The sequence below is a fragment of the Daucus carota genome, chromosome 6, assembly GCF_001625215.2.
Source record: "Daucus carota subsp. sativus chromosome 6, DH1 v3.0, whole genome shotgun sequence".
In the NCBI taxonomy this organism is placed as follows: Eukaryota; Viridiplantae; Streptophyta; class Magnoliopsida; order Apiales; family Apiaceae; genus Daucus; species Daucus carota.
In genome coordinates this window covers 8,177,228-8,249,316 of record NC_030386.2, presented here as the reverse complement: position 1 = coordinate 8,249,316, position 72,089 = coordinate 8,177,228, and the positions used below count along the sequence as shown (strand labels likewise).

At 35.4% G+C, this 72,089-nt stretch overlaps 7 protein-coding genes and 1 non-coding gene across 9 annotated transcripts in view; 4 read left to right on the top strand and 4 right to left on the bottom strand.

The window, feature by feature from the left end:
- Nucleotides 1-2,667: 2,667 nt before the first annotated feature.
- On the bottom strand, nt 2,668-7,407 carry LOC108224509 (chloroplast protein FOR GROWTH AND FERTILITY 1). The gene is made up of 2 exons (XM_017399152.2): nt 6,956-7,407; nt 2,668-3,620 (listed from the first exon to the last, which is right to left on the bottom strand). The coding sequence occupies exons 1-2, from the start codon at nt 7,229-7,231 to the stop codon at nt 2,790-2,792; spliced, it is 1,107 nt and encodes a 368-aa protein (XP_017254641.1). The 5' UTR covers nt 7,232-7,407; the 3' UTR covers nt 2,668-2,789.
- Nucleotides 7,408-18,169: 10,762 nt separating this feature from the next.
- On the bottom strand, nt 18,170-20,822 carry LOC108224804 (chloroplast protein FOR GROWTH AND FERTILITY 2). Of its 2 annotated transcripts, XR_001807474.2 has the most exons (3): nt 20,498-20,822; nt 18,331-19,279; nt 18,170-18,221 (listed from the first exon to the last, which is right to left on the bottom strand). XR_001807474.2 is itself a non-coding variant. In XM_017399531.2 (2 exons), exons 1-2 carry the CDS (start codon nt 20,762-20,764, stop codon nt 18,449-18,451), a joined length of 1,098 nt encoding a protein of 365 aa, XP_017255020.1. In that variant the 5' UTR covers nt 20,765-20,822; the 3' UTR covers nt 18,170-18,448. The 2 variants fall into 2 exon arrangements, 1 of the variants encoding a protein (XP_017255020.1); XM_017399531.2 differs by having other exon boundaries at nt 18,170-19,279.
- Nucleotides 20,823-28,205: 7,383 nt separating this feature from the next.
- Nucleotides 28,206-28,664, top strand: LOC135147170 (uncharacterized). Its single transcript, XM_064080023.1, has one exon. It carries the CDS (start codon nt 28,206-28,208, stop codon nt 28,662-28,664), a length of 459 nt encoding a protein of 152 aa, XP_063936093.1.
- A 1,834-nt stretch (nt 28,665-30,498) lies between these two features.
- LOC108192992 (SKP1-like protein 1A) lies at nt 30,499-32,545 on the top strand. The gene is made up of 2 exons (XM_017359546.2): nt 30,499-30,909; nt 32,176-32,545. Exons 1-2 carry the CDS (start codon nt 30,607-30,609, stop codon nt 32,347-32,349), a joined length of 477 nt encoding a protein of 158 aa, XP_017215035.1. The 5' UTR covers nt 30,499-30,606; the 3' UTR covers nt 32,350-32,545.
- A 5,082-nt stretch (nt 32,546-37,627) lies between these two features.
- On the bottom strand, nt 37,628-42,179 carry LOC108227886 (probable 26S proteasome non-ATPase regulatory subunit 3). Its single transcript, XM_017403263.2, has 8 exons — nt 41,955-42,179; nt 41,617-41,807; nt 40,792-40,929; nt 40,533-40,669; nt 39,384-39,438; nt 39,183-39,293; nt 38,590-38,829; nt 37,628-38,411 (listed from the first exon to the last, which is right to left on the bottom strand). The coding sequence occupies exons 1-8, from the start codon at nt 42,037-42,039 to the stop codon at nt 37,899-37,901; spliced, it is 1,470 nt and encodes a 489-aa protein (XP_017258752.1). The 5' UTR covers nt 42,040-42,179; the 3' UTR covers nt 37,628-37,898.
- A 4,125-nt stretch (nt 42,180-46,304) lies between these two features.
- Nucleotides 46,305-46,411, bottom strand: LOC135147429 (small nucleolar RNA R71). Its single transcript, XR_010285006.1, has one exon. It is a non-coding gene; the product is annotated as a small nucleolar RNA R71 (small nucleolar RNA).
- Nucleotides 46,412-50,768: 4,357 nt separating this feature from the next.
- LOC108225825 (uncharacterized) lies at nt 50,769-51,236 on the top strand. The gene has a single exon (XM_017400780.1). The coding sequence runs from the start codon at nt 50,769-50,771 to the stop codon at nt 51,234-51,236; it is 468 nt and encodes a 155-aa protein (XP_017256269.1).
- Nucleotides 51,237-69,141: 17,905 nt separating this feature from the next.
- Nucleotides 69,142-72,089, top strand: part of LOC108227625 (V-type proton ATPase subunit B2) — a 5,807-nt gene continuing 2,859 nt past the window's right edge. Inside the window, exons 1-7 of the mRNA XM_064079347.1 lie at nt 69,142-69,328; nt 70,239-70,299; nt 70,443-70,498; nt 70,598-70,696; nt 71,468-71,527; nt 71,858-71,969; nt 72,061-72,089. The exon at nt 72,061-72,089 is cut by the window's right edge and continues 180 nt beyond it. Of these exons, the coding sequence (XP_063935417.1) occupies nt 70,245-70,299; nt 70,443-70,498; nt 70,598-70,696; nt 71,468-71,527; nt 71,858-71,969; nt 72,061-72,089 (411 nt within the window). The 5' untranslated portion in view covers nt 69,142-69,328; nt 70,239-70,244. The remainder of the gene's footprint in view (nt 69,329-70,238; nt 70,300-70,442; nt 70,499-70,597; nt 70,697-71,467; nt 71,528-71,857; nt 71,970-72,060) is intronic.

Sequence of the window (72,089 nt, the reverse complement as noted above, 5' to 3'; positions counted from 1 at the left end):
TTAGGTAACTGGGCAGAGCCTGTGGGACGTATCTGATGGTTTTTCAATAGCAACTCATTATTCTTTCCAGCCACAAGAAAGAGAGATATTAGCTCACCATATTTTCGAAAATTCCGCTCCATATATTGTTGAGCTAGGATCATAGTTTTGGGGTGGTTGAGAGGGTCTTTTCAATCATTTCAGCATCGGTAATATTTTCACCACGTATAATTAATTTTGAGCTTATCTTGAAAAGAGCTGAATTATATTCAGTTACATATTTGAAATCCTGTAACCTCAAATTAATCCAGTCATATCGTGCGGATGACAAGTGAACAAGTTTCTGAAGATCAAATCTATCCTTGATATTCCAAAGGGTGAGTGGATTTTTGATAATGAGGTCTTCCGATTTTAGGTCTTCATAGATGTGATGCCTATAAAAGATAATTGCTTTTGCATTTTGTTCAACGGTTGGGATTTTTGCTGGGGCAATACGACATAATAAATAAGATTCGCCATTCTGAATTTAAAGTACGACATAATAATATAACATGTTGGTAAATAAAATAATTAATCATGTGTCACATAATAAAATTTATAATATAAAACAATAAATATTATAATCATGCAACATGAATCTTTAATTTAAACAACAATATAAACAAATTTAAAAATTATAATAATAACAAGGGTGTTGATAATAACATCTATAAAATAAAATAAATAAGTTAGAACGTACCTACTTCGTTGAAATAAAACACGAATAAAATCTTGTACACCTTTATAAAACTCGGATAGAGACTCTGCTGATAACGTATAATAAATTTTTTACTAAATATACTAAATAATATATATATATATATATATATATATATATATATATATATATATATATATATATATATATATATATATATATATATATATATATATATATATATATATATAGGGTAGCACTCCATAGCATACCCTCTTATATGGAGTTACGTAGCACACCATTATAAATATATACATAATATATATTCTATTTTATTTTTTATGAAATATAATTGCAAATTTTGATTATTAAACCGAAAACAAAGTTATACAATTTTTTTATTCCAAAGATCATCTAAAATTATGCAATATCTCAACATGATTCTATAACAGAATAATAATCATCCAGAATTATTCTGTTGTGGAATCAGTTTCGAAAATATATTTTTTTTAATCAAATTTTAAGTATTAAATTACTTAAAAGTAGATTTATTTTATAGTATTCTATATTAAAATCACGTTTTATATGTATTCTATAACAGAATTTATAATAAAATTGATGATTTATAGTGGCGCATTATGTAACTCCATATAAGGAGTCTCTCTCTAGAATGTTGGCCTATATATATATATATATATATATATATATATATATATATATATATATATATATATATAGAGAGAGAGAGAGAGAGTTGGGTTCAATGGAGACCAAAAACTTTGGAGTCCTTAAAGACTACAAGATCTACCGTTAAAATAATCTGGCAATTAATAGACATGATTAAATATTCTTTGTCCTGCATTTCTTGTCCTACAATTCTAATAATGTAATATTAATAATTTACACTATTCTTGTCCAGCATTTCTAGTAATGTATTATTAATATTCTTGTCCAGCATTTCTTGTTTTAGTTTTAATTCAAAACTATCTTTATAATTTACACTGTTTTTTGTCCTGCATTTCTAGTAATGTAATATTAATAATTTGTCTCGCATATTTGTGATATATGTATGTGTTATTTTGTCTTGCAACAAATTCAATTTGTTGCAGGATAATGACGATGAGTTCAGTGCCAATTATAGCAATGTCCAACTACATCTTTGTTTTGTATGCAATTATCATTTTTATTTGTTAGGATATCTGTGATTGAACACCAATATTATGGAATTATTATTTTATGTTAGGTGGGATTTAGAAGTACTGCTTGTTGTTCACTGATTTAGAAGTGATTTAGAAGTGCAGGACAAGACAGGGAGAGAAAACGATTCTGCAGTCCTTGGATGTGTAAGAAATGGAAGGTTGTGATTAAGTCTCCAAAACCTCCACAAAATGCAGTCTCCATAAAATTATATTTATAAACCACACAAACCGCACCGCACCGCACCGCAATTTTAATTTTGGGGTGCGGTTTACATGATTTTTATATTACGCGGTGCGATTCCGGTTTACGAATTTTCTCAAACCACATACGCGAGTTGGTTCGCGATTTTAAGAAAAACCCGCACCGCCCGCATCGCGAACACCCCTGCAAACTCATACACCATCGTTCCTGCAATTAGCATGAAGTCTTGCTCCTTGTCCATGGCACAGATCTGCTTTCAAGATTTTTCTTTAATTTAAAGCTCTTTTGTACTGTATCTCTTTCCCTTTCGTTAGTTGACACTGCCTGCAAAAGTTTAGTATATCCAACTGGTGTACATATAAACATTCATATGGTTACCATTATTGGTCTGCTATTAAATACAACCATACTGATGCCATTATCATACAGTAGTACAATGAGAACCCAGATAGAAATACATTAAAAGATAATCACCAATTTGTAAAATAACTTCAAAAGATCCAATTGTCTGCTCCTCGTATCTTACAACTTTAGAAATTGCTACTAAAGGCAAGTGAATCAAAATGAAATTTTTAATGACAGAAAAATAGTAAAGACAATAAATATGAAGATTTTCATACCAGAGAGGATGATAAAGAAGTAATAGGATGACTTCTACCTTTAAAAATCTTTCACTAATTACTGAAACATAGAGAAGGGTAAATGAGATAAATCAGTAGATACTAAACCCGAAAAACTGACTTATAATTATGCCTAATCCTAAAGCAATAGCTATAAGGGAAGAAGCCCAGGTCAGCTTTTCCGTTATTCTGGGGATCCTATCCTTAAGTGCTTCACTGCATGTTCCAATAAAAACTGTGTAACTTCCCATTGCAATTACAGTTCCAACCAGAAACATACCCAAGAACGCAGCACCAGCCAGGCGCGAAGGCAAAGCAAGTGCAGGCAAAACCATCAGAAGTGCATCAGGTTGCAACCCATGAACAATCCCAGTTGCAAAAGTTGCAAAACCTATCTTCTTCTTTTTACCTGCGGTGGGATCCTCTAAGGCTTCATAGGCACTAACATCACATTCCCCATTTTCAAGGGCCACACACGGGGTAGGGACTTCTGAAGCTTCCCTTATTCCCATTGCACCAATGACGAGAAGAGTCAAACCAACCACTCTAGTTCCCCAAGTACGAATAACTTCAATGTGCAGGCGGTCCTTCAGCAGAAGAAAGAGTAAACCGAAAATGACCTGTCCGGCATCATGACCACAGCCCCAAAGAGCCCCAACCGCAGCACTTTCCATCCGAGTGCGTCCGATGGAGAGTGGTGCCAAAGCAGCAAGGTGATCAGGTCCAGATAGGGTGTGTAAGCAACCAGCAAAAAGACCTGTCCAAGCACTAGTCAAAATCTCATTTTGGAAGAACCTAGTCCCCGCTGTAGCAACAGCTGGACCAGCAGTAGGAAACGAGGCAAATGCTGGTGACAGGAATAAGGGTTGGATCAATAGCAGCAAGGTAGCTGAGAATAGTATTACAGTCCGAGCCACAACTGCCTGATACATATATATATATATATGACAAAGTTAAACAAATATGATGATTTAACTCATGGATGCTTACATATAAATTAACTTGCAAATTATCATCTATATGAGCGATTTAATAATAACAAAGTTCCAGAAGAAGGAACAATGGAAAATGAGTTTCTAAAATTGAGTTTCTGCCATTGAGATTGTTAAAAATTATTGAGCAATTAGATACTATATGAGCTCTCAATGTAGAGGAGATACATATATAACACTAATATAAGTAAAGGGATCAGACAAGTCAATGTGCAGTATTTTTGCTGAAATTAATAATTTAGAGACAAGGACACAGGCAAATGTAGTGCAAGATTAACAAGAGATAACACCTAACATGCTTTGGCATCAAATTCATAGATTAAGGTACCATGATGGAACACAATTTTGTGCTGGACACTTGTAAATGCATTAAGCAACAACAACTGACCTTAAGCAGACAAAAGGAGACAAAGGGAACAACAGAGAGGCGCAAAATGAACTCTCTGCTTGTGAAATAGTTCCACAATCAGGCATGTAATATATATAAATTTATTGCGAACTAAATCTCCCTAGAATCAGACGAATTGTAAGGAGCCATAAATACAACAGTCGACCAGCTAAGTAAATTAAAAGTTGTTCCTGGTGTTCCTCCTCCTGCCTCTGAAACTGAAGCTATTACGGCAAGTTCATTATGTGTTATATCTTGTTTTATATATATAATTTTATATTATAAAACAAACTAAAATTCACCACAGGAAGAGCATGTTCAATGGTTGTTATAATAGATGTAACTATTGCTATAATTTAGCACCAAAAATTCTATATCTTATTCCAAATTTCACCAACACTCCAAGCACCCCACCAGTATTCAATTATAAGTTAATTTTTCTTAACTAATTTCAAATTCTGATGAGGTGGGCTGAGGTTTCAAATTTAGCTCCATCTATCTTTTGTTTTACTTTAGAACAAGACACTGAACACCACTGGAGTGTTAAATTTTTAGTTTATTATACAATATAGATATTAAACAAGATATAGCACGTCATTGGACTTGACCTAAGAGCATGTCCAATGTCAAAATAGATGGAGTTATTGATATAATTTAGAATTTGGTATCAAAAAGTGATTTTTGGTGCTAAAATAGAATCATGTCTCTAATGTTTGGTGCTATGTCTTATTCCAAATTTTAGCAACTGTCCAGGTACCCCACTTTTTTGAATAAAAAAATAGTTTTTTTGCGTAACTTTTTCACTTTTGATGAGGTGGAATGACATTTCAATTATAAATCCATTTATCTTTTATTCTAAATTAGGAACAAGGTATAGCATTGCACTATTTTAACACAAGATATAGAACACCATTGTAGTGATAAGTTTTACTTATTGTTCTATAATCTAGATATTGAACAAGATACCCACACCATTGGACTTAACCTAGAGTCTGTTTGTCCCGGTTTATAGCCGGGGCTGAAAAATATCTGTTTGTGTAATAAGTCAGAAGTCAGCTAAAAGTCAAAAATAGGCCAGAAGCTGACTTAAAGCCAGAAGTTAGTTTGAGGTACTTTTTTCAGTGACTTAATTTTTTTAAAACTTTTTTTTTGATAAAAATTACCCTAAGTCATAAGTTACCCATAAATCACTTTTATTTTTATCTTTATGTTTTTAATAACATTTAAGTCATTAATAAGTCAAATTTACCCAAACAAACATTACTCCCAACTTATCACATAAGCTACGTTAACTCATAAGTCACATTAAGTCATAAGTCATAAGCTCAACCAAACGAGTTCCTAATAGTGTGCTATAATAGCACAATGCTATAATTTGTGCTATATAGAACAATATATAAATGACACTATAATTGTCACCTCATTAAAAACTTAGAAAGGGGAATTGATATATAAGGTACTTAATATTTAGTTAAAATTGTATTCAAAAGTGCAGTGTGATTGGAAGTTGGCGAAATTTGAAACAAGATTAAGATTTAAAACAATGCATCCCATATTGGATACATGGTGCTATTTTGCCACCAAAAAATCCTTAGTTGCAGCAACTACTACATCTATTTTAGCACAACCTTTGGACATTGGACATGTTATAAATTAAAATGTGGGAACAAAATCATATTTGCTATTATTGAATCTGTTTTAACTTTTACGAATGACGACATCAATAGCATATATTAAGTGTCAAGTGTCAACATAAATTGAATCAGCCATATCAATATAAAAACTTATGCCGTGTTTGGTTGGGAAGAATGGAATGAAATGAGTAAAACTAAAAGAAAACATTCGAGGGAGAAGAATATTTTTTAAAAAATAGTGAGTGCAAAATATTTACAATGAAATATGAAAAGGATCTAGGTATAGGAGTGTGGCCTCTAGTTTAGGGTGTGGGAAATGACTGAAAATTTTGAACAATTGGCTATAATATAGTTCAAATTTCCTTTTATTCCTTCCAAATTCATTCACCCAACCAAACACAACATTAAAGATCAAAATCAATAGCAAAATATTTGCTATTATCGAATCTGTTTTATGATCAATAGCATATATTAGGTGTCAACATAAATTTATCCACTATATCAATATACAAACTTAAAGATCAAAACCAATAGAAAAAGTTGTTCCTCATTCTGATTTCACGATAATCTCACCATTTAGAACTATAATTGCTTGTTAGAATTAAAATCTTTCACCTCATTAAAAAGTGAAGAAAGGGAAATTGGATAAGGTACTTGAAAGTTAGTTAAAATTGAATTCAAAAGTGCGGTGTATTTTGAAGTTGGCGAAATTTGAAACACAATTAAGATTTAGAAGAATGCATTGGAGATTGGAGACATGGTGCTATTTTGGCACCAAAAATCACTTTTTGGTGCCGACTTACAACAATAGCTCTATCTATTTTAGCACAACCTTTGGGCATTGGGCATGTTATAAATTACAATGTGGGAAACAAAATCATATTTGCTATTATCGAATCTGTTTTACGACATCAATAGCCTATATTAAGTGTCAACATAAATTTAATTCAATATAACAAAATATACAAACTTAAAGATCAAAACCAATAGCAAAACTTGTTCCTCATTCACAATAATCTCACAATTTGGAATTATAATTGCTTGTTAGATCTTGTTCCTCATTCACGATAATCTTACAATTTGATATTATAATTGCTTGCTAAATTAACCTCCCTTCCGCCCTCCCACACAGAAACTCACACGCGGGCACATACGATGAGCAAATTCTGGTTACGGCAAACGCAACAAATCTGAAAAGATAAAGCATTACTAAACACACACACGAATCGAATAGTTATGATTACCTTTTTCTGCTGAAAGAACGTATGAGCAAGTTGGTGTATAGAATGAGGTTTCGGAGGCGACCCATGTGGCAAAACAGAGAGTTGATTCTGAGACTCTTGAAATGTGGAAGCCAAGGGAGAAAAAGGGCGATTGCAAGACACGGAGATATGGGTCTTGGAGTTGGGTTTTGATGATAAAATTGTGGTGGGTTTGAAAGAATGTAATCGAGGGAGAAAGGGTCGGTGGAGCTGCTTGGTTGAACTGGGGATAGGGTTTGTATGTATAAGCCTCTCCATGGATCCTGTTTTAGATGGAAGAAAATATGATTTGTAAGATTCAATTGAATCAATCCGTGTATGCCTGGTGTGTGTGCTATCAAGTTCAGAAGAGGATCAAGAAACCCAAACTCGGAGTCATTTTTATGTTTGCGGATAAGAAGAGTAAAGTGTACAGTACTTTCCCAAAAATGAAACTAAAGAGACTACTGTTTTGTCATTTTTACTTTTTACATCTAGTCTACTTTTTAATATTCAACTCCGTTTTGAAATATGGGTCGTTTAACTTTTTTCACGTATTTTAAAGTGTTTTGACCGCATGCTTAAAACCATTGTTTTTTAAAAAAAATTTGAATTATTATCAATTATATATTTTTATTCAAAAATAATCATTTTTAACATGTGATCAAAGGACTTAAAAATGCGTGCAAAAAAGTCAAGCGACTTATATTTCAAAACGGAGGGAGTACATTTTTATCACTATGTATTTAAGATCATAATTTATTTTTAAATTTTTTTATTATAATTTATGTATTCAAAGGTAAATTATTTTAATAATTTATAAATTATATTTTTTATAAAATGTATCAAAATACATGTTTGTGATCTTCACCTTAAGGAGAAACTGATGGGACAGAAGGATTAACCTCTCATCTTCACCTTAAGGAGAAACTGAAGGGATAGAAGGATTAACCGCTCAACACTTTATATCGTGAATAGAAATTACGGCACCTAGTCTATATTCCAAAGAAATATAATTTTATAAATTAGATAAATATTTGTTTCTAAATAAAAGTTTAATATTTAAAATTTTATAAAAAAATATTTTGAAAATCTATACTATACTATAATAAGCCAAGATGGGTATAATTTGTAGTCCTAACTTTTGTTCATATTTTTTGGTTTAGTCATGCTTTTTTGGTTATCCCTAAATTACCCTTACTTAAATAAATAAAAGTAATTTAATATTAAACTCTCCTTTTGTAAATACAAGTCTATAACATATAGAGGTATTTTGCTCTTACATCACTACTTCATCATTATCCTTTAATTATACTAAAGACTTATAATATAAAAATATTTTAAAAGCTAAATCTTTAAGAGTGAATATAATTTAATAAAAAAATTATTAATTATTATTATGACGCTAATAAAATGATGTTAAAATTAAACTTATATATAATAAATTTAAAATTATATAGTCTTCCGTGCTTTGCACGGGTTTAAGGCTAGTAAATTATAAAACTATATTATATAAATATCTTAAAATATGCGTTGAAAATCTAAAAAAGAAAAAGTCACACCGACTATGTGTCTTAGACTCTTAGTGATTATTTATTCAAATAAAAGAAAAAGTCATATTGATGATAAATGAAAGATGGGAGATTCGAGAACACCATTTGGAAAAGAATAAGACTGATACCAAATTTGGGCAGCAACAACGGTGAAAATTAGCAGACGGGTGACTAGTAATGCGGAGGCTGTGGCCTCTTCCTGACCACATTATCAAACGAGCTTAGTCGCCATGACACAAAATAGTTGTTGCGTGTCTATTCTGTGGAGGTCTAATCGCTGCTTACTTTTGTTTCTGTTACTTATTTTTTTTCTCTTGTTTATTAATCTGCGGGGACGATAACATGTTTGATTTGGATTGGATTAAATAAAATTAGCGTTTGAAATTTATATATTTTGAAAGTAAATTTAGATTCATATTTATCAGATTTAGGATAAGATCTCATAGGAATTGTTAGGAAACTTTTGACTGTGCTACGCGTGCAATAATGTTGTACATCAAAAAAAATTTTATATTTTCTAATCATATATTTTTATATTATTTTACTGTTATTGTTATATTTATACTTGTTTATTTTATATACTATTTTATTTTAAAATTCAAATATATGATCCTAAAGTTTATCATGGATATTTGTTTTTTTTTGTTTTGTTTTAAATGATATATATAAGATCCTACTTCAACGCAAACTATTAAAATACACAAGGGTTGGTTCAGCTGGTTAAAGAGGGGACAAGTATCCTCTTGGTCACAGGTTCGACTTTCGAATGGAGCAGAATTTGTGATTATGCCTCCTGGATCAGAGCCTATCGCGCTTATGTGCGGTTCACCTTGATTCACGTAGTTTGCAGGCTATTGCGTGAGCTCGTGGGTTTACCCAGTGCGCACCCGAAGGGTTCGGCTGCGGGTTCCTACGTTAAAAAAAAATACAAATCAATATGATTAAGTAGAATGGTAAGGGTTTTGGGACTACGGATGGACCCCCAGATGGGCCTAGACGAGGTTTAAGTGGTGTCTAGTAAGGTCAGGATGGTGCCTAGTGGGATCATGGTTGGGCCAAGTTTTGGCTCTCCAGGCTGTCTGGAGCCTGTCCAGGACCTATGCGGAGCCTTGGTGAGGCCTTAGCGGGCCCGGTGGGGGGGGGGGGGGGGGAGGGTGTGCGTGATGACATATAGGAGGTGGGTGATGTCTTTTAGGTATAGTTTCTCTTGGTTTGTATTTTAATTTTTATTTTAGTGGTTTGTATTTGAACAATTGCCTATATATTTCTATTTGACACTGAAGCACGATTCTTGCAGAACAAGACGGTGATAACATTTTTTAAAGGCTTTTGATTGTAGCACCATCACATTGAGTCAGGATCATCACTAGAGATGTTTAGAGGTAATTTAGTTCCCCACTGAACCCAACTCTACATTAATTTGATTAGTGAAGAATAGTGGGTTGTGCCCTTAATTTGCATTGTTGCTACTTGAATAATGTGTAAGTTATGGAAGGTTTACGAACAACATTGTTGTATTTAAGTCGATTTTTTCATTCCTAGAATGGATGTCCTGTATACGCCGCATAACTTTTAGAGAATATTGTAACGCTTGAACCTTAATAGCATGTAGTTGTTTTAAGGGAAATTAATTATGCACAATGTTTCACAAATATTATGGTGATTTTTTTGTTAGATCAGTAATCATAGATAGCTAGGTTTGTTATTGGGTTGTGCTTTTGGTTATATGCATTTATAATCGTAGATAATTTTTAGGAAAAAATTTGAGTTGAGATTATCTGAAATAACTAAATAGTTTCCTTGTTGCTAAAATTGAGGAAACAATGGTTTGTGTGTCTAATGCATGCCCTCTAGTGCTGGATGACTTTCACAATAGAGTACTTGATGTGGTGCATATATTTGTCCTGCCCGAATTTATTTTTTGTGTTGTTGCTGACTTATGTATAAAATGTGATGTTTAGAATAAACTACAAACATTGAACATTGTACTGCACTAGTTACCGAATAGTCTTGCTTAAGTTACTTTGACCAAAATGATTTATTCAGATTACTGTAACAGGGAGTCGTCGTTTGATCCTTTGATACTTCTATTTATTCTACGCAATCTATGTTGTAACCACCAAAAAATCACCAGTTTATATCAATACTTGTTTCCGTTTTCCCTTGCAGTGTTAATCTTACATGCTTCTGACAGTTCATGGTGTAGAGTATGCATTTGGCGCGCATGACTATCCTACCAGTGGTGTCTTTGAGGTTCAGCCCCGGGAATGCCCATCAGGAAGTCAATCTTCATTGGGACAAGTGTTTCAACCCTGATCAGGTTAGGGAATTCATAGAGCATCACTCAACAAGCTATAATGGCGATACATATCATCTAATGGTCAAGAACTACAACCATTTTTGCGAAGATATCTGTTACAAGTTGACAGGGAAGCATATTCGTAAATGGGTCAATCGACTTGCAAAAATAGATAACCTCACAAATTTCTTGGCACAATAGTAGTAAATTTTTTAAAGCCTTCCATTCACCATAGAAAGACCTGCTCAACGTTCTTTAGTGATAGTCATAACTTTAATTTTTTTTCTCCAGGTTCAATCTTTAATTGTGTAATACCTAAAGCTCTCGAAATATCTCTAGTGCAGCACGACCCCGATTACCAAGTATATGACAGTGACAAGAAGAGTCTGAGAAGTAACACATTAGTTGCCTCACTTCTATCTCTACAAGGCAGAAACAGTTCTCATCGTCATCGTTGTTTATACAGTCTCCTTCAAAAAGCTATTTACCACCATCAGATTTAAGTAGGTCCGACAAGGTTTTGCTGAAATAAAGGTAAAATTCTGCTGAAAGAAAGGTAAGATGGACGGATGTTGATCAAGTCGTGTTTGACAAATGCTGCTCTACTAGAAATACTAGAATAGACATCAGGCCTTTGACATCGGTTAGAGTTGACGTTAATCGGTCCAAACAGGGTAATTTATTCATTAGCCTTTAAATAGGGAAATATATTTGTAACATTTCAATTCTGCATTACATTAAGAGGTTGAATGCTCAATTTTGTTTTCTCTATGTTACAAAGAAAAATATTAACTTACATTACTTATCTAACAAAAGAGGACCTTGAATGCAGGGATTACCGATTCAAAAACTAAGAGAATTCCAGTGATTGTTTCTGGCCTAACTTACTGTGAGTAATTTTCTACTTCTTTAAACAACATAATCATAAAAGGAATATACAGATCGCGTATCCGAATTAGCTTTGAGAAAATGAACCTACGAGAACACGAAACAGATGCTTTAGATTTACAAATTATGGTTCCTTTCATCATCTCCCCAAGGATTCAAGGAAGAAAAACAGCTTTGGGACTTTCATTGTCAATTATAAAAATTTATTTCATAAAAATATTACAATTCTATAGTCGCACAAAATGCTTATTACTGGTTGATAAAAGCTTAAACAATGTATCCAGAGTCAATCCTAACAAGAACTAGGTAACTGAAGCCATAAAATTATCGTCGTCTTTCTAATGCAATTCAGTAGGCAGACAAAGACCATTAAGGGCAACATAAACCAAACCAAACCAAACATACTCAGTATATCCCGCTTAGAGCAGGGTCTGAGGAGGGTAAGATGTACGCAACCTTACCCTTACCCTTAAAGTAGAGAGGCTGTTTCCGTGAAGACCCCCGGCTTAGTGCACAACAAATAAAATAGTGTGTGCTATAATAAGAATATAATACCTCAGCCCATGGCCTTCTTCACATGGGACTTACCAAACATTTTTGATTGGCGCGAATGCATCTGGTAATGACTGAGCTGAACCCTCCCTTAAAACATACACCATAACCCTCATAATCTCTGTGAGCCACGAGACCTAGTCTCAACTACTCTAATACGCCGTCTCCAATCATTCTTATCTAATGTCATATCACCCGTGAGATTTAAGGCTCCCATGTCCAAACTTAATTGATCAGCCCATGTCCGACGAGGCCGACCCCTCTTTCTCTTACCCCGAACCGATATGTGTTCTACTCTCCTAACCGGTGCTGAGTTACATTTACGCCGAACATGTCCATACCAACGTAAACGTCCCTCCCTTATCTTCTTAGAGATAGACTCAACACCTAAAAGACGTCGAAAAGTATCATTCGGTATATGATCTGTCATGGTGTTACCACAAATCCAACGCAACATACGCATTTCCGCTGTCTCTAGCCTACGTTCCTGAGCCTTTCTCAATGGCCAGCACTCGGAACCATATAATAATGATGGTCTGATTGCTACACGATAGAATTTACCCTTCAACTTCAAAGGTACACTCTTATCACACAACACCCCTGTAGCAGCCCGCCAACGAAGCCATCCTGTCGAAATACGATGTGTAACATCCGCAGAAATATCGCCAATACTCTGAATGATAGAACCCAAGTATTTAAAGGTATTAGTTTGTGATACACGAGCTTCCGCAATACAGACAGCAACACCCGCCTCATGAATCTCCTCACTAAAATTAGCCCAGATATACTCGGTTTTAGAACGGCTCAGACGCAATCCATAACCCTCCAACGATATACGCCACTGTTCCAATTTCACATTAACCTCACTTCGAGACTCGGCGATTAACACAATATCATCAGCAAAAAGCATACACCAAGGCACCGGAGCTTGAATGTCACGGGTAATCACATCCAAAACAATTATAAAAAGCAAAGGGCTTAATACCGAACCTTGATGAAGACCCACCTCAACTGGAAAATACTGAGTATCCCCAACGGGTGTCCTAACACACGTCCCCACTGCTGAATACATATCCTGTATGGTCCGAATATACACATCCGGAACTCCACGCGCTGCTAAAAAGCTCCAAAGAACGACCCGTGGTACACTATCATAAGCCTTTTCAATATCTATAAACACCATATGAAGATCCTTACGACGCTCTCGATATTTTTCCATAAGACATCGAATGAGATAAATCGCCTCAATGGTGGACCTCCCAGGCATAAAACCAAATTGATTCACTGAAATAGTGACAATTCTTCTAATTCGGCACTCAATAACTCGTTCCCAAAGTTTCATCGTATGACTAAGCAGCTTAATCCCATGATAATTACTACAATTTTGAGCATCACCTTTATTTTTATAGATGGGAACAACAACACTTAACCGCCACTCACTCGGCATCCTGGATGTCCGAAATATAACATTAAAAAGAGCTGTTAACCATCGTACCCCCTGTTCCCCCAAACACTGCCACAGCTCAATCGGAATCTCATCAAGCCCAACTGTTTTACCTTTACCCATCATGCCTAAAGCTACGCGGACCTCTGCTAGGCCAATGTCTACTAGGCCAATGTCTCAAATCTCTACTAGGCCAATGTCTACTATTTTCAAGTTATCCTGTATGAATATCAAAAGAAAGTAGGCATATTGCTTTGGATCGTCCTTTTCTTGTTGCAAAGAGCAGTATACTGGAAGTCTAATCACTTCTTGCAAAATATTCTGCATATGGTGCCATGAACACACAAAAATAGCGATAGAACACAGATATTTGCAATATGAATCACAAATACGCTACACACATAGAATTAACAACATAAACACAAATTTAAACACCTATGTAGATGAAACATAATCTATTGTCACGTATAGTCAAACATAAGATGGACAACTTTTAGAAGTATGACAACATAACAACGAAAAATGAAAAGCATCAATGACAAAGTGTGGCAAGAAAAATTACATTAACTCTTTAAGTCACAAAAAAAATTTAAAAAGAACAAGATAAAAAAAATGAAAAACCTGAGGATTCTTGAACATAAACCATGATTTAGCAGGACAAAAATTGCTCTGGCTAGAAGATGGATAAAGAAAATGATGACTACACTTGCAGAACAACGCACTATACCAAAACAATATTCAAAAATTATAGCCATAACTGCAGAGCGAAACTTAAGTTTTGCAAAGAAGCCTTCCCTAAAAAACCGTGACAACCATATACTATGATCGTATACATATGTATTTGGGTAATAAATAAATAATTTTTTTTGAAAGAAAGGAAACACTTATCACCGTTGGATTAAATAAGATGGATAGCTGTGATGTTGGTCTCCGATACTACAGTGTTTTTGTGGTCTACAAAGAACTCTGTTCTATTATGTGTGTGTGTGTGTGTGTTTATGTGTGTGTGTGTGTGTGTTTATATATATATAGGCTCATGATCAAATAGAAACCACTCTTAATATAAAAACTAGAAACCAATACAAGTTAGTGATATTCTCAGTACAATTTAGTGATATTCTCTTTAGGATTTAGTGATCAGTATTGCAGGAATTATTGAAAACTTGCAGAAACTGCACAGAATCTCCAGATATGTTCTAGAAGCTACTCAAAATCTCCAGATTTCTTCACGTTCTCGATTTAGATGGTGGTGACGGTGGTGGAGATGGTGGAGGTGAAGGTAGAGATGGAGGAAGGATGATTTTAGCAGAGGTCTAGGCGGCTTGAAGTAGGAGGTTGGAGCGTTGTCGGAATAGTGGCGGCTCCGCCGCGTTTTGAAGTTGAGCCGAGGTGGAGAAAGAAGTATGGACAGGGCTGAAGGAGGTTGAAGCAGCGACCAAGATGGGGCTGGTGAAGATGGAGGTGGAGATTGTGTTGTTAGAGAAATAATGGAGGTGGTGGTTATGGAGGGGGCGGGCGGCATAGAGGTGGGGGTGGTTATGGAGGAGGCGACGACGGAAGTGGTGGCAGTGGCAGATGTGGAGGTGGGGGTGGTGAAGATGGAGGCGGGGTTGGTGAAGATGGAGGTGGAGATGAGGTTGTTTAAGAATTTAGTGGTATTTGTTTTAGGATTTGGTGATATTCTAGCTTGGTTTTTAGTTTCTAGAATAAGGAGGTTTCTATTGGAGTAAGACTCTGTGTGTGTGTGTGTGTGTGTGTATTCATAGTTAATTTAAATACTGCTTTAAGGGTCATGTTCAAGAGAGAACCATTAGAGAGAGAACCATAGAACCCTTACCTTATTTCTAGTATTAGGTAGGGTTCTGCAGCAGAACTTAAGTATTAGTTAGGGTGCAGCAGCAGAACTTCACATGCAAAAAATGTTAATATCTATGTATTATATTTTAATATTATTTTTGAACACACACAAGGATGAAAAAACATGAAAAAAACATGTATTTAGATTTAGGTCCTAAAAATCTATTTAAAATTTAGAGTTCTGCAGTAGAACCTTAGTGGTTCCATGGTTCTATTTTAAGGACTGGTTCTCTCTTGAGCGCGAACCTTTAAAATAAAGATGTATGTATCAAAAATTTATCATGAATCTTTATATTATTTTATTGCTAATGCCTAATTTAATATATATAGCACGGATCTTTGATTTTTAATTTTTAAAATTTGTAGTAAAATTCTCGTATTAAATCGTATGATTAGCGAGTGTATACTATAATATTCTAATATATATAGCTGTTACATTAAAATTTTGGTATATATTTGGAACTGCAAACCTCCTTAACTAATAAATCTTTTTATATTCAAACATGTTTTACATGATGCTTAGGGGAGTGTATTGGATTGAGATTGTAAAGGATTTTTTTTCATTCTTGAAATCCTAGGGTATTCAATTGAGATTGTTTAAAATCCATTAAAATCTTTAGATAATGCTACGTGCCCCAAAATTTGTTACCAAAATATTTTACCAAATGATGTGGCAGACATATTACTATTTTTAATTGGGTGATTGATGTGCATATAGGAGGTCCCATTATTATTAGTGTGAGATGAACCAATCAGGCAATCATACATTGCCACTTGGATTTAGGAAAAAAATTGGGAACACTTTCTGGGGTACCTAGCATTTTTCTTTAAATTATGCTACGAAATCTGGTGGTATTCAACCAGGATTTCAAATTATGCTTAAAATTCCGATGGTATTCAATTGAGATTGTTTGAAATCCATTAAAATTTATTGATATTCAAATGTTGATGAATTTTTTTGGATTTCATAAAATGATAGAGTATGTGGCATTCCTTGGTGTATTTTAAATTTTTTGAAATCCCACAAAAATCCACGAGATTTTAAAACATTGTGCTTAAATCTTACGGGGGTGTATTCGATTAGGATTTTAATAGATTGTTTTTAGTCTATGGATTTTAATGGATTGTACGTGATTTTGATTTCGTGCGGATTCCTGATAAAATGTTGCAGAGTCGATAGGATTTAAGCACAATGCTTCAAAATCTCATTGATTTTGATGGGATTTCAAAAAACTTAAAATACACCGAAGAATGCCACAAAATACATCAGATTTTAATGGATTTTAAACAATCCCAATTGAATATCTTCGGATTTTAAAGCATAATTTAAAATCCAAATTGAATACCACCAGATTTTGTAGCATAATTTAAAATCCCAATTGAATACCTCAAGATTTTAATGGAATTCAAACAATCCCAATCGAATACCCTCGGATTTCATGAATGCAAAAAAATGCTTGAAAATCCCAATCCAATACACCCCTCTAAAAGAATCTATATCAACTCTGCAACATTTCATTAAGAATCCGCACAAAATCAAAATCACACACAATACATTAAAATCCATAGATTAAAAACAATTCATTAAAATCTCAATCGAATACACTCCTACAGTCACATAATAAAATATTAATCGATCATCCCAATCTTAGATTTCCTAGAGGCTGCAAAGATTATGAGGCCGTTTGGCTGAGCTTATGACTTAACATGACTTATATGATAAGCTAAGAGTTTAAAATGTCTGTTCGGGTAATTTTGACTTATTAATGACTTATGAGTTATTAAAATTGTAATAATAAAAATAAAAGTGATTTATGAGTAAGTTATGACTTAGGAGTAATTTTTGTCAAAAAAAAGTTCAAAAAAATTTAATAACTGAAAAAAGTAACTCAAACTAATGTTTGATTTTAAATCAGCTTCTTGCTTGTTTCTGACTTTAAGCTGACTTATGATTTATTACACAAACATTTTTCAGCTTAAAGTCAGAGATAGCTTAAAGTCCGGGCTTTAAGCCCAGACAAACAGGCTCTATGTAATTTATAAACATCATGCCTCGCGCCCATAAGTGATAAAAGAGTACAAATATGATTACATTCTCACCCAATAGCAAGTGATAATAAAGTACAAATACAGTCTCTTGAAATCGCAAGTGATTATAAAGAACAAACATTGATACCTACACGCACAATATAGTTGGTTAGATGCCAATTCACAAAATTGCAGTATAAATATAATTACATTCTTCCCTAATTGCATTTCGCCAGAGTTTAAACATGTAGCTCTCAACAGACTTGGGCATGCACTCACTGAATACTACCCATAATCTTATATAGCACTGTAACAATCAGCCACAATTCTGGCCTCTCGTCCATCCAGAGATCTGCTTTCAAGATTCTTCTTTATTTTAAAGCTCCATTGAACTGTATCTCATTTCGTTGTGCTAGTCGGTACTGCTAACAAGATTTGGTAGATCTCATTCCATACTAATTTTGTATGTTTGCCTAAATAATCACCATAGTGGTGTACAAATAAACATCCATATGGCTCCCACTTCTAGTCCGTGCGATAGAGTACAACCATACTGATACCATTATCATCCAGTACAGTGCACTCCGAAGAAGAAATACAACAGAAGAAATCACCAATCAGTAGAATAACTTCAAAAGATCTAATGGTCTGCTCCACATAATATTACAAATTTAGATTTTAGTAAAAAAGAAAAAAAAAATTACAAATTTAGAAATTGCCACTAAGAAGAGTCAATAAATATAAAAAAATTCCATACCAGCGAGGATCGAGAGAAACTTTTTGCCAGCTATAAAGAGGATAGGATGCCTTTTACATTCCAAAACCTTTCACTAAATAATAAAACACAGGGCAGGAGGGGTGATGGATGAGATGAATCAGTAGAGGCTAAACCCGAAATATTGACTTATAATTATGCCTAATCCTAAAGCAATAGCTATAAGGGAAGAAGCCCAGGTGAGCTTTTCCGTTATTCTGGGGATCCTATCTTTTAGTGCTTGGCTGCATGTTCCAATAAAAACTGTGTAGCTTCCCATTGAAATTACGGTTCCAACCAAAAACATACCCAAGAACGCAGCACCAGCCACACGTGAAGGCAAAGCAAGTGCAGGCAAGACCATCATCAGTGCATCAGGTTGCAACCCATGAACAATCCCTGTAGCAAAAGTTGCAAAACCTATCTTCTTCTTTTTCCCTGTTTTGGGATCCTCGAAGGCTTCGTAGGCACTAACATCACATTCCCCATTTTCAAGGGCCACACATGGGGTAGGGACTTCTGAAGCTTCCCTTATTCCCATTGCACCAATGACAAGAAGAGTTAAACCAACTACTCGAGTTCCCCAAGTACGAATAACTTCAATCTGCAGGCGATCTTTCAGGAGAAGAAAGACCAAGCCGAAAATCACCTGTCCGGCATCATGACCACAGCCCCAAAGAGCTCCAACCGCAGCACTTTCCATCCGAGTGCGTCCGATGGAGAGTGGTGCCAAAGCAGCTAGGTGATCAGGTCCTGATAGGGTGTGTAAGCAACCAGCAAAAAGACCTGTCCAAGCACTAGTCAAAACTTCATTTCGGAATAACCTAGTACCCACTGTAGCAGCAGCTGGACCAGCAGTAGGAAATGAGGCAAATGCTGGCGACATGAATAAAGGTTGGATCAGCAGCAGCAAGGTAGCTGAGAGCAGTATTACAGTCCGAGCCACAATTGCCTGATACAGATATATGACAAAGTTAACATCAGTGATGATTTAGCTTATGGGCACCTACATACAAATAACATCTATGAATAGTTTTAGACTTAATTGCATTTTGTGTGCCTAAAGTATTTCATAATTGCACGGTGATGTCTAAATTAATATTTTGGCCGTTTAAATGGCTAATTATTCTTTATTTAGCCAGACGGGTGGCTATGCAGGAACTCCGTTAAAAATTTAACGGGACATTAACAGACTTGGGGGCAAAAATGTAAATGACAACACTTATATACATTCATTTCTTTCTCTCTATGTGTCTCTGTGCTAATTAAGTCGTAGTTTTATGATATCAAAGTTGCAGGAGAAGGAACAGTGGAAAATAAGTTTCTAAAATCAGGTTTATGATTTTTATTTTATATAATCCATACTTCCCGGAATGATTCATTCAATGTCCTTCTGAGAGGATTCCTTGCCACAATCTAACTAAAGCCAAAAGTTGGTTAAGAAAAAAATTGGTCTTTTAAAGTGTCTGAGATCTACAACTGGAATTGTTAAAGATTAGTGAGCAATTAGATATTACATGCTCTCTCAATGTAGTGGGGACATATAGATATATATATATATTTATATATAAAAAAAACTAATATATGCGACAGGTGCAGATAAGGTCAGGTTTTATTACAGTGTGCAAAATTGCTGAAAATAATATTCTAGAGACAAGGAAACAGGCACATGTAATGCAAGATCAACAAGAGATAACACCTAAAGTGCCTTGGCCTCAAATTCATAGATTAAGGTAGCACTATGGGCACAAACTTGTTCTGGATACTTGTAAATGCATTAAGCAACGGTACTTGACCTTAAGCAGACAAAAGGGAACAACATAGAGGCAAAATGAAGTCTCTCCTTGTTGAAGTTCCAAAATCAGGCAAGCAGTACTAATAAAGTCATGGTTAAAAATTACAATGTAGGGCAAGAAAATCATATTTGCTATTACCGAATCTGTTTTACGACATCAATGCATATATCAAGTGTCAACATAAATTTAATCTACTAGAACCAATAACACCACTAATTCCTCATTTCAATTTCACAATAATGTCACCATTCAGAATTATAATTGTGTGCACATATAATGAGCATATTATAGTAAGAGCATTAAAGCAAACTCAGCAAATCTGAAAAGATAAAACATTTCTAAACACACACACACACACACACACAAATGGGTACCTTTTTCTGCTTAGAAAATGGTTGGGGTATGGAATGAGGTTTTGGAGGCGACCCATGTGGCAAAACAGAGAGTTGAGTTTGAGAATGTTGAAATGTGGAAGCTAAGGGAGAAAATGGGCGATTGCTGGACAAGGAGACAAGTGCAGCAAAGTTGGGGTTTGAAGACAAAATTGTGGTGGGTTTGTAAGAATCTAATCGAGGTCGAAAAGGTCGATGGAGCTGCTTAGTTGAACTTGGGATAGGGTTTGTATGTACTAGTCTCTCCATAGCTGCCGCAGCTGCTTATTATATTTGCCCAAACTATAGGATAGATTCTGAGTGGCGACTTATACCTACTTTGTCTCAGAATAAGTATCTCTTGACTTTTTGCAGGTAATTTAAAATATAAAAATACTCCCAACATATTTCTACATATATTTTTTAAATTACATACTGAAGTAAAAGTAACATACTTCTACATATATTTTTCTAAAATAAGTGTCGTTTAGACTAATTTATAACTTTTTTTATTATAACATACTACCTCCCTCCGTACCACCAAGAAGTATACAAATGGATTGGACATGAAAACTAAAAAAAAGTGTAGAAAATAGTGTAAAATAGAGTAGTGAGTAGGGAAGAAAATTAGATAAATTAATGGGTCCCATCAATATATTATATACTTATATATAATAAGCGGAAGGGAGATAATTCGGTTGCATAAAGATAATTGGGTTGCATGGTTGTATGGTCTTCTTACGAACAAAAATTTATCATCCGTTGAATTATATACAGAACAAATAAGAACCACTAGATTTGAACAAAATTATTTTCTATTCAATAAGGAAACTAATATCTACTTGCATATTTATGATTCCTTTTCTTAATACAAAACAAATTTTTTCACATGTTTATGATTTTTTTAATCCAAAATAAACATTACCAGTTTTAATTGTATAATTCTTTCACATGTTTATGTTTCCTTTTCTTAATTCAAAACAAATTGTGTTTATAAAGTTTAATTATAGACCCATATAACTTTTTAGAAAAATTAATAAATCACATTAGGTATCATAATTTTAATATATATATATATAGGGATAGGATCAAATAAAAAAACTTTTTTAAGTTACAAACTTACAAACTTTTTTTTATTCTCCCATCGTGTTAATCCTTAGTTATATAAAGTATCCATGTTGAAAATTATTCAAAAAACATCACAATTTTTAAAAATAACGCATAAATAAATCGCGTTTTCAACACATTTATAATTGGGGTTCAACATCGGGTGTTGAACACTAATTATCATTGTGTTGAATATATCTAAAAAGATGTTTAAACTATACCTCTGGGGTTTGGGTAGGGTCTAGAAACATAAATATTAGTTAAATAACATGTTTACCTTAGTTCTTACATTTAAAAATTGGTTTATGTACTTCTCCACCACTATTTTAATCGATGTTCAACAAAATATGTTAAAAAAATGTTGAACTCAAGTTATATATGTGTTGAACAAAAAAAGTTTGTAAGTTTGTAAGTTTGTACCAGAACCCTCCCATATATATGAGATCCAATCCTAACCACTCATTTTATATCTTATATCAATCTCTCCTCATACATTAATTTTTAATATTTAAATATTTTATCACTGTCTTTATTCTAATTGCACCACCTGCCACCTCCAACCACTACCGACCACCATTTCCGGCGACCACCAGAAAATCACCACCGTCAAATATAAAATCACCACCGTCAAACCAAAAATCACCACCGGAAAACTAAAAATCACTTCTGGAAAAATGAAAATTACGACCAGAATATGAAAACTACTACACCCAGCCATTATTCATGCCCACCAGATCCGGCCACCAACATCGTTTATAAACTCCGGTCATCAACATCATGAAAATAATCACCAGATTTTACTGGAAATCGTAACAATAATCAGTACGTACCACCACATCACCACTATCACCATCTACAAACCACCACCACTTTCTACAAACCCCCCAAATCTGAAAAATCACTGATTACAAAACAAAATCACTAAAAAAGAACTCCGGCCACCAACATAATAACAATAATCACCAAAAACGCCATCATTCATCACCGCCATAAGCATCTATACAGACCACCACCACCATCTACAAACCCTCCAAATCAGAAAAATCATCGATTACAAAATAAAATCACTAAAAGTGAATAAAAATGAATAACCTGCTACTTGATAATGCTTGAGGTGTCAGGAATTAATTAGGGAGATTGTAATCACCAAATGGAGGTCGGAGAGTCGCCGGAATGCTCCACCGATGGACTCTCGTTTGCGAGAACGGGGAAGAGTAGAGGGGAGGCAGAAAGTGACGGGGAGATAGGGAGGAGATGAAAGGAGGATGAGGTTTTGTATAGTCAAGGATGTGGAGTGGGGTTGCGATGTCGCCGGCGGTGACAACGCCACCGCGACATCGGTGGTAGCAGCAAAGAAAGAGGCAGGAGGAAGAAGAGATTGACGGGAAGGGGTTGGGGATTGCTTGCTGTTTGTGTATGGCCGAGCCCATCTCAGCAGCGGCGGAGAGAGGGGGTTGAGCCATTGACGGCGATGACGGCAACAGGAGGTGGGGTTGGGGTTTTGAAGAGGTGAGAGAAGACAGTGGGTGAGTAGTGAGGAAGATGGGTGGATAAAAGAATATTTTAAAATAGAAATTGTGTGGTTGCGATTTAATTTAGGGATAAACATGTGTGGCTGAGATTAGATCTCACATCTCACACTAGTTGGGGTTCTCATTTGAGCACTTGCCTATATATATATATATATATATATATATATATATATATATATATATATAGGCAATTGCTCAAATACAAACCACTAAAATTAAAATTAAAATACAAACGAAGAGAAACTATACTTAAATAACATCACCCATATAACTTTTTAGAAAAATTAATAAATCACATTAGGGATCATAATTTTAATAAAATATATATATAGGCAATTGCTCAAATACAAACCACTAAAATAAAAACTTAAGAGCCAAAATTTGGCCCCACCATGGTCCCACTAGGCCACGCCCCGACCCTACTAGGCCCCACTTAAACCCCGTCTAGACCCATCTCGGGGTCCATCCCCGGTCCCAAAACCCGTACCATTCTGATTATTCAATACAGGAATTGTGAGAGTTTCTAATTTCTATGGCGCGATATCGAAATCTGGATGAACAATTAGCTGATCTCGACATTGCTGAGGAGGAGAATGAGGACTTCACTTTCGAGGGAGATGTGGAGGATGAGGTGAATAAGTACGAATTATGTCTGGTAGGCAGATATCTCACGGAGAAGAACATCAACATGCGAGCCATGATGACCAAGATGGCCAATGTATGGAAACCTACGATGGGGATAAACATCAAGGAGATAGACCCAGGAATCTTCTTATTTCAGTTTTATCATCGTGAAGATATGTTATGGGTACTCAATGGAGGACCTTGGTCATTCGATAATGCGATGCTCATCGTCAACAGAATTCCTATCGGTGAAGAACCACTTAATGTACCATTGTGGTCTTTAGAGTTGTGGATTCAGATTCATGACCTATCGAAAGGCTTTATGTCAGAAGCGGTGGGGAAGCAACTGTGGGATTTCTTTGGGGAGTTTGTGATGTATGACGCGAAAAATAACTTAAGCATTTGGATGGAGTACATGTGTATTAAGATAAGACTGGATGTTTGTAAGCCTCTGAAGAGGAGGAAAAAGATCAAGAAGAAGAATGGTACTGAGTTTGTGGTGCAGTGTAAGTATGAACGTTTGGGGGAATTTTGCTTTGCATGTGGCCTTCTCTCACACACTGAAAGATTCTGTAGGAGGTTTCTGGATAAACGTGGTGAAGACGATTTCAAAGAATGGGGGGGGGTATGGTTGAGGGCACCGCTGTGCAGGGTGGCTGGGCAAGGCCGGAACAAGTGGTTGAGGAGAGAGAATGATGAGGAGTGGGAGGCAAGAATTGGGCGCGATAATTTCGGACCGAAATTCACGGGCGAAAATAGTGGAGATGAGGGCAGGGGGTGATCGTGACTCTAAATTCTAGGCGTGATAACGTTTCTGAACAACCCACAGCTGGATATGGAAAGGAATTGAGAGGGATAAATTCAAATGTCATAGCACATGTTGCGGATATTAGTTATGGGCTTGAGATCGAGGAGACTAATGGGCTTCTCATAGAGGACAGAAAGAGGAGAAGGAGTGGGCCTGCAACGGAAAGTATTATGGACACTGATGACAACATATTAAATCTGGACTCAATATCAAGGGGCAACATACTATTAGAAGCTGTTCTTTCTGGATCAGATTGTGCAACTTCTCCTCAAAATGTATTGACTAAGCTTGCAAAGCAAGCTAACCAGCAGCCATGAATCTGTTAAGTTGGAACTGTCAGGGTGTGGGGAACCGTGATACAGTTCGTGTTCTAGGAGATTTATTAAAGTCTATTAACCCAGCTTTTGTCTTTTTATCTGAAACATTGGTAACTAGTAACACTATTAATGAGCTTTGTTCAAAGTTCGGATTTGCAGATTGTTTTACAGTAGATAGAGTAGGCCGAAGAGGTGGCCTAGCTGTAATGTGGAAGAACTCAATAACATGTTGGGTTGTAGATTCATCTACAAACCACATTGATGTTCATTTAATTGGAAAAAACTCCCTTGCCTGGAGATTGTCATGCTTTTATGGATTCCCGGAAAGAACTAGACGACAAGAATCTTGGGACTTTCTCCGTTATCTAGCTGCTAAAGATAACCTTCCTTGGAGTGTGTTTGGTGATTTCAATGATCTTTTATATGCTACAGATAAGAAAGGATTTAACCCTCATCCCCAGGCGCTCTTTGATGGGTTTCGTGCAGCGGTGGATGACTGTAATTTGTCTGAGCTCGACCTTACTGGAGGTGAGTTTACATGGGGGAAAAGTAAAGGAAAACCTAACTGGGTCTAGGAAAGGCTAGATAGAGCTTTTGCGACGGAGGAGTGGTGGCACAAGTTTCCTTTGTGTAACCTCAAAGTCACTCATGCTGTTAGTTCGGATCATGACCCAATTATTCTAGAGCTTCTCAATACAGCTTTTTCCAGGAAACAATTCCGGTTCAGGTTTGAAAACACCTGGTTAAAAGAACCAAATTTTAAGGTCGAGGTAACTAACTTCTGGTTGAACCTCCCAGCACTTAACATTCTTCCAAAACTCTTGTCAACGTCTGCTTTTATGGTTAAGTGGGGAAGGACTTATTTTCACAAGTTCAGAGATAAAGTAAAAGCCCATAAGGAGATTCTGAACATTTTGGTAAACAAAGATGACGAGGCAGGTGTGAAAGCTTATTTCGAGGAACGGGAGAAACTAAATGAATTACTGTTACATGAGGAAGTCTATTGGAAACAAAGAGCGAAAACATTCTGGCTTTGTGAAGGTGACACTAATTCGAGATTTTTCCATGCCCAGGCTTCGGCAAGAAAGAAACTTAATCACTTGCCACATTGATCTCAAATGAGGGAGAATTTGTAGACAATCATGAGAAAATGTGTGAGATGACTAAGGAATATTTCAAAGACATTTTTACTGCATTTGATGAAATAAGTACATTGGTACCAAACACGGAACAAGGAATAGTCTCTACGGCCCAGAATAGGATGCTCACTGCTGAGCTCACGTTCGAGAAATTCTCTATTGCATAAAGCAAATGCACCCGGATAAGGCGTCCGGACCAGATGGGTTTAGTCCTGCTTTCTTTCAACATTTTTGGGACATTGTGGGAAGAGAAGTGTTCAACTGTTGTAAAGGGTGGCTTGAAGATTTCGCATTTCCAGCAGAGGTAAACAGCACTAACCTGATACTCATTCCGAAGAAAGATAATGTAAAAAAGTTGTCTGATGTTTGAGCTATAGCATTATGCAATGTTCTGTACAAGATTCTCGCGAAAGTTCTTGCTAATAGGCCGAAAATAATCCTTCCAGTCACAATATCGGAGAACCAGTCTGCGTTTGTACCGGGACGAAGCATAACTGATAATGTTCTTATTGCCTTTGAGATGGTGCATTATATGAGAAGGAGAAAGAGAAACCAAGATGGTGAGGTGGCTCTAAGGCTAGACATAAGTAAGGCATATGATCGCGTAAGTTGGAACTACTTATGGCATAGAATGAAGACAATGGGGTTTGATGATAAATGGGTCCGGTGGATGAAACTTTGTGTAACCACTGTTCATTATATGGCTTGCATGAATGGCACGTATGTTGGTCCTATATACCCAAGTAGAGGACTAAGGCAGGGAGACCTTCAATCTCCCTACCTTTTCCTTCTTTGCGTCGAGGGATTGTCACACTCTATTAACAAAGTGGTGATTGATGGGGCAATTCACGGATGTCAAATTAGTGCATCTGCACCTGCTATAACACATCTGTTGTTCACCAATGACAGCTTCCTTTTCTTTAAAGCCAATGTAGAGGAGACGCAGATGGTAAAAAATTTATTGAATACGTATGAACATCAGTCTAGTCAAGTAATTAATTTTCAGAAGGCTGGAATTTTCTTTAGCTCAAACGTTAGGAGGGATAATCAAACAGAAATTTCAGGAACTTTGGGAGTCCAGAATGACTTGAGGGAGAGCAAATACTTGGGTCTTCCATCACTGGTAGGGCGGTCGAAGAAAGCAGCGTTAAATTTTGTTAAAAAAAGGGTGTGAAGAGAGTTCAAGTATGGATAATAAGACCTTGTCGAAGGCAGAAAATTTGATCATGGTAAAAAATGTGGGCCAATCAATACCATCCTACTGCATGTCCTATTTTCTACTACCTAAAAGCCTCTGCTTGGAGATTGAAAGAATGTTAAATGGATATTGGTGGAAGTCCGGGAGTAGCAGCAGTAAAGGGATTCGATGGCAAGCATGGGATAAAATGTGTACGACAAAGGATAGAGGAGGGCTTTGATTTAGAAGCATGCACGGATTTAATTTAGCTTTACTGGGTAAACATGTCTGGAATTTCTTGACTAACAGGAACTCGCTTGTGACCAGAGTATTCAAGGTTAGGTATTATCCGGACTATCATATTCTCAACGCTCGAAAAGGGAATGGAGACAGCTTTATTTGGGCGGGGATTTGGGAGGCAAAAGAAACGGTAAGTATAGGTTTTAGGTGGGTATTAGGAGACGGCCAAGAAATAAACATTTTCTCCGATACCTGGCTTCGAGGCAAGAATGACTTTTAAGTGGAGAATCACCATGTGAATAGCAGCAGAAGTGATAAGGTATGTGAATACTTCCGTCCAAACATCAAAGAATGGGACGAAGATAAAGTACGTCAAATCTTTCACGAAACTGATGTTAACTGTATTCTACAAGTTCGTATTCCACAAAGTATTGTGCATGATCGTGTCGCTTGGATGGAAAGATCTGAAGGTAAATACACTGCCAAATCTGGATACCATTTCTGGTATAATGGGCAATACAATCTGAACAGCAATACTCCTTCAAAAGGCTAGAAGAGGTTGTGGAAGCTTCAAGTTCCCCACAGGACGAAAATTTTTCTCTGGCGCATGTGTAAAAACAATATTTCAGTTGGAAACCTGCTAAGAGGGAAATGGGTGCATACTACAATAGTGTGTCCGATGTGCAACACCGATGTGGAGCATCTTTTCCATGTGTTTTTGCGAGTTTGCAAAAAACTGATGGCAAAGAAGTGGCATAGTTTACAACATGGAGGAAGTAGAATCAGCCCCGGAGTGGCTTATACAGAGACTATGTACTGAAAACGAGGAGCAGTTGGTGGTTATTGCTAAAACTCTTTCGGGTATCTGGTTTGCGAGAAATAGAAGGATGTGGGAAGGAAAGCATCCCGATTCAGGAACAACAATGGCTTTGAGTTTGAAGCAGATTACAGAATGGCAGGTAGCTCAGAAGAAAATAATCACTCCTATTACTGAGCATGCAGCGTCAGTATCGCAATGTGTTAAGTGGGAACCACCAGATATGGGATGGTATAAAGTGAATGTGGATGCATCTGTGTTCGAAGGACAACCATCTTTTTCTATCGGAATGGTTCTGAGAAACGAGAAGAGAGAGTTTATTGCTGGGCTGAATAAATGCCTTGCTGGTAACTGCTCAGTTCTAGAACCAGAAGCTACGGGGGGTGCAAAAAGCTATGAATTGGGTTGAGAGGTTTGTTATAAGTCAGGGTGTTGTGGAAAGTGATTCGCTAAGTGTGGTTCATGCAATTCAGAAACACACCAGCTACCATTCTGAAGTTGGTAACATTATTCTGTCGTGCAGGCTCAAATTGCAGCAGAGGACTGGTTTGGTTATTAAACATGTTCGAAAACAGGCAAATAGGGTAGCCCATTTAACGGCTAGGATTCCTTGCTTGTTAAGAACTGTTAATCTGTTTATGTCTCGTCCTGATTGTTTGTTGGAGACCTTATTATATGATTCTTGTTCTTCTTAATGGAACTTTATTTCAAAAAAAAAAAAATGTTAGTATTGCACAAATAGTTCTGCCTTAAAATATAATATAATTTCATATTTTATTTTTTTTAATTTAAAATCATGATTTATTTTTGGCAAATAATTTTTTCATATTTTAAATATATCAAGAATAAAATTTTAAAATAATTAAAAAGTCTCGTGCATTGCACTGGTTATAAGTTAGTAATTAATAGATTTGAAAAAGGTGTTGAAAGTAGTGGACGGGTGATTTTTTTATATTACTCCATCCGTCCTTTTTTTTTTGTCACATTTGATTTTGTGCCGGTCAAATTGATCAAAGTCTGACTGAAATTTATTAATATTTTATCAATTGTCAATAAAAAGAAAACATGTCACCGGAAATAATTTTTAATCTATTTTACGATGTAATTTTCAGTTTTTTAAAAAAGTGACGGAGTGTGTTATAATCTTTGGTAAAAAATTAGTCAATTTGACTAATAAAAATAGAAATGTGACAACTAAAAAGGGATGGAGGGTATAAAAGTTTACTATTTTGGGAAAGTTTTGAAATGTATAGAATTGAGTAGAACATTCAAAAGAGGAAAGCGTAAGAACTAAATGGGATGGAGGGAGAAATTAATAAATCTATTTTAGAGTATTATATTAGTAATAAATATTTAAAATTTTACTCTGTGTCCATAATTTTTTAATTGAAAACCCAATACAAGCTAAAATAAATAGCTATAATATAAAATATAGGGATCCGAATCCAAAATTATTTGTCTATATCCGGATCTGAATCCAAAAATTTATATTCGGATCCGAAATTTTTTAAAAGATGATATTCGAAATTCGGATACGACGGATACTATGCGGATACGGATAGTATCCGGATCCGAATCCGATTTGTGATAAAATCTTTTATTTATATCAAAAATTAAAAAAAATATTATAAATTAAAAGTTGGTTTTTAAAATTTAAGTTATGAATTATAGTTATTAAAGACGGTTTATATCTATTCAAAATTTAATTTTTATTTATGTTACAATATAAATTTGTTATCTTTAAAATATTACTTGAATGATATTATGATATATATATCTATAATATATATATATATATATATATAATATATATATATATATATGTTTATATATATAATTTCAGATATGGATATTATCGTGATACGAAATTGTCTATATCCGTATCCGTATTTGAAATTGTCAAATATGGATGTGGATAGTATTTGCTTTGTCTCGGATGCAGATAATATCCGTTTTATTTTGGATATGAATGAGATTTTCTGACGAATATCAGATTTTTCGATCTATTTTGATAGTTCTATTTTTGAAAAATCCATAAAAAAAATGGTTCAAATAAAATGGGGCACGGGAGTACTGGTTTTAAAGAAAAATTCACATTGTATTACCGAAATATTCAACTTTGACCGCATACCGACTGAATATTTCGATGATAGAATATAAATATAGAAATATATTAAAAATTCTGAAAATTGTTAAATAATTTCTCCAAGAGTCCATGTTTATAAAGCCCCCTTAACAAGCTACCCTAAACAAAGCGCCTCGGTTATAAATACCTAGAAGATATCTCCTCATATACAAAACAATACACAGCCAAAGTTTATCTGTATCTATAATCACCATCATCATCCATCATGTCTTCCTCTCCCAAGATGATCTCTCTGATGAGCTCTGACAACGAGACCTTTGAGGTGCCTGAGGCCGTGGCTTTGGAGTCACAAACCATCAAACACATGGTGGAAGATGACTGTGCAAACACCACAATCCCTCTCCCTAATGTTACTGGCTCTATTCTTGCTAAGGTTATTGAGTACTGCAAGCATCATGTTGAAGCCCCCAAATCTGAGGATGGTGCTGTTAAGCCTGATGATGATCTCAAGGCTTTTGATGCTGATTTTGTCAAGGTTGATCAGGCTACCTTGTTCGATCTCATCTTGGTATGTTTCTTTCATCCTTCTTTGTGATTTTATGATTTGGGTTTTTGATTTTGTTATGTGGGTTTGTGTTTTTGTGATCTGGGTTTGTGATCTTTTGATTAGGGTTTGATTGTTGGTTGTGGGTGTGTGATTTGATGTGCGTTTGGGTTGTTTAGGGTTAGTTTTTGTGTTTGGCTTTGTGGTGTTTGTAGATCTGGTTTTTATCTGGATGCATATGTATGTCTGTGTGTTCTTGATTTGGTTTTGCTTGTGGGTTTGATCTAGGTTTGTGATTCTTTGGTACTGGGATGTGTTTTTTTGGATATTTATGGTTTGTCTTTGTGTTTTTTTTGTGGTTTCTGTAGATCTGATTTTGGGCGTTTGTTCGAATACCAACTAATCTTTGTTCTACTAAATTAATTCCAACTAATTTTACTTCCAAACTATGTTTTTCATGTTTTTGGTCTATTAATGTTGTACTTTTGATGTGTGTTTGATATGAAATTTGTATATCTGTGTCTTGAATGTTGGGGTTCATAGAAATTGTATCTGAAGATTGTTTGTAGTCCTATATATATGCAATATGGTTTGGGCAAAACATCATTCTACAAGAATCTTGGGGTCACAATTCACAGCTATTTACACTTTCAAGATACATTATATAAAGGTAGTGATATGGGTGGTTTGCAGATATTTGACTTCTGTTAGTGTAGGATTCATGTGTTTAATTTGACCCCCTAGTGTGAATCTATGTTTCTTATGTAATGTTTGAGATTCTTTTAGATGTTTCTCTTTATATGTAAAAGAAAAAATAGACAGTTCCTGTTCGACTATTGGCCAAGGTTATGATTATGTAGAATATATGATGGTAGCATGAAGGTGCTTTGTTTGTTGATAATAATCTACTGCTGGTGCCGAGAGATTATCCAAAAGGCTTTTTTAGGCTGGAAATTTAAATGTTATCCTAGCTTAGGTTGTATTTCCTCCTTCATTAGTCTTGAATCTATTTGTGTCACAGTTACTTATTTATGAACTTGTTTGATGAACATGATTATCATGGTATGTGCATTTTCAATTTAGCTGGACACCGTGTTCTATCTTTCATTGTCTTTTCTCCTCAACCTTGATTTCAGCAAACATTAGTGTATTGTTATCATGTTTACTTCCATTTGGTCCGTTTGTTGCTGTAGGACTTATGTCTCGACATTTGATCATGTGATCAGATGCTGGACATGGAACAATCTGTTAACACAGGGTTGTATTAACTTTTCTTCTTTATGATTCCAGGCGGCCAACTACCTTAATATCAAGAGTCTGTTGGATTTGACATGTCAAACTGTTGCTGACATGATCAAGGGAAAGACACCTGAGGAGATAAGGAAAACGTTCAACATCAAGAATGACTTCACTCCGGAGGAAGAGGAGGAGGTCAGGAGGGAGAATGCGTGGGCATTCGAGTAAACAACGTGCTGTCTGGATGGGGGAAATTAGTTGTAGCTATAACTATCTATCTATCTTTGAACAGAGATGTTAAATGTGGATTTGTGGTTGCCTTTTGTATGTAAGAACCTAAGCCTCAATTGCATGTTTCCAGGATGCTATTTCGCTAAGACTTGTTGAATGGAAGGTTAAGTTATGATGATGCTCAATTCTGTTACATCTCTGTTCTTTGTGTTAAGTTGTCTTTTGCTTTAACTATTTGGGCTTGTTTATGTCGGAGATTGATGTCTTACAGATCCCCATTTTTCATGGTGTTCTGTTTCAAAGCTCCAGAGGCTTTAGGCACAAATTGAAATTGGTTCAAGGAAAATTTACTTTGCATTCACTTGCTGCTGAATATTTGTTCTCCCAAGTAGCACGGGTCCCTAATGTTTCAAAGTTGAAGAACTTGATACATATTGGGGCCAAACACTGTTAAAAGTATAGAACAAAGTGTTGGTTATGTATTCCAGTCCAATTGAGACGTTTTAAAACAGTTTGGGTGTTGTGAACTACAAATGATACTGGTTGGTGGACACAGTTTGTAGTATATTGGTTAATACCTTGTCACTGCAAATGGCTTTCCAGTTTCCATGTGTGTATATCCAAATCCAGTTTCTAACTTTAAAAAGGCTGGATATTCTGTTGATATAGCCCTTTCTTCTTCCCGAGGTAGGATTTCGGGAAAAGTAAACTAAACTAAAGTTTTGGGAAAAAGGTTATTTTTTCCTCATCTCCCTAGATTATACTCCTTCCGTCCCATTTTAACTGCTTTTGACTTTTTTACACGTATTTTAAGATGTTAAAAAAATCATATCTAAACATAGTTATTCTTTATCAAATTTATATCAAATAAAAGTTTAGAATCTAAACTTTTATTTGATATAAGAATTGAACTTTTTTATTGAGTGTAGCTATTGTTTTTTTACGCCTCAATATACGTGTTAAAAAGTCAAACATCAGTTAAAATGGGACAGAGAGAGTACAGTATATGTTTCATTACATTGACTTTATAGTTAAAATGTTTCTCCTAGATTCTGGATCTTTTATCTGCCAAAGGTTAGATCAAAAACCAAAATCCGTATAAGAGCAAGTCCAATGGTGAGCTAAAAATAAGTGTAGCTATTGCTATTATATAGCATCAAAAAGTGGTTTTTGGTGCTAAAATAATATCACAACTCCAATGGTTGGTGCTATATCTTGTGCCAAATGAATATATGTGCATTCATGTACTTGAATAGGTTGAGATATAAATCTATTTATTATTCATTTCCCACCACTTTTTTACTTTTTGATGAGGTGGCAATTATAGCTATTGCTATAGTTTGTGCTAAATATAGCACCAACTATAGCAATATGCTATTTTAGCACCAAGTTTAGCACACCATTGGAGTTGAAATTTTTTGATTTTGAGCTATAATATAGATATAGAACAAGATATAGCTCACCATTGGACTTGCTCTAATAAGTATAAATTTATATTGATTGATATACGGAAGACGAGGGTGCGCAAATAGCTACTTGCCTACTTGGCCATGACATCCATAAACCTAAGCCATTGTACAGGTGAATACGATAACTTTGCAAAATGAAAGCTTTCGATGTACCTTAAGTACTAGGCTGCCCTTAAGCTGATTAAGGGTCTGTTTGGGATTGCTGTTGAAAATTGCTGTTGCTGTGAGTAAAAGTGCTGTTTTAAAAAGTGTTGTTTATAAAAACTGAGACTGTTTGGTAAATTTGATTTCAAATGTGTTGTTTGAATAAAAGCTGAAAACAAACTGTTTGGTAAAGTTTTTGTTAAACTACTGTTCAGAGTTATAATTATAATAAAATACTCACTCCGTCCCATTTTAGTTGTCACATTTTTATTTTTGTTGGTCAAAATGATTTTGACCGAAGATTATAAGTTACTCACTCATTATTTTAAAAAACTGAAAATTACATCTTAAAGTAAATTAAAAGTTATTTCCGGTGATATATTTTTTTTATTTTGTCAATTGATAAAATATTAAAAAAATTCAGTCAAACTTTAATCAATTTGACCGGCACAAAATCAAATGTGACAACTAAAATGGGACGGAGTGAGTAATATTTTATTCATTATTTCATAGACAAATATTGAACAACAAATATAATTGTGTAAAACAACTGAAACACTATAGGATAGGCTTGATCTTATCTTTAATGAAATTAGGTAAATTGTTGTTTATTATAATACGTTATAAAAATGTTTTGTAAGTTTTATTATTATGTAAACACCTACAATTATTTAATATTGTTTTCTTTAAAATTTAACTAAAAATTTTCTATAGGTGTCACATTTTTAAAAAAAAATATGTTATTGATATGCATATAATTTATAATATGATATGCATATAATTTATAATAATATATATATTTCATAATTTCAATTATACGTCATTGAAGTCAATCTCTTCATTAAACTAAAAAATATAAAGTAAGTAATGATTTAAAATATAAAATTATATAAGAATAACTATTAAATTATTATAACTTGTAATTATTGTATGTCATTTTTTTTCAATAAAGACTACTTCTATTTGATTTAGAACATCGAATTTTTATATTTATTTAAAAATTATATATAAATACATATCATTTACCAAAATACACTACTTAAATTTATTATATATAAAAAGATATAATTTTCTTCTTCATTTGATGTATTTACTCAACAAATTTCATTTTCCCCTCTATATTATAATTAATTTTTTTGTGGACAACAAATTTAATGAAACCAAAAATATAACCTTCAAATTTATTTAAACAACCACCAGTGTTTTAATAATTTATTTTAAATTTTTATAAAAAATCATCTAGCACCAAGCTTAACGGAGAATAATCGAGATTACAATAAAAAAATATTTTATACACGTGTACTGCTTTTTGTTGTTGTTTTGTTTTAAAAATAAAAACAACCGCATGTGCTAGGGTTTGATACCAGAACTTGTAAGAGCGGGCCGCAACAGTGGCTTTTGTGAAAAGCAGGGGTACACCTGCTTTCTGTAAAAGCTGCTGTTAGACAATAAGCGCAGTTTAAAAAATCTGTTTTAGATGTTACCAAACAGTCTCACACCTGCTTATTGATAAAAAGCTGTGGTTGTGGTTGAAAACCACAACCCCAAACAGGCACTAAATTGACTCAAATTGTTCTTTATTTCGACCCAACCCGCTGATACTTAAATTTTAATTGGGTTGAAAACTTTTTTTTTTAACTAAAAGCAAAGAATTTAATAAATAACTGAAATCTTGTTGAAACAAACCTTCGAACTGTCATACAACCTGATTAAGAAACAAAAAATGAGTTAAACATATAGCCGCTTTGTTTTCAGATTATTTAATACATAAAATATTTAAATTCTTAAATCTAAAAATTATTACAATCAAATCTCGATCAATCCAGCCTACATAAGTTCTGATCATTAGCATCACAATTGATCATCACATAAGCAGCAGCAGCATCTGTAGCCCAATGCTCAGGATTCTCAGTTACATCAACTAATATTGGATCAACAAATGATCGAAAAACATGAACAATTTTATGTCGTGAAAGGTGAACTCTTGCGGTATTTACCACCGCGCCATATTTCATCCAAACCTTACAGATCACCCTAAATACCATGTTAGTACTTATTAGAAACGTTAAACCCATAACAAAACGAAAAAAACATCAAAACAAACACAAACATCCCAAAAGGATAGGCACAACCTTGATGACAAGGTACTCAACAAGAACTCATCCGAAAAGAGTTAGATCTTGATTTTATTAATAAAAACTAACAAATATGAGAGAAGATAAAAGAGCGAAGATGCATAATCAGTAAAAAGGATGAAGGTTGAAGAGCGGAGAAGGAACGACTAAAATCGGAGGTCAGACTCTTAATACGGCCAGATCTATTTAGAATTAAGACACATTTTTCGGTTGAAAACTTATAAACGTAACTAAAATGGGTTGAATGGATTGAGTATGAGTTTTATTTATTTTTTATCCCACCCAACCCACATCGACATTACACTTTAATGAGCATGTATTGATTTTCTATTGAACTTGACATAAATCGTATTATCAATTAACTTTTTACTTATCATAAATTTTATATATTTGTACACTTTTTATATTTCACATTTCATATTTTAGAAAGCTTAAAAAACACGAAGACATGTACACTTTCGAAAGTGTGAACACGAAAACGACAAATCTAAGGTCACATAATCGATACTCTCTCCGTCTCATATTATGTGTCTAGTATTCACTATTCAAAGGTCAAGTTAACTAAATTTTGACCACAAATTACACATATTATCCAATTTAAAAATATTTAAAAAATTATTTTATTAGAAAATATATCTAATCCTCTTCAATATCCATTTTTCAGATTTTTAAAGTAATTAATAATTTTTTTTAATTAATGATCAAAGTATGGTCAAATTGACCCCTTAATAATAATATGAGATGGAGGGAGTAGCTGATAACTAGATTGTGTAATGAGATACTTCTAAATTTTAAAGTAGACATAATGTATTCTTATTAATATCATGGTAATTCTTAATTATAGTAACCTTAATGTTAAACCTTCGTATAGATGAGTTAGGTCTAAATTTCTACACTGATGTCCATTTTCTTTCGTGACATAGTAATAAAATCTAAAACTAAATGCAACTATATTATCTCTATGAGAAACTAAATCTGATAAAATTAACAACAAAGAGAAATCCAACCAGTTAAAACAATTTACAACATATAAGAAATCTAAACACTTGTATACTTGTGATCTAGAAGACTAGAACATAGTGAAAGTAGACAAAATAACAAACTAAAAAATTGAAGGAACAACCGAATAATTTTCGAAAGAACATACACTGCTAAATAAAACCCGATCAAAATCTAAATCGACGCAGTATATAAAGATCAAGGTTGAGTCAGTGAATAGTTATGTTTACGAGTTAAAATACTATAAACCCCAGTTACAATACTAAACCCGAGTTTCTATTAATTGCATACGAGTGGCCCAACCAGTGTACAGCTCTAATCAGTGCTATAAACTTGATCTAAATGAGAACTGTTGATTTATTGGATACAATACTTGCACATTCCGTGTTGCCATACTACTCGCTACATTTAGACCAAGACTCTATACAAACCTGCACAGTCCGTAGTTTTCCACCAAAATTTGTTTGCAGATAGAAGATTCAAGGCCTTGTGGCTTTTAAATAATGACAATTTAGCATCATTCTCCCATTGAATGGAAAAATTCTCAAGTAAACATCCACCTAAAAGGGATCCCCTCACCATACAAACATAACCAAGTTAACTCAAAGAGTAAAGTCTAAAAGCAGAGGAGGAAAAACGACATCAAGTAACAATACGATCAAATACTCCAGACAACAAATTCGTTTGAAAGGAAAATAAGGTAAAGAGAATCTGTCGCTGTCTATAATATGATCCAAATTTGTGGCAACAGCTGTAGAAGAGTCATAGCTCAATGCCACCTAGTCATGTGCATGAAAGCTTAAAACTCATCATCATCTTCCTCGGCTATATGCTTTGCAAGCTCTTGCTCCTGCTGTTGTCTCTCTCTCCTCTTCTCAGCACTTTCCTTGTCCTTGTGAGAATTTGCGGGAAATCGAAGTGCACGAACAGCTTCATTATGCATGTTAAGGCAAAACGCTATCCTGGAATTAAAAGCTGCTTGTGGCTCATTTGTTGAGTAAATGTCTCCGGTTTCCTTTGACACCATCCACCCATTTGCATGATCGATGGTGGCGTCAATGGCTCCATCCCTTATTGCCTTGGATACAATACTTTCAGCATCAGCAACAGGATTTGGAGAGTCCAATCTCAGCTTCCTGGCCACATCCACTAATGAAATGCGGGAGTATGAAATACTGATGTTGCGAAGCCCAGTTCTTATGACATTATGACGAAGCCTGACAATCAGATTATGGGTCCGGTCTGCAGTGAATGTGCTAGCGAACTTGTCAGCCACAGCTCTAAAGAGCTCCAGATCCCCAATTCGTACAGCCTAAAAGCCCAAATAGCGTGTTCAGAACCAAACTTAACATGTTATAAATTGCTCAACAATTTATCTAAACAAATTTTGCAGAGACACATTCAACTATTTTAAAATACTGAAAAAACATGATCATGTCCCTCATAAATAGGGGAAGAAGTTCATAATATACGGGTAAAGTTACACTCACATTTGTAAGTTCAAAGTACGGCCTCAATGCTTTTTCCATTCCCTTCTGCATAAAAACAGTCCGCTCTGGGATTTCTCCTAATAGTAGGCGTACTATCACCGCCCACTTGTTGCATTGGACTCGGAAACCAAGAGCTGCAACAGGGGCCTTACGGGCAGCTTGGAGCAGTGATTCTTTCGCATCAGTATACTCCAGCTGAATAGTTCTAATCTTTCCTAGGTAAAACAAGTAGCGGCAAAACTGAAGGAAAACAAAGTGTTAGCACACAAGCAAAAGAACCATCGATAACCAGAGATACCAATTACAAGCCCACTTATGCTATCAAACTCATAGAAGTTACTAAAATGACTAGATGATATAATTAACAATCATATGATATAACTAAAAGAAACTTCGATACTATAACTTTTAGTACCAGAAAAGAAAGGGCAGAAGAGAACTACTGGAAAACCAAGGTATCAGATATGAGAATGTGAAGCTGGAATTGAAATTCCAGACAGCTTAATATAAAATATGTGCAACAAATTCCAGACAATGCGAGTCTATAGGAAAATGCAGAATTCTCATTTAAAAGGAAAAAAGATAGCAGTAACCTGCTGATTGGAATGGGCTTCAAATCGAGGTGCCTTTGACCTTAGTTTCTCTGCCTGGTCATATAAATTGTAGTGGAGATAATTGCGTAGTAGCAGATTGAGAAGAGTTTCCTGCAACGTCATATTTGTACAATAGAGTATTGCATTATTTAAAGGTTCAGTATTAAGGCATCAAGTAAGGGAAAATTTCTTGGATAAAACCTGTCCCAACTCATCATGGCGAAGTGTTGCAATCCTATGCAAGGCCAGTAGATTTCTATAAACATAGAGTCACTATTTAGGACACTATTAGAGATAAAGAAAATAGACAAATAACAAAAATGGTTTTCGAAAAATTTAAACAAAAAGTGCCCAAAAGCCATAGATAATCATTATTATAAGAACTATGCATCATAATATATCATTAGTATTAGGATTCAGGATTGGGGTGTGATGATTTTTCTTCAGATCTCATCCCTCACTTCAATAATCTTGCAAGGAAAGACAATCTCTGGTTTTATAATTCAAAACCCAGGAAATGTTAATATTTATGTCTTCCTTTATTCATCGCAATCTCAATAACAACAATATATACTTTATCTATCTAGGTTCATGAATCAACTTCGAGTTTTACTCATAAAATAGATCTTTCTGAAACTCAGCCCTTGGAAATCTAGTCTGCTTACTTTACTACCGATAACATTATGGATTGCTTTTCATATTTCGTATCTGGAATAGAAAAAATCACTAGCTTCGTTCAATGGTACCAAATTAGTTAAACATATTTTAATTTTCAGATGTGTCTTATATGTGTCTGGGCAAATCAATATAATGTACTTGATTGGTACACTTTCCAGATTGATATTCAATTTATATTTACTTTGAGCTAGCCAGCTATCTGCACCCGCAAAAACTTGGAGGTGTGTAAAATTAATACATACATAAATTAATTTTCCATCTCTTGCAGGAAAAGTGAGAATTAATGGCACAAGACAATTACAATGTCTACTAATTACATCCTTAGAGTTATGACATGGGAGCTTTTCAAGGTGACTTCTTTACAGATAATCATAACGATTAGAGCCTTGCTTATGCCTAGGTATATATGATACCCATTGTCATTGATTTCTTAAAAGGGGAAAAAAAAAATCCTTAATGGGCAGCTTGCTTCCAACTTTCGAATGTGTTGTAAATTACTAAATTGTAATGCATATCCTTTCCATCAGGGATAACTTTTTTCCTTAATTACTCTGTCACAGAAAGGGCCATAAAGATGCAACTCGTTTATCTACTGGCACAAACACACGAAGGCACACAAAGAGTAGCAATACTTTGAGTCAAATGAAGAATATATATAAATTTAAAACTTACCCCCGAATTTCAGCCAGATCGCCTGTAAGTTCATAGCTAAGGGAATAATAGAAGTAGAGCCTGGATGCTAAAACTTCCACAGTTCGTCTATTCAAGTTCTTCACCCGGGCAATACTTGCTGAGGAACAAGCTTTAGCCTAAAAAAATTGCAAAGAATTAAATAAAATTATTCAATAGTACAGCAAATGCCGGTACCATCATCCAAAAAGCAAAGATTGTAATTTACTTATAGTACGCAGAGTAAGCAACACTGTTATACCTCACTGTATTTCTTCTGATCAATGAGAAATATTAGCACAAGTAAATAGCAGTAAATCTCGAGCTCAGGCAAGGAATGTTTTGCGAGGGCTGTAGTTGCAGACATTGCAGTGTCAACTTCCATATCATGCTCATCTTCCTACAGATTATAAAACTAAGTTGTAAATTCGAAATAAAACAAGTTATAATATTCTCTGCATTGATGAAAAACTTATTAATACATATGTCTAAGCCACTACATCAGTAACTTAGACATATAATTCTCCGATCTAAGGCTGTACTGCAATTTTAGCCAAATCCAAGGTCCGGCGAAGTAAATCTTAACAATAAAACTCTTATGGCCTACTAAAAGCAGCTTTTGCAAGAGTTTATAGTCAAGGAACTAATAAGATTCAGTTGTTTGTAAAGTTTAGTCTCTTGCAAGTCTTTGTTTTTTGTATTAGTTAGCACGATTACAGTTCAATCGTGGGTATTTGTTTCAGTTTACTCAGCTTCTAAGTTGTAACAGCTATGAAATAAACACGCCACACCATGAATATTCTTTGTGTTCTAGCTTATATTACCAGTTGTTTGCATATAACAAGAATCAAATACAGAATTAATCTACGGCTCGGTCTAGCTCCACATACACATAACTACAATTTTACATATGAATAGTGTAACTTTTCAGTAGTTACAATTCTACAACATACAAACTATTCAAGCATACATTTAAATCTCCAATGTAAAACAAAAACAGTAATAAAAAATTAATAAGAAATTATCAACTAAAATAAACAGTAATTAACACAATATTCAAAATAAATGAGTGGAACAAAATAAAAACCTTTGGAAGATATGAAGCCAAACGAGCATGAACCTCAGATCCAGGAACCAGAGAGAAATTGAGAAACGCATTGACAACAGACGCATTAAGCTTCTTTCTCAACGCAATCGTCAACCGAACTGCTCGGAGAATCCGACGAACTTCGCGAGCATAAGCACCAGACTCAATCAACGAAGCAATCTCCTTCAAATCTGCAAAACAAAGACCCTAAGTCTCCATACACAATCGCATTCAAGCAACAAAAATTGGCGATTATATCACTGAGCCATCTCGTTCAAGTCAAAACCCCTAATTTTCCGTACAGAACTAATTAATACAAGAAAATCGATGAATCTTACGCTGCAGAGTGGAGGGAGTAGCGGCCGTGACGGAATTAGAGGGCGCCGGCGCCGGAACCTCTTTCATTTCAACGTCTTGAGTCATTGTTGTGTAGATCGGAGCTCCGGTTAAATTGATCTAGTTTGTGCGTTTGTGTGCGAATAAATTAGGGCTTTTATAAATGTTATCTTTCCCAACAAGTTACATACACAGTATGTATACAAACTCGAATTATAGTGGTTTTTATCTTAACGGCATCCAAAGTTTGTTTTCAGTTATAAATTACATATTCAGTTTTTTGGTTATTTTAGCAAGGTCCCTGTAGTAGGTCTTGATGTTTTTAAGGGCACCCTTTAAAAAAAAAAAAAAAAATCTTTTCTCTCTTTTTTTGATTTTCTATTGAAAAACGAAAAAACATGTTCAACAAGGATTTACTCTTTTTTTAATTTTCAAATATTTTCCGAATTTCATCTTATACTGAAAAAATAAAGAACATGTTCAACAATACATGTTGTAACGACCCAACTTTTTAAGCAAATAACTATTATTCATATGCTAAATCTCAAATGTCATAAATTTAACAAAATAGAATTCAAATGCAGCGACATTACAGTTAAAATCGAAGAAATCATAGTCTAATATAAATTATGAATAAAGTGAAATAACTCTATAAAATACTAGAAATATGTAAGTTCAAATCTTTGGAGCAAACTAAGCCAATTCTCTCCCGATCCAAAAGCTAGGCACCTCAAAATTTGTAAGTAATGAGCTATACAAGCCTAGCAAGATAACCAATTGTAAAAGCTAGTGAATCAGTGTTTAGCATAATCTCATAAGTTCCATAAATCCAGAATCATTATTCAAATATATAATTCATGATGACATAAGCTAAGGTCACAAATACCGGTGACTCGGTATCATAAGTTCATAATTTGTCCGTAATGCGCTCCTTACTAAGGTATCATAAAGTGTGCAACCCCGAAGGTATGCACTCCCTTGTAAGGATCATAGGCTAGTTTTGAAACTTTACGCAGATACTCAAGATTTTATAAGTCAGAGCTAACTCAGAATTCTTACATCTAAAATATTTAACTTGATCCAAACATTTAAAAAAAAAATAAAGCTTTAAATAGATAAAATGGCAAGTCTGAAAAGTTAAGTTACACTAGCTGCAAAAATGGTGATCCAAAATATTGCCAAACAAAACCTACGTTTACATTAATAAACCAACTAAAATTACTAAATGATCCATATATAATGTTAAGGCGTAAACAGTATTACTTCAATATATATATAGCCTATACAGTGCTGAACCATACTAGTTAACAATAAACATATAGCATTTTGATATTTCTCAACAAGTCAAAGTAGATAAGAAAAGAAAGTACGTAATACACTTTAGTACAAAATCACATTTTAGTAACATGCAATTTACAAAATCATATAATAGTTTAAAATTAAAGAATATATCAATTCAACTAAAACGTAAAACCGTGCATCATTGTTCCAAAATAATTGAAATAATGTATGGCATTTCATGTATAAATCATTTAAAAAATTTATTTTCTTACGAACCAAAATCTTCAGACTTTATATGTATAAAAAAAATTAATCCATTAACATCATACTATATTTAAAATCTAATATACAAAAGCATTAATGCGTAAGCATGCACATTTAATATAATCATAACTTTGGGAGCGCATGATAGACCAATAAAATATGAAAGCAGTAAATATCTTCTAGGAAAGAATATTTTATTAATCATTCTGAAAGTAATATCATTGACCTATTTGTACAAAGAATGCAAACAGTAACATGCTCTATAAAATAAGGGGGATGATTTAACCGAGCTAAAAATCAAACATCACATGAGTAGTAATAGTTAAAGTGCATAGCAAAACTATAGAATAATATTAAAAAACATGTATGTGTATAAAAAGAAGATGTACAGTTAAACATATCTTGATAGAAGATTGCCGGGCAAACGAAAATGTACTTGGTACATGTCTATTTATTTACAAATTAGATAAAGCCCACTCCTAGGTTTGTAGGTAGTTATCACCCCACTACTTTTCAAATCACGTACACATTATCTTTTTATAGCAGTATTTTTTGACTAAGTAAAACATTTAAAGATTTAAAATAAAGTATACTTAATTATATAGATATTTATAACCAAATACATTATTTCGCAACGTATTATATAAAATCTACATACATAACATGCGAGGCATACTATTATGTAAACTCAACATATATGAAAACATTATTATTATTATTATTATTATTATTGTTATTGTTATTGTTATTATTTATTAAAATAAATAATTTTAAAATTCCAAAGACAGATACATAAATACATATATGTATAACAAAATCAACAGATTGTATATGTTTTCCCCAACTTCTTTGGATCCCTCCATCAATGCTTCAATGATAAGTGGATTTCATATCGACTTGGAAGCCTTCGTTTTGACTTAAAACGATGAAATGGCCTCAAGCTTTTGATGTTTTTGATATGTTTTAGTGTTGTGTTGTGTAGTTTCTTGGAAGGAGGACGAAGAGGAGACTCATAGCTTTCATTGAAAAAAAACGGCGAAGCAATCGGATGCACGAGGCGAAAGTTATGGGCGAATAAGTGTCGGGTGCGCATTCTGCCATTGTGAGGCGCCCGCCTCACTTGTGACGCGCCCGCCTGAGCTGTGACGCGCCCGCCTCACACTCTGGGCGGGATTTTTGGCCCGTTTTGACCGTTTTTGATCCGTTTGAAGGCCCGTTCGCTGGAGAAGTAAAAGAAAGGCTTGGGGAACTAAAAAGATAACCTAGAAACATTCTAAGGAGCACGTGACGGCTACGGAGAAGATCAAGATCGAATTTCATACTTTTTACTTTTGTAATTCTTCGAAGTAGGCGTAACTTTGGATGCTCATTTCAGATTTGTTTCTTAACTCTTATTCTAGTACTTTGACTTTGTTTTTCATATTCAGTACCATGTTTACATTCAACCCATGATGATGAGAAGTTCGATTATGAACTAATCATTATCGTGGGATTCTAGCGGATTTATATATGGATTTCAGTAGTTAATTTGCCTTAATTATTTGTGTGATGAATGTTAATTTCTTCGTATTGGTTGTGCTTATTCGTCTTGGATGCGTAGCTAACATCTTAGATTGTTTGTTAATCTTTATTGAAGCGATAGTGGATATATTGATTTAGAACTTGCCATGCGAACATATGATTATGTATTCAATATATATGATTAGTGGTGTGATTTTAACCATCTTGCATCGCCCGATGTAATCTTGATAGATAACTTGTTCTTCCACCGTTATGTTTTCAAATCTTATAGACATATAAGGTCTAAGCATAATTGGTGTCTGTTTACCTTCTATCTTAATTGTGAATGTGTAGCAGTATGGTGCACGTATAACGACAGTTAGCGTGTATCAGTTTCGTGTTATCTGATTAGTTATCAACCATCACATATCAATAAGGCATAACTCTGAAGGAAGTATATAATGAAGTTAGAATCCCATGTTTTATTCTCATTAGTAATCCAGTTAATCACTTAGTTATAATTCGACTTTAATTAGTTAATTTAGATAAAACCAACCAAGTTGTTATTTGTCTAAGCATTGAATAATAATCATACATTGGTGCATAAGTGCATATTTCTGAATACACCAGTCTCTGTGGGAACGAACTGAATTTGATTCTATACTACTTGTGACCACGTACGCTTGCGTGATTTTGTGCGAACAAGTTTTTGGCGCCGCTGCCGGGGACTCGGTGTTATATTTTAGTTTATGAGCTTGTCATCAGTGGTCGTTAAAGTTCAATGACCTGGATTCTTTTCTCACTTTTATTTCGTTTGTGTGTGTTTAAGGTACTTGAGTGACGTGTATGCGAACACGTTCTCAGGCCCGTAAAGAAGCATTGGCAAAAGCAGAAACGAAAGTGAACACTACAATGGGTGATCGACCACCAGTTGCGAATGATACTAAGGCTCTTAAGGCTTTCTCTGAGCCTAAAATCAATGATATTCAGTCAAGCATTGTCAGGCCAGCGATCGAGGCCAACACTTTTGATATCAAACCGAGCACTATTCAGATGGTACAGAACTCAGTGCAGTTTGGGGGTTCTCCGATAGAGGACCCTAATATGCATATTCGGGATTTCATTGAGATCTGCGACACTTTCAAGTTCAATGGGGTGACGAGGCCATCAAATTGAGGCTATTCCCATTTTCTCGGAGGGATAAAGCTAAGGGATGGTTGCACTCTCTCCCTGCAGGATCTATTAAGAAATGGGAGGATCTGGCTCAGAAATTTCTTACTAAGTTCTTCCCTATGGCCAAAACAGCTGCAATCAGGAATGCTATCACTCAATTCTCTCAGCTGTCCGGTGAAACTTTATGTGAAGCGTGGGAACGCTACAAGGAGATGCTTCGAAAGTGCCCACATCATGGGATGCCTGATTGGATGGTTATTAATTGCTTCTATAATGGCTTGGGTCCTCAATCGAGGCCAATGCTCGATGCAGCATCAGGTGGAGCTCTATGGGCTAAGAGCTATGAGGAGGCTTATGAGTTGATCGAGATGATGGGTGCAAATGAATATCAGAATCCTACTCAGCGTCTTCATCAGGGCAAAGCAGCAGGGATTCTGGATGTTGATGCTACTACAGCATTGACTGCTCAAATTAAGGCTCTCACTATGAAGATGGATTCTTTGGTAAACTTGAGAAATCAGCAGCCACCTTCAGTTTGCGAGCTTTGTGCTGGTGCACATTCTTCTGATCAGTGTGCTATATCTAGTGAATCCGCTCAGTTTGTGAGCAACTTCCAGAGGCCTCAACAGCCAGCTCCTGCCACTTATCATCCCAATAATCAGAATCATCTGAATTTCAGCTGGAGCAACAATCAGAACTTCATGCCACAACAGCAGCAACAGTTTCAGCAGCAGGGAGCTAGACCTTTCAACCCCTCTGGTTTTCAACAACAGTTTGCACCGAAGCAGCAATTCCATCCACCTGGATTCTAGCAACAAAATCATGGGGTGGCTGGACAGTCTTCCAATGAAAGATCAGAATTGGAAGAATTAAGACTAATGGTTAAAAGCCAAGCGGTGTCAATCAAGACCTTGGAGAACCAGATTGGGCAGATTGCTAACGTGTTGATTAACAGACCACAAGGAACCCTTCCTAGTGATACCGAGGCCAATCCGGGCAAGAAAGAGATGAAAGAACAGGTACAGGCTGTCACCCTGAGGTCTAGAAAGGTTACGAAGGAAAAAGAATCAGCAACAGAGCAAAACAAGGAAGAGAGTGATCAACAGGTTGAAACACCCGTGCTCTCATCTAAGTCTGATAGTGAAAAAACTGTTGTTGAGGCTGACAAGGATGAAATCAACGAGGAAGCAATCAAGGAATCAGCCGAGAAGTCTAGTCTTAAAGCTGATATTGGGGTTAAGCAAGTATATCCATCTCCCCCTTTTCCAAAGAGACTGCAGAAGCATAAGCTCGACAAACAATTCGCTAAATTTCTAGAGGTCTTCAAGAAATTACAAATCAACATACCTTTTGCGGAGGCTCTAGAACAAATGCCGAGTTATGCTAAATTCATGAAAGGTATTCTATCTCGGAAACTCAAACTCGAGGAATTGGAGACTGTGGCTTTGATCGAGGAGTGTAGTGCTGTGTTGCAGCAGAAGTTGCCCCCGAAGCTGAAAGATCCGGGAAGTTTCACAATCCCGTGTACTATTGGGCAATTGTCATTCGACAAGTGTTTATGTGATTTGGGAGCTAGCATCAATCTGATGCCCTTGTCTATTTTCATGCAACTTGGTCTTCCGGAGCTGAAACCCACTAATATGTCTTTGCAACTGGCTGATCGTTCGATTACATATCCAAGGGGGATAGTTGAAGATGTGTTGGTAAAGGTATATAAGCTAATCTTCCCTGCTGATTTTGTCATTCTCGACTTTGAGGAAGATAAGAAGATTCCCATCATCTTGGGAAGACCATTCCTTGCGACAGGGCGGACTTTGATTGATGTGCAGAAGGGTGAACTCACAATGAGAGTTCAAGATCAGATGGTCACTTTCAACGTGTTCAATGCCATAAAACTTCCATCGGACGAGGAGGAGTGCTTTAAAGTGGATGTTCTCGAAGCTGTAGCTCAGTCGGAAATCGATAACAGGCTGAAAACTGACATCTTGGATAGAGTTCTATCAGGTGACTCAGAATTCGAAGATGAGGAGGAAGAAGAACACCTTCAATACTTAAATGCTTCTCCTTGGTGAAGACGGATGGATCCTCCAATTGAATCTCTTGGGTTATCCGAGTTGAAAGATTCTCATGAACGGCTGAAACCCTCTAGTGTTGAAGCTCCTATACTTGAGCTTAAGCAACTTCCCGAACACCTAAGGTATGCCTTTCTTGGCGAAGCTTCTACATTACCTGTAATTTATGCATCTAACCTTTCAGGTATCGAGGAAGAAAAGCTTTTGAGAATTCTTAGGGAGTTCAAATCAGCCATTGGATGGACTATTGCAGATATCAAGGGAATCAGCCCTTCTTATTGTCAACATAAAATTCTGATCGAGGAGGGTAGTAAACCCACTGTTGAACATCAAAGAAGACTCAATCCAATCATGAAAGAAGTGGTGAAGAAGGAGATTCTTAAGTGGCTCGATGCTGGCATTATTTATCCAATCTCGAACAGTTCTTGGGTGAGCCCTGTTCAATGTGTGCCTAAGAAAGGAGGTATGACCGTGGTAGCTAATGAGAAGAATGAGCTCATTCCGACTCGAACAGTCACAGGTTGGAGAATATGCATGGATTATCGGAAGCTCAATAAAGCCACCAGAAAAGATCACTTTCCGCTGCCTTTCATTGATCAGATGCTTGATAGGTTGGTCGGTCATGAGTACTATTGTCTTCTTGATGGGTATTCAGGGTATAATCAGATTTGTATCGCACCAGAGGATCAGGAGAAGACCACTTTCACTTGCCCTTTTGGCACATTTGCTTTCCGTCGTCTTTCTTTTGGACTTTGTGGTGCACCAGCAACTTTTCAGAGATGCATGATGGTTATTTTCTCCGAGATGATTGGTACTAATGTTGAGGTGTTCATGGATGACTTTTCTGTGTTCGGGTATTCTTCTGATGAATGCTTGAGCAACTTGACGATGGTGCTAAAAAGATGTGTGGAAACTAATCTCGTTCTTAATTGGGAAAAATGCCACTTCATGGTTCAAGAAGGCATCATTCTTGGGCATAAAGTTTCTAACAAGGGTCTTAAGGTAGATAAAGCTAAGGTGGAGACAACTGAAAATCTTCCTCCACCAATCTCAGTAAAGGGGATTCGGAGTTTTCTTGGTCACGAGGGAATCTATCAACGGTTCGTCAAGGATTTCTCTAAAATCACCAAACCCTTGTGCAACTTGTTAGAGAAGGATGTGCCCTTCAAATTTGATGAAGAGTGCTTGGCTGCGTTCGAAACTCTCAAGAAGAAATTAACCACAACACCCGTTATTACTGCACCTGATTGGAATGAGCCCTTCGAGATGATGTGTGATGCTAGTGACTATGCAGTGGGAGCCGTGCTTGGTCAGAGAAAGAGTAACATCTTTCACGTGATTTACTATGCTAGTAAGACTCTCAATGGTGCTCAGCTGAATTACACTACCACGGAGAAGGAACTACTGGCTATTGTTTACGGATTCGAGAAATTCAGGTCTTATTTGCTAGGGACGAAGGTGTTGGTTTACACCGATCATGCTGCCATTCGGTATCTGGTGTCGAAGAAAGACTCGAAGCCTCGTTTGATTCGTTGGGTTCTTTTGCTTCAAGAATTCGAGTTGGAGATCAAGGATAGGAAAGGGACTGAAAATCAGGTGGCTGATCATCTCTCTCGGTTGGAAGATGAAGCGCGTGCCTCCAAAGACACCACCTTGATCAACAAGTCTTTTCCTGATGAACAGTTATTTGGGGTCCAAGAAGAAGAGCCGTGGTTTGCGGATATAGTGAATTATCTCGTGAGTAATGTCATTCCTCCTGATTTGTCTTATGCTCAAAAGAAAAAGTTTCTTCATGAGGTGAAGTGGTATAGTTGGGATGAGCCATTCTTGTTTCGACAAGGTTCAGATCAGATCATTCGAAGGTGCATTCCATACAGTGAGATTGAAGGAATTTTGCAAGCTTACCACGACTCTACTTATGGAGGACACTATGGAGGACAGAAGACAGTTGCTCGTATTCTGCAGGCAGGGTTCTTTTGGCCTACGCTCTTTAAGGACGCTCATCAGTTTGTGTTGAAGTGCGATCGTTGTCAAAGGGTTGGTAATATCTCTCGAAGGGATGAAATGCCCCTCAATGTACTTCTTGAGGTTGAAATCTTTGATGTGTGGGGTATAGACTTCATGGGACCCTTTATCTCATCTTGCAATAATCTCTACATTCTTCTTGCTGTGGATTACGTATCCAAATGGGTTGAAGTCAAGGCTTTACCAACCAACACAGCTGCAGTAGTCATCAGTGTCCTTCAGAAGAACATATTCACTCGCTTTGGTACTCCTCGCGTTATAATCAGTTATGAGGGATCACACTTTTGCAATCGCAAGTTCACAGCGCTGATGGAACGGTTTGGTATCAATCATAGAGTTGCTACGGCTTATCATCCTCAAACGAATGGGCAAGCTGAGGTATCTAATCGTGAAATCAAGCGAATCCTAGAGAAAGTTGTGAGTCCTTCGAGAAAAGATTGAGCATTGAAGCTTGATGAGGCCGTGTGGGACTATAAAACGGCGTATAAGACGCCATTGGGGATGTCGCCTTTTCAGTTGGTTTGTGGAAAAGCATGTCATTTGCCCGCGGAGTTAGAGCACAAGGCATATTGGGCCTTAAAGAAGTTGAATTTTGATATGACAGCGGCTAGTGAGAAGAGAATGCTTCAATTAAATGAACTCGACGAGTTCAGGCTTCAGGCGTACGAGAACAACAAACTTTACAAGGAAAAAGTCAAGAGATGGCATGATAAGAAGTTGGTGCAAAAGAAGTTCTTCATTGGCCAACAAGATCTACTATATAATTCTCGTCTCAGACTCTTTCCAGGGAAGTTGAAATCCAGATGGTCTGGTCCTTTCACAATTAAAACGGTGTTTCCACATGGAGCAATTGAAATATATGAAACAACACCGGAAGAATCATTTAAAGTGAATGGACAGAGATTGAAGCCATATTTCGGAGGACCGGTGCATCGCGAGTTGGTAAGCACCATCCTCACTATTGTCTAACTCTTGGACTTTACGTCAAGCTAATGACATTAAACAAGCGCTTCGTGGGAGGCAACCCACGTGTTTTCGAGTTTCTTTTTGCTTATAAAAAAAAAAGGTGTTAGAAACTTTTTCGTGTGTTTGCACTCTGGTGGATTGGGGCGGCTGCACCACACACCAGGCGGGCGCCTCAAACCACCAGAAGCCAAGCAAAGAAAAAAAATCAGCAAAAAAATCAAAAAAACGCACTGCCAGCGCCAGGCGGCCGCGCGAGCGAAGCGCCGGCGTGGCGTGCCCAGTAGCTACTTGCGTTTTATATATAAAAAAAAAATTTGCTCCTCTCGATTTCTTATGTTACAGCAGCCCAAAACCCCTTCCCCCATCATTCTTCTACTCTTGTTACAATCCCTAATCCCCCACATAATCCCTAAACACAACACAATCTCTCCCATTCAAACCCAACCATTATATACATATACATACACCAATACATACACATCTAAACCCAGTTCATCTCTTTTCACCAAATCTCTCTACCACTACACATACTTTCAATTCAATGGCACCCAAGAGAGCTAGAAGAGCCGAGAGTAGTAGTGTGCAAGCCCAATCCTCGGATTCTTCGGGTATGGGTTCCGGGGTTAACAAGTTCACATCTCCGGAGGCCCAAGCGGAATTTACTCGACTTTTGGGGAAGCCAATTGCTAAGGAGAGGGGTTTCTTACCTTCACCGGGTGATGGGGAATTGGTACAGATGATTCAAGAAAGAGGTTGGGAATCGTTTTGTGAGGCACCGGGGCCAATTCCGATGAGCATTGTACGGGAGTTCTATGCCAATGCTCGGGCGGATCAAAACGGGTACTCGGTGGTTCGGGGGTATGACGTGGATTATACTTTGGAGGCGATACGCCGAATTGTTGGGGGTACGGAGATGGAGCCCACGCAGGATGATTGGGTTCGGAAATCAAAGCGCTTAATGGATTTGGATCAAATCATCGGTGGGTTATGTGTCCTGGGCACGGAGTGGAAGACTAATCCTTCCACTAATGAGAAGTTATCTTTCCCCGCTTCTGCCATGAACAGGTATGCCCGAGCTTGGAACCTGTTTATCTGTGCTAATATCATGCCTTCTGGACATCCACATGATGTACCTGTTGCTCGTGCTATATTATAATATGGGATTGTGGGTGGTGAATATGTGGACATTGCATATGTAATCCATCAGAATATTGTTAAGTTCTTGTCCACTAGCACGAGAGGGGCCATACCTCATGCGATTATTGTGACCAAGTTATGTACTACGGTGGGAGTTCGTTGGTCCGATGATGAGCAGCTACAGTTGCCAAGCGCTCCCATTGATCATACTCTTATAGAGAGGTTGCCTGAGGAGGGCATTGGCAGACCCCATCATAGGGGGTGGGGATATTTTTTTGGGGGTCCGGGGGAAGGACGCCATCAGTCACCTCCGCGCCGTCCACCAGCTACAACAGGGCCTTCTCGTCGGATAGTTCAGCATTCGGGGTTCAGTGATTCTCAGTACAGGAGGCTCGCACGGCGTATGGATACTATGCATGATATGCATAGTCGATTTGCTCAGGATTTGACATAGGCTTTAGGGACTGCTTTTCGTGCTACTTGAGTAGACATTGAGTGGCCTGTGTTTGGTGCTGGCGTGGTCTATCCTCCCGCTGACTCTTCACCCGATGAGGGTGGGGAGAGTGATCATTCCGACTCCTTCTAGGTACATTCGATCCTTTTTATCACCTTCAACGAGGACATTGAAGATTTTAAGTTTGGGGGTGGTAATCTAAGGACTAGTATATAGTTGTGTTCATATAGGTTGCATGTTGCATATAGTTTAGCATATTATCCCATATTGTTTGCATATTAGTAAGTTTTTTTTTTATATATAGATATGCTTGTGTTTAGTATGTGTTAGTAGTTTCATATAGTTGCATTTGCATGAATCGTGAAGTTGTGTTCCAAGTTGATGTCCTATGATGAGTTTATGTGCATAATTTCTTGGCTAGTAGTCTTGCTCATATGTGATGCCTTGTTACTTGGAAACTGCTTGTGTGTAAATTGTAATTACACTTATGCTCTAGAGATAAGACTTAGACTAACTTATTTCTTGAGTCCTCGCGTTGAGTCGGGCGGAGAGTTAGGATTATTCCCTTTTTGAACTTAGAGTTTGTAAATCTTATTCCTTTGAGATCAATGGGTAGAATGCAATGTCATGTGAAAGGGACGATCCATGTACTTGTGCTGGAATAAGCAAATTCTTGGTGACTTTTCACAACCCTTGATTACTGGAGAATTACTTGATTAAAAAAAAGAAAAAAAAAAGCAAAGTCGAATGGCGGTCGTGACTCATTTACACTGAGAAGCGTCCTAACCTTTGACTTAGCAAGAAAAAGAAAAAAAATAGAAAAAAATTAGGAGAGGCATAGAAATTCTTTATTGACCCTAAATTGTAGTTGACTATTTAGTAAAGAAGTGTTTAAAACTTATTCTGATTAACGGCTCATAGTGAGGACTCTGTTGAAGTTTGATGGTCTTTGTTTTGTTTCACTAGAGAGCATGCTAGCACACACGATGCACTTCACACTTGTAGTGGAAGAGAACATGGCTAATATGTGAAAGAGATGAATGCCGAGAATGTTGCATATTCTGAGGATTCTATGTTAGGAATCAATAATTTTTGATAATAACATAAACATTTTGTAACATGTCTTACTTAGAATCTTTATCAAATTTCAGTTGTAATTGTTATATTTCTTATCTTTGGGAATTATCAACGGATGGGTAGAATAGGATGGCTAATTGTAAATATCCAATGCCATGTAATTTTATCTAAGTGAAGGATATTCAACTGATGAGATGTAACTATTCAACTGATGAAGACTGGATCATGTTTCAACTGATGAAAACCAAGCATTCAACTGAAGACAAAGTATTCAACTGATGATGCTAAGGAATTCAACTGATGAGACTAGAACAAAATTCAACTGATGAAGTCTGTAAGTCATTCAACTGATGAGGCTAGCACAACATTCAACTGATGAAGTCAAGAGCAGTTGAAAGTAACCAGAACTTTCAACTGATGAAGCAAAGAGCAGTTGAAAGTGACTAGAGCTTAAGTCCGACAAATCACATGGATCGAAAATCACATTGATCGAATTACACTAAAATAGACATGGAAGCCTGATTAGGAAAATAAAGAAGAAGCAGAAACATTCTTATCTCATGCAATGCAATCTGGATAAAATCAAGATGATGGTCAAAGATGAAGACATTTCAGAAAGCAACAGCTGTGCGAATTGAAATCAATCCACAGATTCTTCTATATAAAATCTCACGGGTGGATCATTCAATCCACCCGTATTATTAATACTTGGTGTTTTCTGTTTTATTGTTTTAAAGTGTTCGTTCTTGAATCTTTTTTTTGCGTAAAAGATTGTATTCAACCCCCCCCCCCCTTCTACAATCTTTCTTATAGTTTGTGTAAAATAACAATTGGTATCAGAGCCAGGTTCCCAACAAATAGGGAAAAAGATCAACACTGCTAGAGAAAGATGTGAAAGAAGGATGCTGGAGTGAAGATTCCTGTTCTTGACAAAGACAACCACTTTCACTGGAAAGTGAGAATGCATCTGCATTTGTTGTCCATTGATGAAAGCTATGTGAATTGCATTGAGAAAGGACCTCATGTCCCAATGAAGGTCTGCACAGGTATGGGAGCTGATGGTGAAGATATGGTAGGTAAAATGATTCCAAAACCTATCCATGAGTATTCTCAAGAAGATACTGAAGAAGTGCACACGGACAAGAAAACCATGAACCTTCTGTTCAATGGTTTGGATCAAGAGATGATTGATAGTGTTATCAGCTGCACTAGTGCCAAAGAAGTTTGGGACACCATCAGGACCATCTGTGAAGGGAACGAGCAAGTAAGAGAAAACAAAATGCAGCTTCTGATTCAACAATATGAGTCATTCCATTTCAAGTCTGGTGAAGGTTTGAGTGACACATTTAACAGATTTCAAAAACTGCTAAATGGTCTAAAACTCTTTCGAAGAGTATATCAAGTTAAGGATTCAAATTTGAAATTCTTAAGAGCTCTTCCTAAAAAATGGAAACCTATGACAGTCTCTCTAAAAAACACACAAGAATTCAAAGACTATACTCTTGAGAGACTGTATGGAACTTTAAAGACTTATGAGCTTGAAATGGAACAAGATGAAGAAATTGAGAAAAGCCAAAAGAAAGGGCATTCATCTGTGGCTCTAGTTGCATCTCTTGATGATGCTGTCAAGGACAAGGGAAAGTCTCAAGTTGAGGAAACTGAGAAGTTGGTCAAAGAAGAGAGCTCAGAGTCAAGCAAGGGAAAAGGAAGAGAGAAAGATGTAGCTGATTATAGTTTGTGTAAAATAACATTCTATGTTAACAAGGATTACACTTCATGATTCGCTCAGATGTAGGCATTTAGTTGCATTCAAGCATTAGTAGTAATTGTGTTTGTGCCTATGCTTGAGGACAAGCATCGGTTTAAGTTTGGGGGTGTGATAAGTGGATTTCATATCGACTTGGAAGCCTTCGTTTTGACTTAAAACGATGAAATGGCCTCAAGCTTTTGATGTTTTTGATATGTTTTAGTGTTGTGTTGTGTAGGTTTCTTGGAAGGAGGACGAAGAGGAGACTCATAGCTTTCATTGAAAAAAAACGGTGAAGCAATCGGATGCACGAGGCGAGAGTTATGGGCGAATAAGTGTCGGGTACGCATTCTGCCATTGTGAGGCGCCCGCCTCACTTGTGAGGCGCCCGCCTGAGCTGTGAGGCGCCCGCCTCACACTCTGGGCGGGATTTCTGGCCCGTTTTGACCGTTTTTGATCCGTTTGAAGGCCCGTTCACTGGGGAAGTAAAAGAAAGGCTTGGGGAACTAAAAATATAACCTAGAAACATTCTAAGGAGCACGTGACGGCTACAGAAAAGATCAAGATCGAATTTCATACTTTTTACTTTTGTAATTCTTCGAAGTAGGCGTAACTTTGGATGCTCGTTTCAGATTTGTTTCTTAACTCTTATTCTATTACTTTGACTTTGTTTTTCATATTCAGTACCATGTTTACATTCAACCTATGATGATGAGAAGTTCGATTATGAACTAATCATTATCGTGGGATTCTAGCGGATTTATATATGGATTTCAGTAGTTAATTTGCCTTAATTATTTGTGTGATGAATGTTGATTTCTTCGTATTGGTTGTGCTTATTCGTCTTGGATGCGTAGCTAACATCTTAGATTGTTTGTTAATCTTTATTGAAGCGATAGTGGATATATTGATTTAGAACTTGCCATGCGAACATAGGATTATGTATTCGATATACATGATTAATGGTGTGATTTAAACCATCTTGCATCGTCCTATGTAATCTTGATAGATAACTTGTTCTTCCACCGTTATGTTTTCAAATCTTATAGACATATAGGGTCTAAGCATAATTGGTGTCTGTTTACCTTCTATCTTAATTGTGGATGTGTAGCAGTATGGTGCACGTATAACGACGGTTAGCGTGTATCAGTTTCGTGTTATCTGATTAGTTATCAACCATCACATATCGATAAGGCATAACTCTGAAGGAAGTATATAATGAAGTTAGAATCCCATATTTTATTCTCATTAGTAATCCAGATAATCACTTAGTTATAATTCGACTTTAATTAGTTAATTTAGATAAAACCAACCGAATTGTTATTTGTCTAAGCATTGAATAATAATCATACATTGGTGCATAAGTGCATATTTCTGAATACACCAGTCTCTGTGGGAACGAACTGAATTTGATTCTATACTACTTGTGACCACGTACGCTTGCGTGATTTTGTGCGAACATTCAACAACATCCCACATTTGCTTTGATGATTTAAGCCCAAGTATCAGTTGGGTCATTGTTTTGTTTATTGTGTTGGCAATGATGAGTTGCAAGTTATGGTCATGTGTAATGTATTCTTTGTCTTCTTTGTCGGTCTTAGTGAATTTGCTTTTCTCTTTGGGTATAGACTTCTGTGGAATGCGAACACCATTTTCAACAGACTCGGGAATAATTTTCATTGGCACATGAGGGCCATTGTCTAGATTCCTAATGTATAGAGGATTTACAGCTCGGATGTAAAACAACATTTTCATTTTCCAGTTATTGTAGTCATCCTTGTGAAATGGAGGTACCTTGAATCCTAACTTGTGAGTTGCCATGTTATCAGATAAAATTACGATTGTACGGTCAAGTAGCTTCTAATAATGGTAACGGATCTCAGATTTGTATATCGATTAGCAAGCTCTGCTACCAATTGTTAGGTCCAATCAGACTTAGGGGGGAGGGGACTGAATACGTCTTCTACCAATTCGTCGATTAATTCGATTGCGGAATACAATTCTGTACAGTTCTAAATTAAATTGTAATCAGACAACTCCAACAAGTTCAGGGAATATTCTTTGTATTAGAAATAATCCTCGGGTGCTACAAATTCTAACACAAGTGTCGGCTATAGAGACTACAAGTCACTCTAAACACAAACGTTCGTTATCACAGATATTCTATCTTGTTCTCATATGTGTATAGTCTGTGCACCTTACAAAGTGTGTAGTTAATTTCAAATGCAAATACCAAGCTCTATTTATAGGCTTCAACATCTAACCATGGTTAGCTAAGTGATCCCGAATCTATTGGAGTGATCCTGGTTTTGTTGTTTAACTGCAGGTGGTTAAGCGTTTAAGTGATCCCGGTTCTGTTCTATTTAACCATGAGTGGTTAAGACCTTAGTGATCCCGGTTCACTTATTTTCTTAACTATGGCAAGTTAAAACTCCAAGTGATCCTAGTTCCCGTGTGATTAACCGAAGCTGGTTAACCCTTCCACGTGGCGGCAGTTAACTTATTAGAACTCTAAATGGCGCCAAGTATCTCCCTTGCATGCAGAGTATAGAATTTGACTTATTTAAAATACATACAAACTTAAGTGGTGCCTTTTGTGATCAATCAGGCGCCACTTAGTTATATAATGTATATAAGCAGGTGACTGTATTGGTAAGTGGCGCCTCCATGATCCATGCAATGTAATCCTCTTGCCTTAACCACAATTTTACCTTTAATCTAAGTGGCGTCTCACAGTGTGTTCACTGTGGCGCCTCACAGTGTGTTCACTGTGGCGCCACTCAGTTACTTAGAACAGTTCAGTAGAGTGATTAAGTGGCGTCAATTGAGTAGCATACCCCTATTATCTTTCCATTGACTTGTAGTTTGACTCTGAGTGGCGCTTGATACATAGAGTGTATCAATGTGGCGCCACTTAGTCCCATGACTTAGCCAAATACACCAACACATATAAGTGGCGCTTCTCATGATGATGTATGTATGTATGTATGTTCATATATATATATATATATATATATATATATAGGCTCATGATCAATATAAACCAGTCTTAAAATAAAAACTAGACACCAGTTTTCCCACCACTATTTATAACTACGGGTATCACTAATTTATACTGCACTAATTACTGTTTTTATACAGTATGTATACAGCGATTTTTATTATCAAAATTGAGATAATCTACTTATCTAAACTATTGATAATCAATTATAGATGATCAATTTCATCCGTAGGAAGGTTCTTGACGGTAGGAAGCCGCAAGAGAAGTTGTATGATGATGGTAAGTAGTCGTTAGTTTTGTAAGTTATGATGGAAAGTGTACGTGACTATTGGTAATGATAGACAATGGTGGCAAGTCATGGAAACGTCTGGTAATGGTGGTAAGAGGTCCAATATTATGATTGGGTGAAGATGATGGTCATATACGACGTTGCATATATGTGTGTGTATATATTTATATCCGCGAGATATGCTATATATAAATTAGTGATATGTTATGTACAAATTAGTGATTTCTGTAGTTAAAAATAGTGATAAAAAACTGTCCAGAAACTGGTTTTTAGTTTTTAGGCTAATTTGGTTTTTATTGGAGTAGGACTACACACACACACACACACACACACACACACACACACCTTGGTTAGTACTTGAGTTAAATATTCTCAAGTGGCGCCAAGTAATAATATATATATATATATATATAGGGGTTTGTTCAAATACAAACCAACTTTATCATAAAAACCTAAAAACCAATTTCAAAACTAAACAAATATCCCCCCAAACTCTTAAAAACTAACAATATCACCCCCCTAGCTTTGCCATCAACTTCCCCAAACTTACACTTTCCACCCCGCCACGTCACCACGCCACGTCAGCGCAGGGGGTCCCCCACAGCGGACGTGGCACTGCCACGTCAGCACTGGGTCGCGCCCACTGCTGATGTGGCACTGCCACGTCATCTGCCACGTCAGCACCTGCTGACGTGGCACTGCCACGTCATCTGCCACGTCAGCAGTGGGCTGACCCAGTGCTGACGTGGCAGCTGATGTGGCAGTGCCACGTCAGCAGGTGCTGATGTGGCAGATGATGTCAGTAGTGGACCCCCCCCCCGGAAAAATAAAAAAAATAAAAAATAAAAAGATTGGAGTGCTCATAGCAAAAATGGGAGTGGAAATAATGGTTTTTAGGTTTGTATGAGAGTGTGGTTTGTAGTGGAATAAGCCCCTATATATATATATATATATATATATATATATATATATATATATATATATATATATTTGAATTTGAATCTTTGGCGCCGTTTTCGGGAACAGCTTAATAGACCTGATCAATAATCCGTTGATTGAATCTTCAGTGCAACTTCGTACATACTGACGTCCTGTGCACTAGTCTGGTTCACGAACGACTAGTACTGAAGCGATATTTCGTATTCTTTACTCGATGAAATACTTGATCTGTCATTCCGGGTTTGATGTTTCATCGATAAATCTGATTACGAATAATCAGGATCGGTATACTGGAATCTTCTGGTTCTTGAAACTTGTTCATCAGGCAATCTTCGATAGTAGAAACTACTTAAACTTTATTCTTCTTCAGTGAGGCTTTAACATATTAATAAATTTCTTTCAGTGTACGGTTGTTTATATTAGATATCTTGATTTTCTGTGTCTGTTCGTATCGGATCTCCAACCTATTGATTCATGTATAATACTTAGGTATTGTTTCCTGTTCTTTTGTTGTGTTGAGTTATCGCAATTAAATTACGAGTTACATTATGCTTTACATTTTCAATCTCCCCTAATTGTTTCATTTATAAGTTACACATTATATAAAATCCACGGTAACATTGAATTTGGTGTTACCATGGATACCTAGTCACGTCTATGGTAACACAATTTGATACCAACTGTTATGCTAATAAAATGTATGGGCTTAGGCCAATTTAAAGGTATTTAAGGTAACATTTTTGCTTGTAAAACTCAGATAAATATTGTTGAAACCCATATATGGTGTCGTGATAGTTTTGAGTACTTGTATTTAAACCCCCCCTTCTACAAGTACTTCGGGAATAACAAAAAAATCCATCTCACACATTCACCCCCTCTATGTGATAACTCATATCTAAAACAAAACTTGACTCTATATGATTCATAACAATCTCTCTACATAAGAATTTTAAAATTATGTCATATATTTAGTGGTGGATCTTCATGCTTTTTAGTTTTCACATATTTCATACATTTAGTGGTGAATCCTAGAGTAAATATTCATTTAAAACTATTGAAATTATGTCATACATTTAGTGGTGAATCCTAGAGTAATTATCCATTTAAAACTATTGAAATAGAATATACACTGACACTTATAAACAAAATATTTCTTAATCAATAAATATTGCAAGAAATCATATCCACTAATTAGTTACAATTGTCTCTAAATCCCAATCTAAATAGTTGTTATCATCAAATATAACACAAGAGTCGTACTCCATAACATTAAAATATATGATAATAAACACAAACCAAATATTATCGAGTATTATGAATTGCCATAAGTAAGAGAGAAAAAACGTTTGAACATGATCAAACAAGTTTTAACAAAATTCTCCTTTATTTTGTCCATGTACCAGGAGGATCCAAATCATCCGAGTATATCAAGCCTAAAGGGTTGTAAACCCCGTCCGTTTCTATATAATATCGGAGAGCGTCGTCAGTCAAGAAACCGCCAGAGCCGTTACACCGCGCCATCGCCGATTCGCTGTTTGCATACCGGCAATCCCCCGCTGTTTGCTCCGAAGCGTTTCGCATTCTTCGGATGTAGCAAAGCAGCAGATCTAGACATTGCTGGTGTCATGGGCATGGGTTTTCCACCCTACAGGTTTGTCTTGAACATTTTTGAATTCGTTACCTCAAAACCTTGTAAGATTCATATGGAAGGATTGCTGCTGAATCAAGGAAGAAGGAAAAGAAAAATCAGGTGTGATCTTTCTAATACATAAAACTACATGATTATGATTATGTGATTATTTATTAATTTACGGTATATATTATTGTCATGTGGCTCATTTTTCTTTTTTCATGAGAGGTATAATTGTGTGCTTAAATCAATTTGTTTTGGATTGTTTTGTATCCTATTTCTTCTTCTATCTGTTTTGTTTGAATTTGAAGAGATTGGATATGTGTGTATTAATCTTGTTTTATGTGACCAATTATATTTTATGTGTTCAATATCCTCTTTTTCGATTCTTTGTTTTTCGCTAGTGGTTTTTCGCTAGTGTTCATGATGGATGTTCGCAGTTCTTGGACGGTGGTCATGGAGGTGATGACTTAATTAGTGCGAGCGGGGAAATTAGATTATTTGATTGACTAATTTTATTGCTTAGATTATAGTAATAGCTTTGTATTTTTGGATTTGTTTTGTTTTAGCAGCAGTAATTGTAGCTCTCTTAATTTTATTTATTTTTTGAATGGCAAGTTGACTCTTTTTAAATTCGTTTAAATTTGGATTTTGACTTTTCTCTACATGCTGTAATTTGAATGTTTGTGTTTCATTAGAAGATAAATTGATTATTGTACCTGAATTTCATAATTCATGGAGGCCATTAAAGATGATTTTATTGTGCCTTAATGAGGTATTATTGCGCCATTATTGGTTGATTGGTAGATTGGCGTATACCAAATTTGTGTTGTGCTGATTATGATAATTAGCTATAATCGTGATACATTTGTTTGCTAAGATTTTGTATTATATTTGAGTAGATATATCTTAGCTATGTTTTAAATATTAAATTATATTTTCTAATTTTAAATATTTATTAACGTATCAATCAATTATTTCTGATGGTAATTATATTTTATTATGTATCTAACCAAAGAGATCTCATTATCTCTTTGATGTAGATTCTTCAATGTTTTAATTTACATTAGTTTTTATCTTCCTTTTTATAAGAAATGAATATTATATTCATATCCTTTTGTTTTAATTTGAGTTTGTTGACCCTTTTCTTCTGTCATTTTAGATAGTTCTTATTGTCGGTATGAACTTATTATGTTCTTTTTGTATTGTATTTTTTCAGGTTACACGAGTGGAAGGACATATGATATCGGGACCTCTTATGAGTGTTTTCTTGTCGAACATTAAAACTATATTGTCTAGTATTCTCGGTCATCTCTGCATGTCCGAGGGTTAGATGGTAAACTTTCTTGAACGAAAAGAACTCTCGGCCGCGGCTATTGTACTCTTCGTTATATGAGAAAGTATCTTGTGACAAAAAATAAAATAAAAATATTATCGAATATTTCAAAAGAGAGAATAACCGATATTATTGAAGCCTCTCTGAATTCGTCTTACTTCTGATATTTTTTACAGTGTATGAGCTCAACTAAAATAGACGACAACACAATAATAACCTTGCAAATATTGACACATCGAAATAACCGAGTTTGATAATATTGACGAAAATATGATAAAAGTCCTAGATGACCTTATTTTGAAAATAAATGACGAGATTGTGAAATATGTGGTTAGAGTCTTTTATCCATCATTTAAGGAGAGTCACAATGATCCCTTGTACTTAAATAGCTAGCAATATTAACCCACTCAAAATGACATGGTTTGTGAGATGAATATGATGATGGTGAACATGATATACTATGAAGTCTTGTATCAAACTAGGGAATTATGCCCGCACTACACGAGCTTCCATTAAATTTTTTTAATAAAACACTTACTTCGTTTTTTTATTAAAATCTACTGAAAATGATTCGCGTATTTGTAAAATTATTAGCTTATTAGTTTATACTCACTATCACAATTTCCTTAGCCATGAAGACAATGTTTACTATTCTTACTTTGTATACTGCAAAATTATTCTTAAAAAGTTTTTTAACTCCTAACAAAGAAAAAAAAATATCTTACAATTATCAATATCGGTTATGGTTATACCTATGAAAAACGTATCCGTATTTATAGAATAAATTAAGAAATTAACAATTTAGTCAGCTACGATGAACTCGTCTACTTTCTTAATTTCGTATACTATTAATTTTTACATAAAAATATCCAACATCAAAAAACAAATACTTTAAAAATATTCGTACCACTGCTCAGAATTTTTGCTATGGCAGTTACAACTTGAAATTATAAATAAAATATATTTCTTACAACTATATCTTCCACAAAACTAACTAAAAAAACATTCTACAAAACATATATATCAATACTAACATATTGATAAAATTAATTATGTTGAGTTTGTGTTAATGTTTGGACAAATATACTGAACTCAACGAAATTAAACATTAATTCTGACACATATATCCATTACAAAATTTATAATATCACAAACAAACTAACTCAAAGCATCTCATACCAGTGTTGGCTCTGAAAGTCCTGGAGTGCCAACTAAGGTACCAATCAATAGCCTGACAATGAAGATATTGCTCTTTTTTATGCTAAATTCCAGTGTTGGCTTTGTTAATGCAATGACCTAATGCATTAAATTATAACTAACCGCAAGCTCACGGTGTTTGTTGTAGTGCAGACTAGCAAATGCGGGTCGTATCCTCAAGGAGACAAATGCTATCAATTTTATTCAATTATAGTCAATTGTTTCCGGATCAAAACGATTATAAGAAATATTTTAACTAACTAAATTATAACTAATTAACACTAGCTAAAAAGACAAGGAAATAATATATTAAACACCTAGGGCAATCAGGTCCACCATGCTTACACAATGACTGGTTCTAAAGCAAAAGCAATTACAATGGTCATGCAACTAGAGTTTGTTAATCTCTCTCAAGTATCAACACTCTCGAAACATGCTTACACAAATAATCACTTTTAGTAAATCAATTAATCGGATAATTAAAGCAATGTTAATCTCTCTCGAGTATTAACGCTCTCAAAAATCCAATGATGCTCTCGCATTCAAATTCAATTCTGCTAATTGTATGTGTGCCTCTAGTAGTATATCTCTCGATTATACTCCTATTCGCCTAAAATTAATTCATGATATCGGCCGATTACACAAATCAATATTAAAACATATCAATCAAAATTAACACAACAAATCAAATCACTGTGAAAATCATGCCAACATCATAGTGCAAACATGGCTTCCCCTTAAGCCCTAGAACACACTACTCAATAATAAATAAACAACTAAAGCAACTAGAATAATCAAAAGACATAATTAAAATAACAAGAAAAGAGATGAAAATTAGAGAAGAAAACTTGTAACATTCAATGTTGTCACATCAAGAAAAGTCATAGACTTCTCCCTTTCGTCTCTCTAACCCTAACCTAATCTAATATTCTCCAATGATAAAACTGATCCTATGTCTAATAATAAAAAAGTCTTTTAATATATAAAACTAATATACAAATAGAAATCCAAAATCAAGTAGGATTCTATCGAAAATTCGTAGCTGACTTTGCACAGCAGTTTTGGGGCTTTTCTGATTGGACTTTGCTTCTTGGACCACTTCTAAATTCAAGAACTTCGCGTTAAGAACGTCCAAATCCGACATCTGGAACTCAAGATATGGCCCAAACAGTGTACAAATTGGGTAGAACTCAATAAATCCGAATTTTAATAGAAATTAGCTCGAAAATAGCTAATTTATCTTCAAATCCTTCTCAACTTGAAATTCTTTATTTCCTACAATAAAATAATAAAATCAATTAAATAAATATTCAAATCAGTGCAAAATATAATTAAATATGGGAATAAAATCATATACAATATATATAAAAATATATTCTATCATGGCCCTCCTTTGTTTTTTCACCAGCATGATGCTAGCATGACAAATATCGAGATAAGGAGGCCAATCCCAATATTTTGAAGGATCATAATATCTGCTTCTTTCTTTGTTATCCTTCGAAGACTTCGAAGAAGTGGAACTATTACTCCATCATAGATATGTATCCGGATAGTGAGACACATCATCTGAACCAAAGCAAAAAACTTCCAAAACATCTGATGCCAAAACATCTATCAGATTGAAGTGCTTGGAATACTCTATAGGTATGCTGTTGAACCAACGCGATATTGTAGACTGATCTTGCAGCCAGATGGGATGTACCCTCACAATAAATTTTACATCCTTCACTCTTTGTATACTGCAGAGCTTCCAAATACATATCGTATAATACTTTAAGAATTTTGAAACTAATGCAACATGAAATAAATTATTAAGTTGCCTGGAAACTCAAACTGTTATACAACATGTTTATTTTGCTCTAGTATATAAATAAGGCCATGAATATAAACTCCATCTTACATCAAAAATTCAAAAGAAATATAAAAATATTAGACAAAACACTTATAATGCAATTGAAACCAACATCCAACATTGATATAATAGTTTTTAAATAGTGCCACCAACAACTATAAAATAACTTCTTTTAAATACGATGAGGAGGAATTAGTACCTGAATATACTTTAATTCATACTTTGATCATCGATTCATACATGATCTCTGAACTCAGATACAAAATGATTGATAAAATGTCTAAATATGAAGGCAGGCTTCACCGCATATCAAATGTCTCTTGTGTGATGGATCACAATAGGTTGACTATAGTCAAGGCTGAGCAAGTTATAAAAAAAATAAAAATTATGAAGATTTTTCTATTCAAGCTAGTGAGAATTTATTGCCCAAAAAGAATTTAAAATGAGAAAACTAAAAATTTAATTTAGAAAATAAGAAAACCATTGATTTCATTAAATACCTGACAACTATTATACTATTTGTGGCGATTCTTTGTCTTTCGTCAACACGGAGTTCAATAGAAGTACCAAATGCCTTGTCCCGTCATTGTGCATCAACTGTAGATTAAAAATAATAATTTAGATAAACGAACGTGTGTGTGTGAGGAGGGGGGGGGGGAATTTAAGGTGCCAACCCCCTACAAATTCTCTTATCATAGAGATATGAAACCATTCAACAACAACCTTCCATCTTAGGTGTGAAACCTGAAAACATCTCCGCATTCTATTAAACCTGAAGCATCATAAATAATGAAATGAAAACAATTCAGCAAAAAGAAAATTATTTAGACAATTTTCTTACCTTGCCACTTAACAACAAGTAATTCACTATCCTCAAAAAATCAAGTCATATGGGGGATCTTTTCTATCTATCCTAGTGGAAAAGGAACATATGATACATATATTCACAGTATAGAGAAAGAGTAGAGAGCAAATGTTACAATATGGATAAGAAAAATGGAGAAGCAAAATTATAATTCAAGTCTTTGTTGCAATACATCAAACACTTAATGGGTTATGTATCAAAAGTCATAAAAATTACAATAAAAAGTTGATTCCATTATTTTATATACAATTGACATATGTAGAATCATACAGCGTAGGAAACATTCTGCCATATGACGGATAAACTACTTATCGGTTATGGAACACATATATAATCATTATATTTTCAAGTATCCGCAGTTGGCAATCTAACCTAAACACAAATCATAAAGCATGTATATAGTTACAGTTTAACCTCTTTGTCGACCGGGGAGGAGTATATGGTGGGGATGGTGGCTTGTCCATTAATGACTAAGAAGAAACGTGATCCGTGAAGCCTAACTTGTGTGATTGATCTCTGATAATCTGCAGATTGAAGCTGGATTTGAAATTAAAATTAAGAACAGATGGAAGAGTGGGTAACAAACAGCGTGAATATAGCCTACTAGACAATGAAGAATGTGTATAGTTATAGTTTAACCTACTTGTCGACTGCGGAGCATTGGATTGCGGGGATGGTGTCTTGTCCATTGATTTCCACGAAGAAAAGCATACTGCCATCCTTCATCGGTGTATATTGAATCGTGTGGCACGACGGTGATTGATCTCTGATAAATTGCTGATGAGACGAAATTTGAATTTGAAATTCATCACAGGTGGAAGAGTGTGTAACAAATTGCGTGAAAATAGCCTCCCAGAGAATGCAGCCACGAAAAAAAAAGGGAATCAGGTCGCTCTAACCGCTTATTTTTAGCGGGTAAAGAAAAAAGGTAAATATAAGGGCATTCTCTAGCATGCATTAAGTATATATGGATATATGGATTGAGTTTTTAATTAACTTGAAGTTCAATGACATTCTACTTAAAAAAGGCATTTCCGTCTTGTTACGTAGAAATTTCTACTAGTTAGAAGGGTTGTGGAATGGAACAAGAATCAGATCAGCAGTTTTGATAAAGATTTAGATGTGCGAACATTACATCATAAACATTTACAAGTAAAATGTCATAATACTAAGAAATGCCTTTCAACAGAGAATAATAGCCATTCAAACTCAAAAGAAAGCAACTTCTTCGAGTATCAACTTTTTTATTGGATAGCCAATAAAAATCGATACCCTACTCAAACATGTCAAGCCTGCAAAATCACTTATAACCAAAATTATTGAAAGAGGAGATCAAAAGATGACCCTTATATAATGTCACACTTTCGTCGATTAACAATATAGTCTATGCATTTACAACTAATATATTTTATCAGGTTGAAAATCGATCTTGGTTTAGAGCAAACATATATCAAATGAAATTTTACAACCAATTTTCAAATTAATTGTTAAAACACATTGATATGATATAAGCATTCTAGTTTTTTGAAATAAAATAGTATAGTTAATCCTTGTCATTAAAAAGTTCAATCAAAAAATAATTTTTCATAATACTTTATTTTAAAATTTACATTTAAATTTCATGCATAAGTAAATAAATCATATTAAAATATAATATCTAGAAAGAAGTAAAATTTATAGTTTGATTTTTACTCATTTCAAATTATATTTTTAAAATTTTTGAACACGGATTTAATGATAATCAACAAATACAATACCAAAATTTCTTCCCAATGTCTAATTTTTTATTATTCTATACTACTAAATTTTTTCTTATGATTACGATCCACGAACGAAATTTTATACCATGCTCCAACAGATGAATACAAAAAAGGACGTATGAGGAAAGTGGCAGGAAGATGCAAAACAGAACAGGACAAAAGAGAGCACAGATATTTTACATATCGATTTTACAACTAATTATTATGGATTAATAATAATAAATAAATAATGAGCACGGTTGGATAACTCAGTGGTTAAGAGCTTATCCTCTGTGGTCTTAGGTCCTGGTTCAACCTTGGCTCACCTCGGGAATATTTTAGAACAGATACTAATTTATAAGGTTATAAGGTTATAAGTTATATTTGTCAAAAAAAATAATAATAAATAAATAATAGGAATAAAAAGAAGTTAAAAAGGAAAAACGCCAGCGAGGCAGATCATGTGAGAGAAGATTTATAAGGTTATAAGTTATATTTGTCAAAAATAATAATAATAAATAAATAATAGGAATAAAAAGAAGTTAAAAAGGAAAAACGCCAGCAAGGCAGATCATGTGAGAGAAGAGAGGTGCGACGTGGGAAACATGTGACTACGAAACAAAATCAGACAACTATTTTACTACTATTGCTATTATTTTCATTATTATTTGGAATAAATAAATATTCAATCTCTACAATTATTGCGAAAACGATTTATAGCTGAATTTTAATTTTATATATCCACACACACACTCAGATCTCAGTACTCGTTGGTTTTTGCATCTCCTTTTATTACCCCCTTTCTCTCTATCTCTCTCAGATCGAACACGAGGTACGTTTATGAGGCCACACCTTCTTCGATTTTTCATTTTTATTGAATTTAATTGGGAAAGTTACAGATGTGTTTGATGTGTATGGTTTTTGAAATTAGTGATTTGTGATTGTTATTGTCTTCTCCCCACCACTCTATGTGGTGGTTTGATAATTGTTTGTGTAATAGGCTTTGCTTTGTGATTTTTCAAGTATTGAGTTATGATGATTTAGAGCTGAATTCGTTTGTTTGGTGGAGATCGCTTCTTTGGTTAGATAGTTTTGGAATAGATATGTAGGATCTGGGATGGAGAGAGAGAGAGAGAGAGAGAGAGAGAGAGAGAGAGATGTTTCCTCTAGGTTTTCAATTGGAGAGAAAAATGTTTGGAACGAAAGACCATGTTTTTTTTGGGATAGGTGATTTGGAGAGGAGATTAAAATCCAACTCTCCCGTGACACTGCTCGGGCTCTCCTTGATATTAAGCCCTTGCAAATAGGGTGATTCTTTCAGTAAAGAGATTTTCTGTAATAGGTCAAACTTTCAAACAAGAAGAGCTAGAATTATGGTCTTGTTCCCTCCTCTCTTAGTGGATCCTTTTGTTCCCTCTTCGACTAATTGTACAGTAATTGACAATAGACCAGGATCAAATTAAACAACTATTTGCAGGGTGACTTCCATTTTGTTTTTGTTAATCCATTTTGTGCCTCACTTTTAGCTACCTACCTAAATGGTTTTACTATTTGGTTAATCATAAACAGATAAAAAATTTGTACCCTAAATTCTTAGTGGTTTGTATAAGGGCTCAAATTTTATTGAGTGCATATTGTAGGTAATGTGTCTAATATTTATTTGGAATTCAGACACAGTTTAGGGTGTTGTTGATATATCTTTACATTTACAGTTTTCTCACAAATTTCTTTAATCTATTTAGACAAGTATGGGTGCTGAAAACAATTTCGACATGGACGATGGGACGCTTGAGATTGGCATGGGTAAGAATAATCCCGATCTTAGTTTTGTTTCATATATTCTACCGTGACTCTGACAAATATTGATAAGAAGCATTAAAAATTACTTTCCTTGTTTGTGGCTGCAAATTATATTATGAATCTGATCAACTTATATGTATGCACAGAATATAGGACGGTCTCGGGTGTTGCTGGACCACTGGTTATCCTTGATAAAGTTAAGGTGGGGCTGTTGCTTTTGCATCACTTGGTTATATCCTTATTACTCGTGTGCATTTGCATGTATTATTTATGTAATATGGCATTTCTTATTTTGATCCAGGGACCTAAGTTTCAAGAGATTGTGAACATTCGATTAGGGGATGGAACAACTCGACGAGGTCAAGTTTTAGAGGTCGATGGGGAGAAAGCTGTTGTTCAGGTAATACAGCAGTGTCATATAGATTTTTTTTCGATCTCATTGTCCCCAAAATTTCACTGCCCGACTTTAAAAAGTTTCTCAGTAGTCCACTGGGTAACTGTAACAAATTTGGTGGAACAATTTCTTTTCTTAGTTTATTTCTTTAATTCCTAGCGAGTATTTAATGTCCACTGATATTTTGATACCATTTTGCACATCAGAAGCATTTGAACTATAGTTGATTCACGACACTAATGTATTTGTATTTAACTCTTCATAAAATCATAATACTTTCATGTGAGAATTTCACCTTAACCGCTTTAGATTGCCGTGTCAACAATTAAGCTATGAAAAGTCTTGGACAAAACTTCTTTCTGGAGGGTTCTTAAAAGGTCATCTATAGGCTCAACCTCCTCTTAAATGCTTTAGATTGTTTTGATTTTACCACCAGAATGTCTACGAGGACTAAACTAGTACTTGAGTGGACATTTAAAACACTTTATAATATGGTCAACTTCACATTGGTATAATTGTGCTGACGGTGGAATATACCTCATTCGATAATCATGGTCAACTCACCAACATTGGCAATACTGATTAAAACAACATTTAGGACTGCATATGTTTCCAATGTGTCGTATGGTGGAACTGCTTGGTGTTTTTAGTTGACTGATGGTCATAGCACATGGCACAAATGGTTCCTGCAGTCCAATGACCCTGACATTTTATTAGCTATAAAGTAGACACATTAAACTGACTTTGCTGTTTGTTGTTTGATTTATTCTTCTATAGGTATTTGAAGGAACATCTGGAATTGACAACAAATACACAACTGTGCAATTTACAGGAGAGGTAAAGTTACTTAAATGCTTTCATGTGATACTGACTGCGCAGAAGGTTGAGTCTTGTTGTCTCGCTTTATGACCTGAAGGGGATGTACAAATCTTAAATTCTTCTTGCCAGTAGGTGTTTAGTGTTTATAAATAATCTCACTAGAGAGACTAATATATGCTCCAGAAAGAAGCGATTCATTTCCCTGTAGATTCTGTGTAATGTATAAATATATTTATTCCAGTATGACTTTATAACTTGTCAAAACCTTCATACATGGCTGTACTTGCTAAACTTCTCTTGGGCATTGATTTTACCTTTTGAGAAAGAGAATGATATTTTTTGTAACAGGTCCTGAAAACTCCCGTCTCATTGGATATGCTTGGGCGCATATTTAACGGTTCCGGGAAACCAATTGATAACGGTCCTCCAATTCTACCTGAGGCTTATTTGGATATTTCTGGTTAGAGTTTTATTACCCTAGCTGCTTTAAAGCTACAAATAATCTTATCTTCATTTAATTGAGTCTCATGTTCAACACTTGTGTGCTCTAGGAAGTTCTATTAATCCTAGTGAGAGAACA

Excerpts from the sequence above, each read along its gene's own strand:
- LOC108224509 (XM_017399152.2), bottom strand. The coding sequence starts at position 7,231 with ATGGAGAGGCTTATACATACAAACCCTATCCCCAGTTCAACCAAGCAG. Across the intron at positions 3,621-6,955 it reads CGTTCTTTCAGCAGAAAAAG|GCAGTTGTGGCTCGGACTGT; the intron begins GTAATCATAACT and ends TATATGTATCAG.
- LOC108224804 (XM_017399531.2), bottom strand. The coding sequence starts at position 20,764 with ATGGAGAGACTAGTACATACAAACCCTATCCCAAGTTCAACTAAGCAG. Across the intron at positions 19,280-20,497 it reads CATTTTCTAAGCAGAAAAAG|GCAATTGTGGCTCGGACTGT; the intron begins GTACCCATTTGT and ends TATCTGTATCAG.
- LOC135147170 (XM_064080023.1), top strand. The coding sequence starts at position 28,206 with ATGGAGGAAGTAGAATCAGCCCCGGAGTGGCTTATACAGAGACTATGT.
- LOC108192992 (XM_017359546.2), top strand. The coding sequence starts at position 30,607 with ATGTCTTCCTCTCCCAAGATGATCTCTCTGATGAGCTCTGACAACGAG. Across the intron at positions 30,910-32,175 it reads CCTTGTTCGATCTCATCTTG|GCGGCCAACTACCTTAATAT; the intron begins GTATGTTTCTTT and ends TTATGATTCCAG.
- LOC108227886 (XM_017403263.2), bottom strand. The coding sequence starts at position 42,039 with ATGACTCAAGACGTTGAAATGAAAGAGGTTCCGGCGCCGGCGCCCTCT. Across the intron at positions 38,830-39,182 it reads AAGCCCATTCCAATCAGCAG|TTTTGCCGCTACTTGTTTTA; the intron begins GTTACTGCTATC and ends GTTTTCCTTCAG. Across the intron at positions 38,412-38,589 it reads CGTACTTTGAACTTACAAAT|GCTGTACGAATTGGGGATCT; the intron begins GTGAGTGTAACT and ends TTGGGCTTTTAG.
- LOC108225825 (XM_017400780.1), top strand. The coding sequence starts at position 50,769 with ATGTCGCCTTTTCAGTTGGTTTGTGGAAAAGCATGTCATTTGCCCGCG.